Below are 72,089 nucleotides of genomic sequence, written 5' to 3' on the forward strand. Positions count from 1 at the left end.
ACAGGGTCTCATTTCTGTATGCTGGCGCTGAATATGGTTTCCAATTCTTTCTATTAAAAAATCAAAAGTTTGTGTGGACATGCGATAGTAATTAAAAATTTTTGCATCGTCTTCGCGTAATTTCTCATATAGTGTATAAAAAGCACCTTCTACATAACGCACAGTCAATAATGGATGAACCCAAAGCTTTCGCGATCTACATTTCCTGTTTCTACGTCGTAAGTACAACAAGGCAAGAAGATATCTCTTGTTGATAGCTGGACTCATCTTCTCTCTTTCACGTCCTGTCCAATACTAGTTTCAGCGCCGACATTATCGGCCACGTGTGCAAACTATCGCCGACACCGATATTGTCGGGGCTTCAACCGATATTGTCGGCGACGTGTGCAAAGTACGCCGACACCGACACCGATATTATCGGGGCTTCCACCGATATTATCGTTGCCGTGTGCAAACGCACTTACACTGAACAGTTTATAAAAGGTGTTTCCGAACTTCTAACGTTCGCATGGGGTTGAGAATATTTTGTACGTAAAACTTTTCTTCATACTGATATACAGTATACAGTTGCACAAAACTTACCAACCAACTTTAAAAATAGGTTTCTCTGGAATTAAGTTGTAGAATTTGACTAAAGTTAGCACATCACTAAATAAGCATAGTAGCCTACATCACTCAACAGTAGATATTTATCACTGGCAAGTATCTTGAGGCAGTTCGGAAAGAGTCGAAAGAGCCTACAGATACCTATAAACAGTTGGTTGGAAACAAGTTCATTTTATTTCTCACAGGCTTCCATACTTCAGGAATCACTGGCTACGTCTTTACACAAGATGAGGCTCGTCCCATCTCAAAATATTTTCAGCATTCTGAATAAGTATTTCATCAGAATTTTCGTGACAAGATAGGAGAGAGAGAGAGAGAGAGAGAGATACTACCTCTTCCAAAAGAACCTAACACACTTTAAATCGAGACATCACTTCTACGTCACGTTTTCGAGAAGAGAGAGCCTGAATTCTTGTCTCGCTGGCGACCCTAGCAATGGAATATCCAAAGTAGTATGGGATAGCCGTACACCACGTATGTCAAAAGTCCGGGTCCATAGGCTAACTCCATTATCAATAAAGATACGAAAAAAGCAGAAAAACTGAAAAGTTGTTGGAAGTGAGCAGTTTAATCTAAAATGGTGGAGTCCTTCCAAGCACATTAGCTATTTAGGCTCCACACTGGTAAGGTCCTTATGTTAAATAGAAAGCAACTTTACCAGTTCAGCAAGCCATTTCCTTGGGTCTTCACCGTAACAACTATACAGCATTGTAAGAAAAAGTATTCATAGTGTTCTAGGTTTCCTCACATAACAATGTGCACGTTTCCCGTGTAATTTTTGCGTACCTTTACGCTCCATTCGAACGGTTTGCTGAATAGGAAACGTTGCTTTTTCATTTAATATACGACGCCTTACGAGTGTGAAGCTTAAACGATTGCTGTGACCGGAAAGATTTACATTGAAAACCTATTTTCAGCAACTTTCCTCTAGTTCCATTTTTGTATCTTTACTCATAACACATTTGGCTTATGGCCACGTACTTTTGACACACCTATGTGACTTCTGTTTCAAATTTTTCCAGCGATGTCTCGTTAAAAAAAATCTTAATCCGTCTGAAATCACCGTTTCATTTCTCATTTCTAATTCGTGCATCATTATTTTGAAAGTTGTAAGAGCTCGTCCAGCTTATATTACAAATATTTAAAACTTCTTAAAACTAACAAATATCATATTGGCTACGTTAAACAAAACTTGCTAAATTATCTTCTCATCAATCAAACTTGACCTTTGCCATTGGTCTAGTGCAAGATTTCTCAATTTGGGGGTCGTGACTCCTAGGGGGCTCGCGAGAGGGTTTCATGGGGGTCGCAAAGATAAGCGGAAATCTAAATAAGAAATCGCGGATAAGCAGAATAAGATAAATATAATTAGTATCTAATACTGGAAAATACTTTTAAATATATTATTTTGAATTTTGTTCTGATAGGCATGTTTTTATACGTAGTTAAGAGCAAAAAAAAAAAAAAAATGACTATTAAATATTTCAACAGGTGCAGAGCTGTTTAAAAATCAAAGCAGAAATTATAAGGGGGTCGCTGACAAGAGGACGTGATAAAATGGGGGTCGTGATAGGAATTAGATTGAGAACCACTAGTCTAGTGGCTAGCACGTGCCTTTGGTACGTGTGGTTCGATTACCAGTGGGAGATCCTTGAAATTTCAATCCATTATGATAGTGGTTCGGATTCCACTTGAACTGTAAGTCCTCACCTCTTACGGCCTCGGTACTGAAAAAGGGATGCTAAAATCCCAATCAATCAATCAAACATATTTTTAAAGTTGTAATTTGTATGTTCTGTGTTCTTATGAAACACTCATGTTATGAAGAGTAGGACTACTGCAGTGGCGGATCTTGAGGAAAGTCATACAGGTAAAAAAAAAAAAAATTTTTGTTACAATCTAAGGGGAGACTACTTACCTTTATTATTATTATTATTATTATTATTATTATTATTATTATTCTGCCTTTCGGGACTTTTTTTTTTTAATTTTTGGTTTGGGTTGGAAATATGTCTTCCATACTTCTCGATCTTCAGCTTCCCCTCTTAATGCCCAATATTTTTTTCTACTTTTCAAATAATCGGTAAGTTGTGTTCTTCCTATTCCTCGCTTTTCTTCCACCTTTCCTTCTATGGCGGTATGAAGAAGAAAATTTCTTCGCAAGATGTCTCCAATCCAATTGGCCTTCCTAGAAATGTCCTCTTCCCTCCTATCCGTTTTAAAACATCTTCGTTTGTTGTTCTCTCTGTCCATTTTATCTTCTCCATTTTCCTCCAACACTATATTTCGAAACTACAACTTTCTGAAGCTGGATCAAATTTCCTTCCCTTAACTTGTAGCAATACAAGTTAGATTTTTATCGATGTGATTTCCCTCACGAGCAGTCACTACTCTTGACGGGTGCATAAACAATTCATTATGTAACATCAACCTACGAAAGTACAGATCATTCCCCTCCACACAACCTAAACCTCCAACAGAGATGGATTACAAGACCTCACATCACTATCCCTGGCTTGGAAAATTTTTGCTTCATTTAATCAAAACTTTTGAAACTTATTTTTTACTTGTATCTTTTGAGGCATTTCTCACTGTTGACAAATATATGCTTTATTTTATGTTGTTTTTGCCAATGAGGTAAGTGGTCATCTTTCAAAATGAAGTTATTTCGAAAGGTACAGTCAATGTCCATTATAATTAATGATACAGATGTCGCTGTGAGCACAGAAGACTAATGTCTTCCTGAGTAGCACTTTGTTTTCTACGTCACTGATCACACATTTTGGTCAGTCGCTGCAACAACATACAATGATTAATGTCCACTTTCACAAATTACCTTGTAGACACGAGTTTCTCCAAACTTTTTTTTTCTTTCATCAATATTCACTTCCATTGGAATATTGAACAAAATGAGTGTGCTTCTGTAGCCTAACCTTTCTGATTATAATCACAAAGTTTATACGAATACACGATGGTACAACAAAATAAGCTTTATTCAATCTTATCTAGCTCCCCCTCCTATGTTGTAAATTTCATTCTAGATGGGTGGCTATTTCGTTCAAATGTTCATTTAAAACACCAGAATTTGCTATTTAGAACGAGAATTAGGGGAACGTTTGTGGAACAACCATGTAAAGAGTTAAGAAAATGAAGTGGACATTCTTATAAAAGAGAGGGGACACGATGGCTTAGTGGTAAAGCGCTTACCTCTGGTATGGGGGTTTGATCCTGACCAAGTAAGTTTGTGGTTTACAACCTAGTGTACATCAGAGATGTTCACCCTCGCGAGGGTGGCCCTCTCGAGGGCATCCTCACCCTCAAGTTCCCTCGCCCACAGTGACGCGAGGGCGAGGACAAGTTTTGGCCGCGAGGGCGAGGGTGCGCGAGGGCGAGGACAAGCTTCGATGGCGAGGGTGAGGGTGCGTGAGGGCGAGGACAAGTTTTGGCCGCGAGGGCGAGGGTGCGCGAGGGCGAGGACAAGCTTCGATGGCGAGGGTGAGGGTGCGTGAGGGCGAGGACAAGTTTTGGCCGCGAGGGCGAGGGTGCGCGAGGGCGAGGGTGCGCGAGGGCGAGGACAAGCTTCAATGGCGAGGGTGAGGGTGCGCGAGGGCGAGGGCGAGGAAAAGCTTCGATGGCGAGGGTGAGAGTGCGCGAGGGCGAGGAAAAGCTTCCACGAAGAGGGCGAGGGTGCGCGAGGGCGAGGACAAGTTTCGGCAGCGAGGGTGAGGATGCGCGAGGGCGAGGACAAGCTTCGATGGCGGGGGTGAGGGTGCGGGCCAAGTGTTACTGCGGGAGCGAGGGACTCAGGATTTTCCCGTTTCCTCCCGTTTTCTCATTCCACCTATTCTTTCATCATCATTCACTTGCAATTCCATCAGTCTCCTTTAGCCATCGATTGCATAACCGTTGGATGTTAAACTAAAGATTTATTTTTTTTTAATTTAATTTAATTTATTTTTTTTAAGATTGGTATCTTTGAAAGCGTTTTTAATATAGTGTAAGAATATGCAGCGCACAGTCTTGAAAAGGGAGACTATTTTGGGCGTCCAGTAGGCTTCTTTCTGTGATCTGTTACCCTTCATTATTATCGACGTTTTTATTATTATTATTATTATTATTATTATTATTATTATTATTATTATTATTATATTATTATTTTTTGCTAAATAGGATATTAAAAGAGAATGATTTGGTTCTATATCGCAAGTTTTAAAGCTCCCTGAGAACTGATATTTAGTCAGCAAAGCATAGGAAAACTTAGAAATAAAGAAGCAAAACTACCTGAAGTATTCGGCTATGGTTCATCTAATCATGGGCGTCGTAACGATGGGCTTGGGTGATCGCGTTCCTCCCAGATTTTCGTCACACGTATATAAGCAAACTAAGAAAATAAAAGCATATATTCAGGGGTGTAGTCGAGAGTATACGAAGGTGTATTGCTCAATCTTAGTCATTTGCGCATACTTTCTGCTTCAAGGCGTGTAGTACTATATTCAAAACTAGCATATATAACCTGTGAAATTTTTAAGACTAGCGTATACTCTGTGAAAATTTTAAGACTATGGTGTACGCCGTGTGAAATTTTAGGACTTGAGCAGGAAGTTTTTGATAGTCTATTATTGCAACACAGCCCCTGCCCGCTACAGCCCCTAGTTATTTGCCTCTACTTTCTAAACATTTTCTATATATTTTACATCCCTGGAGTTGGTGGCCCCGCATCGTGGAGGTTGTGGGGACATTATCTAAGCCTTTGGTCAAGTGACCTTACATTTGGACCTGTCAAGTGACCTTACATTTACATAGATTACTATTGAGATAAGTGGGTAAAACTGCATTCAGGTTTACACCTATAATTTCATGATTCTTAGTGTTCATCCTCCCGAAGGGGAACTTTCGAAGATGTCCTCAATTCTAACTATAGAGAAACGTTCTCACACAACAGAATAAACATAATTTCAAACCGTTCATGATCTATATTTAGAAAAAAATACCACTCTACTAACGTAATTTGCTGTTTTGGATCTGTCTGTATTCTGACGTATTAGAGTTAATGTCCCTTTATAATTCATCACCGATGCCGATGCTAAATGGTACGTGAATCTATAGTTTATGGTAGGATCCGAACCACCATAATGCGTTCAAACTTCACTCAAGGGAATCGAACCTGAGACTTGCTGCAAAGCAGACATGCTTGCTAGACACTATACTAACTTCCTTTGTATATTTCAATATCATTAACTTTCAGTAATCACCGGTAATCGACCTATAACCAGAGTCGAAGTCTAAGAGGGAGTTATTGAAAATGTTTAATTATCCTAATTTTTATGTAAATATTTCACTTTAGAATATTAGCGTTTAAATACTCCTCTCCCCCATACAACCATTACACACGCTAATACTATGTAACAAGCAGGAACGACTACATATTATCAGGTGCAACATTTAATCAATCAACATATAAACATATAAAGCTTATAAAATTTTAATTAGTCAGCTGGATTACATCTTATGAAAAAAGTTGAATAATTTCCACCTTATATGTTAGTTGTTTGACGTAACGTAAGCATGAAGGTAAGCTTAGATCTTTGTTCGAAATTCACATTGAAATGATATTCGCAAAGAATCTTCAGTGGGCTGAATCTCTTTCGTTCCAGGTTGGCTACAAGACTGCGATAATCGTAGGACGTAAAAATGAAGATTTTTTTCCCCAGTCAGAATTTTTAAATATCCTATCTCTTCAAGTCAATAACTGTCTGTTTTGCATTATTACTTTTCAACCACTGAGCAAAATAATTCAGTCACTCTACTCCTGTTTTTATGATGTATTGCAGCGTGTAACAAATTGTTGCGAGGTCCTGGGAAGGAAAAGTTTGTGATCGACCTTTCAGTTTTTAATTGCTAATTATAATAAAATTTTTGGAAATCAATTAATCGACACATTTAATTATTTGTGCTAAAGAAAATAAAGGTTTGTTCTCTTACTTTCCCGTTCCACCATTTCTTTCATCATCATTCACTTGCAATTTCATCCATCTCCTTTAGCAGTTACATAACTGGGGCGCTAAACTAAAGATTTCATCTTTTCTTTCATTACTACAATCTTAAAGTTTGCACGACATTATTAATTGTTGAATTGGTGGATTTATAAAAGTCAGTGCCATTTAGGGAGGAACTGTGGCTCAGCGATAGAGAAATTACCTTTGTTCGAAGGGTCGCATGTTCGATTCCCGTCCAATTAAGTTCGTGGTGGAGGACATCGTGTTCGTGGGTTTTCTGGGGATTCTCCAGTTTCCTACCACATTCTCATTCAACTATTTCTTTCATCATTCACTTCTGTCTCCTTTAGCATTTAGCTTGCATAATCGTGGAATCTTAAACTAAAGATTTCATTTTTCATTTGCCTTTATGTATTTGTAGTGTAAGCAATCCTTGAGACAACGTTTGAAAGATATCATTTCATAATTGTGGGAATTACTGAAAATAAACTTTCCAACAATGATAGCTGCCAAAAATGAACCAAGACCAAAGTGATAAAGTGCACAAATTGGCCCCTAGGGTAGTTTCTTAAGACAAAGTTTCATATTTATGGCAATTATTGAAAAAAATTAAAAATTTTAACATTGTTAATGTAGGACAAATGTATCTCTATTAGTGGTGAATATTAACAATATTTGAGCATCGAAATTAACCTTACAAGCACATTGACACATTTCAGTTTATATTTTAAAATACCAATTAACTTAGATTCACATTCAAATCAATGAAGTCATTCATGTTATAGGTTAGAGCGGGTATATATTTCCGAGTGATAATTCAACAATAGTGTTTTGAAGTATTTTATTTGTTTGCTGACGGAGTTTCAAAATTAAGCTCTTTAGATCTTTCCCTTTGAATTTATTCAAATTCCTCAGTTACTCTACATACATCAGGGATGGCCAACGTGTTGACTGTCAAATTCTGACAGATAGTCCGCGGCAGTCACTCTACCGCCACTCATCAAACCTTGATTTCACCCTCACCCTCATGAGAGCCGCCCTTGTGTGGCTGAATACTTATGCTTGCATTGTAGTTCAAGGAACATTTTGAAGTAAAGGCATTGGATACTGTTGATAAATGATGTAATCGTCACTATCAACCGAGATCTCCATTGTAACAGTTGTTCCATTTTAGGTGTTCCACAGTAAGTTATAAGATGATATGTTTAGTTTCCTTTCTTTAGGACGTATGTTAAGCAAGGGCGGATCCAGGACGGACTTCTGGTGGGGGTGGTGGGTTGTAATACTGCTACTTAGAGCTACTTTTAAGAGCTCCAAACTCTGGGATGCGTTTTATTTGTATATATAAAATAAAGAAGTTTCCTCTTCTGGGGGGAGCGATCGCCCCGATCGCCCCCCACCCCTGGATACGCCACTGACGATAAGGAAATAATTCAACAAATAGGTTGAATAATTGATGCTCTGATCCTCACGAAGGAGACCCTCTCGAGGCCTCCTCACCCTCAATTACCCTCGCCCTCAATGATATGAGGGCGAGGGTGCGCGAGGGCGAGGAAAAGTTTTGAGCACGAAGGCGAGGGCGAGCGAGGATAATGGACAACTCCTATCGCGAGGGCGAGGGTGCGCGAGGGCGAGGACAAGTTTCGATGGCGAGGGTGAGGGTGCGCGAGGGCGAGGAGAAGCTTCGACGAAAAGGGCGAGGGTGTGCGAGGGCGAGGAGAAGCTTCGATGGCGAGGGTGAGGGTGCGCGAGGGCGAGGAGAAGCTTCGATGGCGAGGGTGAGGGTGCGCGAGGGCGAGGACAAGTTTTGTCCGCGAGGGCGAGGGTGCGCGAGGGCGAGGACAAGCTTCGACGGCGAGGGCGAGGGTGCGCGAGGGCGAGGACAAGTTTCGACAGCGAGGGTGAGGGCGCGCGAGGGCGATGGATAATTTCATTCGCGAGGGCGAGGGTGAACGAGGGCGAGGGCCAAATGTTACTGCGAGGGCGAGGGTGAGTGAGGTCGAAGTAAAATGAACATCTATGGTGTACATGGATTTTCTCGGACTACTACCGTTTCCTCCCAGTTTCTTATTCCACCAGTTATTTCATCATTATTCACTTGCATTAATCATCATCGTCTCCCTTAGCATAAAGAGTATAATCGTAGAATGTTAAAAACAAACATTTCATTTTATTTTTTCTTATAAAAAAGATTTACCGAAGTGAAAGATTATTTTAATCAATGCAATCGGGGAAACTGTCAACTAGTCTTCCCATAAACAAATTTCCATATTTATTAAAATTATACCGAAATAAATAATGATACCAATTCAGATCGTAATGTAAGGTTGTGTCTGAAGTCTTCATCCGATTTCAGAATTTTAACTTAAAAACGGTTAATCGTATTTGAAATGAAACGCCTACAGAGTTCGAAAGGAAGTGTGTTCAAATTTCGTTTGACTAGCATGCAACACTGACGAACACTACTGAGGTCTTCCAGCAATCACCAGTCAACTCGCGAACTCCTGTTAGTTTTCAGGGTATGGACTAGAATATATACAGATAGGAATCTTCCCCCATGTGCTGTTAAGATAAGTTTAGACCATCTACATGACGAAAGAACCAATCAATGTTCGATTTCGTCGCAAGAACTTGGCACTATCATCGGTTTTCGCGAGGCCTTCGAGAAATATTTCTCGAAAGCCTCGGGCTTTCGTAATGTCATGTAATGTAATGTAACGTAAGGCAGTGTCTGAAGTCCGAGTAGTTCAGTGCTCCTTGCTCCCTGGAGTTCAGTGTAGCGTCTTTCAGCACCGAGGTTACATGACACGAGGATCTACAAATTAACGTGGAATCCAAGTCATATGATGTCAAACCGGGAACTGTAATATACTTTTGTGCGTGTTACATGTTGCAATTGTTTTATATTAAACTGCACCAGCCTGCAATGAAAATTATTCTATGTGAAACAATGTCTGTTTTTTATATGTAAATTCTCAATATCATATATTCATTTTTTCCCCTAAGAATCTTTAAGATCTTCCTTTTCCTCTCTAAACAATCTGGTAACCCTGGTCGTAAGTAAGAGACGCTACTGTGCACTGATCACGTGAGATTTCAACTACCTTGTGGAGTTTGTTGTCTGCATGAATTCAACTATGATTTGATGTGTCCTGCGTGGTTGGAGAAGAACATATTAAACATTTGTGAACTGAAACTTCATGTGACTACAATAAATTTGCATTTTGATACAAATCTGTATTTTTTTCTGAAAGTCATAGTTTACATGTATGAGCTGAACACATACACACACACACACACACACACATATATATATATATATATATATATTAGGGATGGCCAAAATTTTCCGGAATCCGGATTCCGGAAATTTTGTTTTCCGGAATCGGAAAATTTACTTTCCGGAATTCGGAAAAATTCCGGATTTCGGAAAAATTCCGGAATTTGGAAAAATTCCGGAATTCAGAAAAATTCCGGATTTCGGAAAAAATTCGGAATTCAGAAAAATTCCGGATTTCGGAAAAAATTCGGAATTCAGAAAAATTCCGGATTTCGGAAAAAATTCGGAATTCGGAAAAATTCCGGATTTCGGAAAAATTCCGGATTTCGGAAAAATTCCGGAATCCAGAAAAATCCGGATTTCGGAAAAATTCCGGAATTCGGAAAAATTCCGGAATTCGGAAAAAATCCGGATTTCGGAAAAATTCCGGAATTCAGAAAAAATCCGGAATTCGGAAAAATTCCGGATTTCGGAAAAATTCCGACATTCGGAAAAAATCCGGAATTTAGAAAAAAATCGGAATTTTTCCGAAATCCGGAATTTTTCCGATTTTACTTTCCGGATTCCGGAAAGTAAAAATTCTGGAATTGGCCATCCCTAGCTAGTAGCTGTTAAAAGAGAAACACAATAATGAATATATATACTGTATTAGTTTCTTGTAGTTGGATATGTCTTTATCACTTACGTAGACAATTGCTACTGCAGTTATTTACTGTTTTATAAGGAAGGTCTTATTTTCACACACAAAAAAGTCGCCGGTGTGTCTCAAACATTATCGCGTTCCCACCTGCAGCTGCTCCAAAGCACTGCAAACTACTTTTTAACCAGGCGAAAGGCAGTGGAGGAAAAGAAATCTCAACAAATATTCTAATAACATTCGCTTATTGTCAACATACCTACAGTGAGCGCAGAAAGTGTTCGTACACCGTGCATACTTTATATTGAAAACAGCTAGCATGAGAACGGGAGGTGGAAAATATATATATAACCAGAATTAAGACTACACATTCATACATTTTATTTCTATATACAAGAGAAAGGCCAAACAAACACAATCACTGTTTTGTTCAGAAGAAAAGAGAGAATTCCTTTTTTGTAAACGCAAAATGTCACCGTACACTTATGCTTGAATTAATGCTTATAAAGTATATTACGTTATTTGATATTTTGTGGGATTACCCTGTGCGTTAATGATTGTCTGTAGTCTTCGTGGCATTGATTTCACCTGTAGTAGTTCGTAGTTCTGTAGCTTCGGGACTGATTATGTCCCATTCTTCTTGAATAGCTTTTCTTAGGCCTTCTTTAGTAGAGACAGGGCCGGCGCGAGAGAGGGTCGAGCCGTGCCACCGCCCAGAGCGGCAAGTCAAATGGGCGGCAAAATTTGAAAAAGAAAAGAATACTATCAAAATATAATACTTCGTAATAGGCTCACATGGAAAAATAAGATTGTGTTAACCTGAGAATGTAATTGAACTTACTTTACTCACATTCAAGAAAATACTCTCTCAGGAAATTCAGAGCATTCCTCCTCGTTTTCATTTATCAAACTACTAGCCACAGGTATCTCGTTCAATATTTCCCTTGCAGCAGCGTAGATAGGATTTTGAGCTAGAGTGCATAAGATTATCACGGTGTATTTTTATATTTTTTTCTATTCAATAATGTTCTAACGCTCCGCTCCAAGTATGCAAAAAGTACACTCCCACTTGAGACAGACCGTTCTAGCCTGTAGCATCCAGGGGCGGATCCAGGACGGACTTCTGGGGGGGCGGTGGGTTGTAATACTGCTACTTAGAGCTACTTTTAAGAGCGTCAAAAAATAACCTATATATTTTATTTATATATAAAATAAAAAAGTTTCGTCTTCTGGGGGGGCAATCGCCCGATCGCCCCCCTGGATCCGCCCCTGGTAGCATCTAGAGACATTTAGGTTCTAATAGCGAGTTTTTGACCAATTTACAAATTGTTCATTCCGAATATAGTAAATCGTACAGCGTATTATTTCTTGAGAAATGTCTCATTTTTTGTATAGCTAAAAAAAAGTTTGTGACTTTTTTTTCTGCGTCAGTTCAACGTTAGGCCATACTAAAGGAACATATTAGTAGTCTCACTTTAAAATCATAATCCACCACAAGGTGGGAGAGCCGAATTGATGCTCTGACTCAGTTATCAAATATAGGAAGTTTATGATGCCTTACTTCAAATAAGTAATGACAATAGAACCGATAGAATGGTCGTCCATGATGCTCTGTGTATAGCAAACCAGCTGAGTTACTTTTCTTCCCTTTACTCACTCGTTGTCTGATATGACTTTAAAGCATTGATTCTCATGTGTTGGATGCAGTAGGATTTCTTGAAAATATATCTGGGTACTTTGAGAGGAGCAGAAATTATGCAAAGTTTAAATCCTACTTAGTTGATACGATGGACTTGGCATCAGCATTAGATACGGGTGATCCACTGATACGTAATACAGTGCAAGCTCGAAGTCGAAAGAAGAGGCGGTTTCAGTACGAGGCAGAGAATGAAGCTACTGAAAACATCCACAAACAAGATACAAGATCGATTTTTATTACAAAGTTCTAGAAGTGATTGTGTTAGCTTTTAAGAGAAAGATTTGAGCAACTTAAACATCACAGCGAGTATTTCAATTTTCTTTGCGATATAAGTCATCGTAAAGATATAGCCTACCACCTGAACTTTTTGTCTGAAAAGTGTACTAAACTTACCATCATTTTAACACACGAAGAATTGAAAGATATTAACCCCAGTGATTTGAAAGACAAACTGAAAGTGTTATCCACTATAATTAAGCCTGTGAAAGTTCACAAATAATAATAATAATAATAATAATAATAATAATAATAATAATAATAATAATAATAATTTAGGAACATGACTTTGCTCTCAATGTTAGTATTGCATGTAGAATTTTGTTAATCTTGCCTGTAACAGTGGCAAGTGGAGAAAGAAGTTTTTGGAAACTTAAGTTTATTAGAAACTATCTACACTCTTCTATGTCTGAAACACGCTTGAGTGGTCTAGCGACGATATCAATAGAACACAAATTGGCTAAAACATTGGACTACGTGATGTGATAAAGGAATTTGCTCATATCAAAGCAAGAAAAGTTTCTTTCAATTAAGGTATGTTAAATTTATGTATGTCTATTGTGTTTTAGTACATTATAAGGCTTAAGCTAATCACTTACATTTACCATAATTATCTGATTTACTGTATTATCTTCTTGCTCCATACTCTGTTGAAAACGCCTTTTGATATAAAATAAGCCTAAAAATTAAAATTCTTAGTCATGATTAAAGTATATTTTTAAAGTTTTATTTTCTGTATGCGCTGCTCTATATTACAGATATACAGCGAAATCAAGCATACTGAATATTGTGTCAGTATAGAGTCGTTTAAATATTACGTGAACATTCCAGAAAGGTAGTTTTTTTTTTTTTTTTTTTTTTTTTTTTACTTTTCCATTTTATACATGTTTTTAAATGACACTTGAACGTTATCTGTCAAAATAAGGTTTGCGGATTAAAGGGGCGGCATGTGAAAGCACCGCCCAAGGCAGCAAAATTGCTAGCGCCGGCCCTGAGTAGAGAAGCTGTGCCTTCTGATTGTTGTCTCCAGAACAGACCATAGATGTTCTATGGGGTTCATATCTGGGGATTGGGGAGGTGTGCGAAGCTGTTTCAAGGTATTATAGAGTAGCCACAATCGAGTATTTTCCGCTGTATGTTTGGAGTCGTTGTCTTGCTGAACAATAAATTGTTTTCAAGAACCATCTTCTGCGCACTAGTATGGAGATTTTCCTTTAATATGTTAATATACACTTTGTGGATCATCACTCCATCGATAAGGTGGAGACGACCCACTCCTGAGGCACTCATACAACCCCAGACGAGCACGGACCCTCCTCCGTGTCTTACTTTAGGGACGAGATTTTGAGGATTCATCTCTGTATTCACCTTGCGCCATACAATACGCCTCCCATTGGACTCGATAAAGTTAAATTTACTTTCGTCCGAAAATATGACCCTATTCCAGAAAGAAGCCTGATCCCTTATCTTTATACTCTTTTTCAAACTTTAGTCTCTTTATACGATTTGTCTTGTTCACCCAGAACATTTTCCTGGCTATCCGACCATGATACCTTGCAAATATTCCGCACTGTACTGGCTGATACTTTAACACCGCGTGTTTCCAGATCCGTTGCCAATTGCACAGCACTACTTTTCGGAACCTTTTTTCTTTCCCTAATAATGTAACGTTTATCTTGTTCACTCAACACTCTTGGTCTTCCAGTTTTTTTTTTTTTTTTTTTTTTTTTCGCACAGTGATAGAAACATTATACATCGCAATTATTGTTTGTACTGTTGAACGAGGCCTGTCTGCAAGGTTTGCTATCCTTCTCAAAGACTTACCCTTCTTATGCAATTTAATAATTACTTTTCTTGTCTCCTCATTTGTTTCTGTTCGGTTGCTTCCCACTTTGACAGCCCACCGTGCAGTTTTTTCACTTCTATTCACAACTAAACTCATTCTGTTACTCGTCATGCTATACACAGGTGTATACCCAGGTGAATACTAGTGAACCCCAGTTGTGGTATCTTTGTTTCGTATTCGTACGTCAGGTGTACAGTCACATTTTGCGTCTACTCTATACACTTTCTACGGAATTTATTTACTTTCTGACCATTAAATTTGTCTTTGTGGTTCTTTATTGGTATATTCATAAAGCTTAGTTTTCATTATTCATATTGTGTGTGTTATTACACTTCTTAAATTTTCTGTTTCTTTTTCGCAGGCATTCTCGTTTCAATAGCATAGGTGTACGAACACTTTCTGCGCTCACTGTATGTACAGTAAATACAAATTTATAATTTTTGACTTTACGAAGTGTACAATGTAATTGTTCAATAATTAACATAAGCAGGCATTCATTCATTTATATTAATATAATAATTAATAAAACTAATAAGCGGGTGATTGATGACTCAGTGGTAGAGTTTTCATCTATGGTATTCTAACCCAGGACATGTGGGTTTTCGATGGCTAATTTTGTGTTCGAAAATTTTCCCGGTGGAAGGCCTACCTTTCTTATATTTGTTCCATCATCACTCATTAACGAATTTAGTTTATCAAAACTCTATAGCCATATATTCATTCTGTCCGTCACTGAAGCAAACAGTCTCAAGAACTATCTGATGGATTACCAATCAATTTTGGCCATGATGTACAGAGTCAATAGTTAAGAATCGAGTTCCCTGATAAATGTAATATTCAAACCGGAAGCGGTACAAATCAACCATTTCCGGTTTTAACGTTAATCATTATATAGTAAATATGGTAATAGATAGCGAGAAGCGGTTTCCAGTAATCGACATATATATAACATTCATGTAGATAGAATGTTACCCAATTTGTGCATCTGCTGAAAATAATGAGCTTAGGTATTTAGAGAGCATTTTCCGCTTTAGAAAATGTGTGCTTGGTAAAGAATGTAGAGAATTAGCTGAGTCAGGCATGTAGCTAGAATATGGTAATAGGAAGGGGGGGGGGGGTCTGTCACGAATTACTGTGGTTATTTACCAGGGGCTCAATCATTCTAAACTATTCTATTGGCAACATATATTGGTTCGTTTAGCCAAGATTTCTAATGGGGGGATGATATGAAATACTGTGGTTACACACCAGAGGCTCGATCAATCTAAATATTTTACTGACAACATACCCATATTGATTGGTTAGGACAATAAAATGAGGATATATTAGTAAGTATTTTAATAAGAAGCTATGAAGAAATCTCGAGTAAAAGAATATAAAAAAGTATTGAAAAAGATATAGTTTTCCGAGGTCATTCGAACGGTGTCGAGAATTTTGCGTCTGGGAAATTTGCGCCCTACCTCAAGAACAGGGAAAATTGCGCCTGCGATGTACCTCCACCGGGAAGTTGAGCCCTGCGAAATAAAAGAACCTATTGGAGCTTACGCATTTGCTCGGAGGGGCTGACATTACAGCATAAACAATCCTCCCCCCACAACCATGCCATTTGTGATTTATTTTCATTGTGGCTATATAAGGGGAGAATAAACTTCAATATAAGCCAAAAGAACACAACGGATCAACGCAATCACTGCTTCTTCCAGAGATGATTTTGGGGGAACACTGGCCTCCCCAGAGCTCTCAGAGTGCCCCCTCGGAGGAGACCAAAATAATACGTCTATAATATAATAATAAATAGAATAGTACCAGCAGTGACCCCCCTCCGGAATACTAAGTGTGCCCCCCGGAAAATTTTTTTCTGAAAGAACGACTGAACGCAATTGTGTGTTTGAATTCCAGCAAGTAAACACACTGTACATAGTTTTCTTGATAATATTACTGAACTGATTTTACATTCACTTTACATTTTCTTTTCTATATTTTGTCCTGAAAAGCCAAACAACTCGCAAGGATTGTGAACAGAGATATCTGGGTAGAGCCAAACAGCCTTTTGTAGATTAAATTATACTCTTTGATTATATTAATAATTATATATCAGTCATTTTTATTTTTTTGTAAATTTTGTAGTATAATGAAAAATTGTATTTGTATGGATTGCCCTTTAGTGAACTAAAATTGTATTTTTTTCATTTGTTCGGAATATTATAACGGATGGAGTAACTCACTGAGACGATGATAGGCAAGCCTAGTTCAAGTGTGAGTGGAAGTTACTTTACACAATACAAAAATAAGTTGAATTGTAGGGCGCTAACATCCCAGTGCAAATATATAGCCGGCGCATTTTCCCCTCTTTTTGGGGTAGGGCGCAAACATCCCAGTGCAAATATATTGCGAGCGCATTTTTTCCTATTTTTGTGGTAGGGCGCAAATTTCCTGGGCGCAAAATTCTCTCATTCAAGGAAAATATAATGTCCGTGAAGTTGACAAGCCACTTATGTCAGACTCCATTTCGACTTTAAACGTCGCTAGTGCTACGTTAGTGTTCGATAGTGACGCAAATCGTTAGTACTTCACAGATAACGTGTGCTTTTTAAATAATGGATATAGGTCTTCTAACTGCATGCCAACACGCCCACTTCTAAGAATCATCTCAAAAATGAGGTTAACCGTTAGAGCAAGTAAGTGCTCATTAGTGCTATTAACATTAATGCCTCCATCGTACGGCCCTTTGAGTAATGATAATAGCACGCTCTTTGCTAGTCTCAATGCGTCCCTATATTCTCGCGAACATTTTGACGTGCCCAAGTTAGTTACTTTCTTTTTTTTTGCAACTATTGTTTATCTGTTATTGTTTATTGCTAGTCTGCAGAGTAGTCCTTACATTAATATGCCATTGTCCTTGATAATCATTGCGTATTTACAAGCAGTTTGTTATTACTGTTAGAAGATATCAAAAAACAACAGATAAAATCTACTACTTAACGGTTCACATTTTTCTTTTACAGTACATAAACGATTAATAATAATAATAATAATAATAATAATAATAATAATAATAATAATAATAATAATACTATTCCAGCATAAAAGTTATCAATTGCATCCCACTGGCAACAAGCGACGCATATTTTAACTTCACAAAAATTAGTTTCTCACGATTTTCTGGAAAACTACGTATGATAACATCTTCATTATGTCAAGTTGTTTATCTCAGTGTGATATATGTCTTACCTCTGGACAATATCACAGTAAAACAAAAATTAAATATTAGAAGTACATCGTACTTTTGGACTACATCTCATTAACCATGGGAAGATTGAGTAGTGTATACTTTAAGATGTAAGTTTCAGCTTAACTTGCATCATACATTCTTAGGATTACAAAAAGGAAATTTGTTCGTTTGCGTTTGAACAAAATTCTTAGGATTACAAAAAGAAAAAATATTTTTTCCGAATTCCGGAATTTTTCCGAAATCCGGATTTTTTCCGAATTCCGGAATTTTTCCGAAATCCGGATTTTTTCCGAATTCCGGATTTTTTCTAAATTCCGGATTTTTTCTAAATTCCGGATTTTTTCCGAAATCCGGAATTTTTCCGAAATCCGGAATTTTTCTAAATTCCGGAATTTTTCCGAATTCCGGATTTTTCTAAATTCCGGATTTTTTCTAAATTCCGGATTTTTTCCGAAATCCGGAATTTTTCCGAAATCCGGAATTTTTCCGAAATCCGGAATTTTTCTAAATTCCGGAATTTTTCCGAATTCCGGATTATTTCCGAATTCCGGATTTTTTCCGAAATCCGGGATTTTTCCGAATTCCGGAATTTTCCGATTTTACTTTCCGGATTCCGGAAAGTAAAAATTCCGGAATTGGCCATCCCTAATATATATATATATATATATATATATATACAAATATGATGATCTATTTTGAAGTTATATCACTTCGAAATCGAAGTAATACTTTCGAAATGCCATGTGTATTGAAAATTTTCATTTTTAAATGTATTCTATCTGGTGCTAAATTATCCCCTCTGAGTGTTAGGTGTACAAGATAGAACTAGATTAGGGTGACCAAATCGTCAACTATAAAAAACGGGACACCTTTTATTTCTGGATAGGTTGCTTCCCTAAATATATTTTTTTAGCTTCTCTATTCTCTCTCTCTCTTTTTGAATCTCTCACAAAAAGAGCAAATTTACACTTTTCGTTTTAAAACCTATTAAAAAGGTTGTGGAATTAATTAGATAATAAGTAACTATCAGCAGCTAACAAAAAATGAAATATTTGAAAACATTACTAAAAATATATGAGCGCTCAAATCTATCCCCGACAGAATTTATAATTACTCTCTGCATTGGATTCCAATTCCTTTTATTTGCATTTTCTTACTTTAAAACATTATTTCATTTACAGCTAGTTTTTCTTTTCACTTTCACTTTTATAGTTCTATACTTCTGGACACCTTTCGTAAATGGAGGTATGTTACATCTTAGTCAAAATCCCGGAAACACTGTACTGTACTGATGACAGCTTCTCAATCTTCCACCGCCCGAGACAGAGAGTAAAAACAGGTTACATTTGTCCTCCATAACACTTTCAGCCCCTTGCACTGTCGTCGGCGGAGTGGGGAGGCCTAGGAGGGAAAACAGTGCAGCCACCACATCCAATATTGCAAACGTCGTAATGACGATGCTCAGTAATTAGACGTATTCCAATATAATGACAGCTTAGAAAAAAATAATATAAATTAGGAAATTTTAGCGATTCGGAAGGTTTTTTTGTACCCAGTGTACGTAAATACGGGACATTTTGATGTCCCGGGAGAAGTTTTCGGGACACCGGAAATGGTAGTGAAAAAACGGGACAATCCCGTTTTTACGGGACGGTTGGTCACCCTAGGCTAGATAGATTTGTTATGCAGATCTCATTACTCAACAAGTCTTATGTTCTACGCTCCAGAACAGCCTTTATTCAGTATACCTTCAGAAATTACTCAGTTACAAGGATAACATTTTATCAGAAAGTACATGTTCATTTTATTCTCATTTCGTTTCCCAGAAGACTGGTTAGTTTCTTTTCTTTTCATATTTAATAACACTTCCTACTAGATTGACTATGTACTGTGTATGTATACGGAAGTTCATTATTCATTTTCTTTCTTCTTGGCTCTTGGCAACACTGGAATGGCGATGAAGTTTGCACGACCGAAACACCTTACAGTGAAGTAACAGCGAGTCACGAATTATCTTTTTTTTTTCGTTTCTTTTTCCTTTTTCTTTCTTTTTTTTTCTGAAATACGTGCTGGGGCGGACTATGCCACTCCTCTCGGTCTCCTCCAAGCACTCCTCGCCTTCCAGCTACAGTATTACCAGATACTGTACTGCCCAAGTACAGCATAGCCATAACCCAAGCGCAGTGAATGATTGATTGCTGGTTCACTTAGGAACTATCGCTTAGCATAAAAGTAGCACAAAAATCTGTTAATCAAATGGAGAAGGTAAATTGAATGCATTTACTCTCGATGGACTATTGAAAATAGATATCAGTATGATGTTATGTCAGCTTAGTAATTCTGCATATTGAAGTTGATGGCTCAGGTGTTTGGGACAGGCTATATAATGGAAAATGAAATGAAATCTTTCAGTTTTACGTCCCACGGTTATGTAGGCCCTAACAGCACACGATGTGCTAGGCATGTGACATTTAGGTGTCCCAGCTACTTTTTAGGTACCCGACACTTGGCACATACGATATTTATGTGCTAAGTATGTACTTCAGCTACCTACAGTTTTAGGTAGGTACTTCTTACACCTAATTGATATTTGCAACTATGTACCGCAAATATAGCATTTATATACCTGGCTCAGTTTCGCACTAGCAGTTATTTGTTTTTATGTCGTCACTTGGGACATGTATCTCATGTTCTAGGCACGTCCTTTAGATACATACTGTTCCAGATATATTAACAGCACAAGATGTGCTCAGGCATTTGGTGTTCTAAATTCATCTCCCACATTTGATGCATTTGTTGCTTCTTTTCTAAGCGATTGTGTACTAGAAGCAACAAACGCATCAACTTTATTATATGGCAACTGTCGCCGATCATTTGAAAGTGAATATGAAAGAACCATGAAATAAAATAGACACTCGTCATTTTGTTATAAAATTACATGGCGAGCAGATTTTATCTGATCCCAAACAGTTATCGTCGAATAGCCCTATACGCGGTTAGCCAAATTCAAAAGACCTCAACAATTTCAATCTCTACAAGCGACGTTCTCTTCGTCGCCTCCGTGGCATAGGCGGAAGAGCACGCGGCTAGTAATCCAAAGGTTGGTGATTCGTGCCCACCCTGGGGCACATTTTTTTATTTGTTTAAAGTGTTTTTAGACACCTTAATGAAAACTGATTACGCATTTAGGCGATTTAACATATTTTGGGGGAGTAATTTTTGGTTCATTGACGCTTACAGCATGGGAAACATACCTGGAACATACTAGGTACGTTCCCCAGGTCATGTCAGACATGTGCCTAGGGGCGGACATAAACAGTGACAATCACTTGCCATCAGAGGTAGATAAGGCACATACTGGACACATTCCCATGTACTTGAGGGAACATGATAGGCATGTGCCTGCTATATAATTGTGCTGTTAGGGGGCTAGACTAAAGGAGACGATGATGAGAAATGAATGAAATGGTGGAATGAAGAAAGTGGGAGGAAAGGGAGAACCTCGAGAAAGCCCACAAATACGGTGTTTGTCCACCACAAAGTCCCCTTGGCGCGAGGTGGGATCGAACCAGCGACCCCACGCATCAGAGGTGAACGCTCTACCACCGAGCCACCGTGCCCCCAGGCGATATAATGGATAAATCAGGCACTCCACCCTATGGGCTAGTACTCTTCAGCATTTGGGGATAGTTCCTGAAATGAGCTACTGATGCCAAAATTTGTGGGCTAACTTCACGTGAGACCCGCATGTTCCCCAGGTGTCTGGGCCAGCCAAGATTCTGCTTGAACCAGGCACTGAGCTGAATAACTTAGTGCCTGGGCCAATACGACTGCCGCGATTCAGTTGCCGAAAGTCCGAGGTCTTATTTTGTGCGACCCCCTCCCCCTTAAATATTTGGGCCAGACAAAATTTTGGTTTCGCGAAGTACTACTCACATGAGCTGGGCGAGTAGCTACCGTCTGCGAAAAAATTCATCTGACTACTCCATTTACACTGATTCGGCTTCGGCGGCATTCCTGGTAATTACTACCACAAACAACTCTCAATTTCACTGTAGACTCAACGCAATAGAAATATCTACGTGGATGCGGTACCGTAAATGGAGCAGGATTGAAAAAAAATATATATTTGAATCTATTTTTGATTAACTCACTTGCAATTAATTAAACGGAATAAAATTTGAATGATGTTCAATTTTTTAATTGGTCAACTACAGCGGTTTCAGGTTTCTTTCCTAACTGATGTTAGAATTTAAACAAGAAATCAGGAGTTTAACGATATTTATGTTGTTTTCTGCAAGGTCTTCTTCACGTGACAGTTACTCAATAGCAATACAATACTGTTCACCGAATATGTAAGAGTGGGTGCGATCACCTTGATCTTGAATAAAATTCACAACAATTGGAAGAAAGAAAGATAGTGTACGGTAAACTTAATTTTACTTTTCAAGCATCTTAATCAGTAAACAACCAAAGTAAAATATGCAGTCCAGAAATATTATCATTTTGTAAACTGCAATATATATGTATTGCGTTACACAGCAAGTATATAGCGTTTTAAAAGTATTCTGTTTATATATTGAATACATTTTTAAAAAACGCTTTGCCATTATTATGAATATCAGTATCTTATGCCTTAAAACTGTAAAATTATTCGGGATAAACTTGCTTATCAGTATGAACTGTACATTAATATAAATACTTGATTTCAAGTTGCTGCACTTAGTATGACAAAAAGAATAGCAAAATATGAGAGATATTTTAGTAGTGAGATCTATCTAATAAAAAACTGCTTCTTTTTAAATATATTTTGTGTAAATTTGCATTATTAAAATTCTAACATCAGATAATATGGATGAAGGTGCTAGTTTCAGACTGACATTCAGTTAGTGTCCAAGAACGGTCAGATATACTGTATTTCCTTTCTTTTTTAAACAAAACTAGCTGAACCTGCGCTCTCTACACAGCGCATCATTCATATATGAGCATGAATCTCCTCGTTATTCCTCACAACATCTGCACATGTTCCTTTTCAGACACAAGTGAAACAGGTCCTGGAAAAAAAAAATCGGCAAGAGATATTAAAGGGGAGATATTTTTCGACTATTTTTTCAATATCTCGCACCGTTTGCAAGATTTGAGCCTACTTCTCGTGGGAGTTTCTAATTCATGTATGATTAGTGTTTTCTTTCTTCTTGCATGCAGTATGTAATAAGCAGATACATTACATACACAATTATAATGTCAGTGATTAATGGTGTTCATTGGGCAAAACACTCCGAACAATAAAGATTAATCTTAGACTAGAGAAATTATTATCCTTCGTTTTTCATTATAATTTGATCATGAAGCAAACGCATGAGAGATATACAACCCCATATACAAAAATGTGGTATTGGAATGTATAAACCGTAGGATACTGTGCCTTTTTTTAAAAAAATTCAACACTTCTAGTATACTCCTAAAAATGTAATAAAGAAAGAACGGCCATGTTTTAAAATGTTCAATTAAAACTGGACAATCTACACAAAATTTGGAATCGATCAGCGAAAACGGCACGTTTCTAGCACTTGTGGTTTTCGAGATCTCATTGTCAAAAGGATTGGAGACAAACTTTTCTTGACCACAAACATATAAAGCTAGCATTTTAATATATAGAAATATTTGATTTAAATCATTGAAGCATGAATTAAACCAATTAACCCTGAAATGGAGACAACTCGAACAGTCACGGACCCTGCCTTAATAGGTTATACTACAATTTTGTTTATCGAAGTTTAGCACCACTTTTCAGCACCAAAGCTAGATGAGACGTGGGTCTACAGCTTAAGTAGTATCCGAATTAACACGTTCAATGCTCTTCTTTCGGAATGGAACCCAGGACTGTATGAACTGGCAAACAGTAGCTAGGCACTAGACCAGCGGGAAAGACTTACATGCTAAAATATAAATGAGCCATTTTATTAAACTGTAATGTAAATTTATTAATCTGTTTCTCCTATATAAGGTTTATCAGCAGACAGAAACGCCCCCAGCAATTTTCAAAGGGTGCAAAAGACCGACATACAAGCGACGTCGCGAGTACACACACCTTGATATACAATCTTCTTTCTCTCTCTCTCATATATATATATATATATATATATATATATATATATATATATATATATATATATATATAGAAGTGGCTATGTTTGTGACTTAATACCTCTTGAACCACCCGACCGATCTCAATCAAATTTTCAACGTAGATAAGGTTTGGACTTGGGATGGCTTTTATCATTACACTTTGACGGTACAACGCAGGGGAGGGGGAGATATATAAAAATGATTGAAATCGACCGATATTAGTGTCTAATTCATAGTCCTCGGGATCGCTGAGATGAACAGTGACACTTCCGATGCCATTTAAATCTGAATTTAGCTCCTAAGGGAGGATGGCGACATGTAAGAACAATTTGAAAATGACCGATAGCTATTAGTGTCGAATTCACAGTTTATGGGGTCCCTTAGCTGATTCATGACTGCTTTGATGCCCTTTATGTCCAAAATGAAACGTATTTTCCCCGTGCGAAAAACAGAGCATTTTGCTAGTACTTCATATAAAGCAATTACTAAAGTACATGGGGTAACTTTATTCACTACAGCTTATATATTAAATACTAGTGCATGAGTAAGCAAATTTAATGTTGACATTTTTTTCGAAGAACCAAACCTCTTTTTAAAATAATTGCCCCTTTGTTCTCGCTGCAGATATAACACTGTGTATCAAAATGCATAAAATGGGAATATATGATCAACATGCTCCGCTACTGCAACTAATTTCGAAACTGCGCTCATGTTTGTTTGAAGAAACGTCATGTTAGTAAGTAAAGTGAAGGTAACGCAAATAAAGAATGGCAACAGAAGGAACTAATCTATAAACAGGTTTGTTTGATTTTCTACAAGGAACACTCACGCGCCGACGCCACTTTATTTGCTGTCTTCATTGCCTCACTGTCAGAGTCAAATATATTGTCATTCAACTGGTATACAGCATTGATATCTATAATTTTTGTATTCAGGATTCAGAACTGAAGTTTGTATACCGATGTCTTTTGTCTGGAAAGTGCATCTAGACTTCTGTATCAAGTAATAGAAAATAAACAAACAAATGGAAGGCTAATTGCTTTTAATATCTGTTGATGCATGAGTGAAAGAAGAAAGGATACCGACACAGTCAGAAGCTGTTGACAAAAGGAAATGGTCACAGAGTGAGTGTTGATAAGCGTAAGTTGTCTTCCGGATTCCTCCACCCTCATTGCGGCTTCCTGTAGATAACTTATCAGGGTAAGAAATCATCATACGTTTGTTATGAATATATATAAACAGGCGATAAAAAAAGACTAAAAACAAAGGAAACCGTATGAGTCAACAAGTTATGTGCTTCTTCCGTCGTACGATTTTCTTTTCTATGCAAATTAGAGATCGAAAAAAGCAAATTACAAGGTTCTCTAAAATTTTCCATTTATTTGACACGACGCATCAGTGGTGTTACCATCAAGTTGTTCTAGGAGCGGGGAACATTATTTTGTTAGGGGGACTGAGCATTTTACATACTAAAATCAAACCAAGAGTCTCCTTTCAGACGAACTTAGTTTGGAACCCGGACCCAACTTGTCCCCCGAAGCTACTTTCCACTTCTATCATAGAGTTTAGTTATACTGTAACCATCAGGGCTGCTCCATCGATTCGCGGGGCGCATGTAAGGTGCGTTCTCAATTAACGTTACGTAGTTAAGAATTACTACAGCATGAATAAATGATTTTGCACCAAGTTAGGGTTGCCAACTGGCCGGTTTCTTCACCGGCCTGGCCGGAAATAATATTTTGATTAAAGCCGGTGATCGGTACAAACTTCTTACCGATCAGGGGCGGATCCAGAGGGGGCGATCGGGGCAATCGCCCCTCCCAGAAGAGGAAACTTTATTTTATATATATAAATAAAACCCATCACAAAGTTTGGAGCCCTTAAAAGTAGCAGTATGGCAACCCACCTCCCCCCCCCAGAAGTCGGTCCTGGATCCGCCCCTGTTACAGATATGACCGATAGCCCCTTTATGACAGATTTTTTTTTTCAAATTTGTATCTAGTTCCAAGCAATTTCAACTAATTCGCAGTATAAATTTATAAAGTAACTTTCATTCTGTAAATCCAAAACTGTCACCTTTTACCATCTATCAACGATTAATAAATTTTGCTCAGATACTTTTAAAGAGATGATAGGGACTGTATCAGGGAAAATTTGAAATTTACTTGAAAGGAATTTTCAACATTTATCGAGAGTGAAAAAGATTCCTTAAAGCAATTTCCTGTAGTTAAAGTTTAAAGAATAAATGTCATTTTCAAAATCCAAAATTGTAAGGATTAATATACTTTTGTTCATCTGTTTCGATAATTTTAAAGAAGTGGCAGTTAACTTACTGGTAAAAAACCAATAAAATAATCAATACCGATTTCAGTTTCTCGTAGCACAATGTATCTATTAAGCTTATTAGTATATGTACTAAGAATATACAGAATACAGGTGCTAATGCACTCTTGTCCACGATACTACAATTCTTTGCCATGAATGGGTCCGAACAGAAATACTTTACACCTACATAAAAAAAAAAACAACTTAAATTTCTTTTTTATTTTTTATTTTGTAGAGTTGACAACCCTAGCACCAACATTGTTTTTTTAAGTTTTTCATACTAACTTACGCCTGAACTATTCGGTTTCTCACATAAAAGTTTTGCGCCAACTTCTAGTTTTCCATATCAATGACAATAATAATCCATTATGAGTGTACTTGGCGCCATTGATCGTAGTTAGCCATTAAAAGTGTCTTACAAAATGATGGCTTATCTATAAATGTATTTTTAATTCCAAGAATGAATTGGAAATACTAAACTTGTCACTTTTCCTGGAGGTTCTAACTTTTTCCTCCTATGGGAGACCCAGGTTCGATTTCCGGCGGAGCTCATGTTCCCACGTCTCATATAGGCTCGCTGCTTAACTGGAGGTTAAACTGACCTCAACTCAATTTTTCCTCCTATTGCGTGGGAGTTCTCTCCTGTACCGAAGGGTCTGGGGCAACCACCGCACTCTCATCACCTGTGGAACAGCGCTGAATAAGGCCATTAGTAAATCTGCAGATTTTTCTTTTTCGTTAGAGCTTTTTCGTGTCTCCTTTTAAAATTTCAATGACACATCTATTCTACAGAGTACAGAATAGTTTCACGTGCATGCTGTGGTGCCAAGTAATAATCTTAGTTTAGAGGCATCAATCCAAGTCTAGTGTTAGTAACAAAATAAGCACTATTGTTGCCTGATCGCCATGGTAATAAAACAATGCCCAGCATAAAATACTGCTACACCGTGTTGTCTCCTATAATGGTAAAGAACTATTCCGTATGCCTATTGTATTGTACGGCATCTTTTTTCTTTTTCGTATGTGTAACTTTTTTTTTTTTTTTCTTTCTTAAATCATATCCTGACACGATTGCGATGAAGACGTCGGTGAAAACACAATCACTATTGTCTTTGGAGTTTCATCGTTGCAGCATGCTCTCGGCCAATATTGTCATTCCAATGCGTTCCTCAGCAGAACGAGCGCTGCCAGCTTAACAATCTACTTCATATGTATTCTTTCCCTGACACATGAGATGTGATGCATGTGAATACCGTGTCATCAACGTTTTTCTGCTTGCATTCAACTGAGTTCTCTCCGGCCTCCTTCCTGGTAACAAAGTCTCGAACAATGCAGTGTAAAAAAATCCTCTGGAGAAAGAAAATTACATGTAGCTAGTGACAATACTATAGATTGCATGCATTTTTACAATACATAGAACTATATGTTATAACGGTTTCGAGTATGTAACTCATTGTTTTAAGGAATTCTTTTTCCGTATTCTGTGAAATTAATCGATATTTTAATTACTTGATTATACTAATTTCTCCAAGTGTAGCTAGATGTATGTTTTTCAAAAATAAATCCGGATCCTTATATATATATATATATATATATATATATATATATATATATATATATATATATATATATATATATATATATATATATAACGTAAAATGTCTCATTCTGTGAATAACGCTAAGGGTAGGAACATGCCGAAGATACATCGCGATCGAGGTCGAAGTTTCAGTCGCGGTCGCTACCTCGATGTGTAGGTTGCAATGGATGAAGGGCGCACATAGCGACGAGGTCGCACCCTCGCTGTTAAGTTCTCAGTTTAAGGAGAAACATTGCTGTGACCATATGAAATTATTCTGTCAGTGCATAAAAATCACTGCGAAACCACATTTTGTAATTGAAAGGAACAAACAGTTTATAAATGGGGATGGACGCAAGACGAGATATGAGAAATGCCAAAGTCTCGTCTCTTGTTTCGCAAAAATATTTGAAAAAATGAAATATTTAAGTTTTAGGTCCCACGCTTATACCGGTTAGGCTAAAGGAGACAGTGATGAGGAGTAATGAATGAGATGGTGGAATGAAGAAAGTGGGAGGAAACGGAAGAACCCCGAGAAAATCCACGAGCATGGTGTTTGTCCACCACAAAGTCCACGACGCGACCACGGCGCAAGCTGGGATCGAACCTGGGACCCAAAGCACCAGAGGTCAACGCTCTACTACCGAGCCACCATGCCTCATGCAAAAATATTTGAGTCTCCTCTCTTGTTCATCTCTATCAATATTCTTAATCAAAGATTTTTACCTTTTATTCAATTTTCTGTGAGGAAATGCCCTCTTTCAGCACTCAGGCGAGAAATCGTTTCCCAATAAAATTTAATAAATAAGTAAATCAGGTATATCTTTAGGTGTCGAGGTACAGGGGGTATTAACTGCAGCAAATAAAGTTTCGGCACTGAAATTCCATTATTCGACATTTCCTCCCTGTGGATACGTGCCAGCCTTTACAGGTATTTCTTTATCTTATATCAATAACGAATTTAGAAGAAACCCTTTTTATTAATCTCGGAATTGTGTGTGTGTGTGTGTAGTTTTTAAGCATAGATATGATTAACAGTAGCTTCTTTTTTTTTTCTTTAAAAATTCTACAATTTACGGACTTCAGCCCGAAAGCCCCCTCCCTGTGACCGCCACTGTCTTATATGATAATAAGCTACAGTATAATTCTCAAATAAATAACTTATCTGACATTCCCATTTCAGTTGCTATTTTCTCCCATTCTCTATTTAAAACAGGCCTATTATGATGTTGTTTGTCTTTCTTATTCCATATTGCTGAAACATTCCTCATTAGTTCTATGAATATGTCTTTCATAATCAAATATAATAGTGCAACAAAATGTCTCGAGCATAGACACACACAATCCTCTGCAGACGAAATTCTAAACAAATGAAGACTTTATTCCATGTAACGCTTTAGGGAGAGCCAATGAGAACACGAGCCACAGTAATGCTTCCGCTGAACATCGATGTAAAGACAAACTCAGTTGTTCATCATCGCGACCACTAATTCACTTTCGCGGTCGACCTATAGGTCGCGATGTAACGTGCATCTTCGGCATGCGCTTACTCATTTGAATCCATGGGTTTGTGCCAGTATTGAGGATGCGACCGCGACTTAAACCTCGATCTCAATCGCGAGGTATCTTCGGCATGTCCCTATTCTAAGTGATAATTACAGAAACAAGTATAATAGTACTAGTAATAGCAATAATATTATAATATATATATATATATATATATATATATATATATATATATATATATTCCTGACACCAAGATAAAGTATAGACCAACCTGGGTGCACAAATGCTTCCTTTCGGAGTTATAAGCTGCCGAAAACATAAAAAAAAAAAAAACTTTAAACATCCATATCTCCAAAACTAGGGGATCTATCGTAGTCGGGTCAAGACTTCACTTAGGAACCCCTATCCAAATATCCAAGTTTCAGAATCCTCTGCTACTTACGCAACAATTTTTTAGAGAGAGTGTTGGTGGGTACTTCAAATTATATGCCTGTTGTCCAACTACCTGTATAAAAATTGTTGCGTGAGTACCTTAGAATTTTGATACGTGTATTTTTGGATAGGAGACATATTAGTTCCTAAGTGAAGTCTTGACTGACTACGGTAGGTTTTGGAGCTATGGACCTTTAAACTATATTTTTTCATGTTTTCGGCAGCCTATAACTGCGAAAGGAAGCATTTGCACACCCAGGTTGTTCTATACTTCCGTTTTAATCCAAATTCCAACCTCATTAGTCCTAAATGGGGATGGTGACACGTAAAAATAATGAAAATGACAGATGTTAGTGTTGAATTCATAGTTTTTGGAGTCCGTAAGTTGAATGGCGACAGTTTTCGTGCCATTTATGTCAAAAATGAATCGTATTCTCCCCGTGCGAAAAATGGGCATTCTGCTAGTATATAATAAAGTTTAGTAATCTTCAGTTTCCAATTAGTTTTTGGCTTCATTGTAATCACCATTTTTACAAAATCCTTAGTAACACCACTCTCAAAGACAGCAACAATATTTCCATCCCTTCGTAAACGTAACTGCATTTAAAGAATGAATGCACGATTGTCATTTGCCACTTCTCAAATCGTTATTAATTTATTTTAGCCGAAATGACAGTTAGAAACCTCAGTGTCTTTATTTCATAATTATTTCATGCACATCTACTATTTATTTGCACATTCAAAAACTGAAAAAAAAGTGTGTTCTAAAATTATCATATATTCACCTACTATCGCAAGTACATTATATAGTATATCGCACTAAGGTTTAAATTATCGCATATCACGATAAATTATCATATGGTTACCAAGCTTGTCTGTCATCCTGATGGTGCTAGATGGCGCTATCGTACAGGAAAGTTGCAAATTTAAGACATTGCAGTTTCAGCTATTTCAAATTAGGACAAGGGCTGTAATGATATTTAGATTTGAGCACTAGAATGAAATTTGCGTACGTATGTGTGCAATAATATATACTGTGACGATTTAACTGCAGCTTAAAATGTATTTTTTAAATTTAATTATTTGAAAATTAGTAATAGTAAAATGAAATCTTTAACGTCCCAGGATTATGCCCTTTAGGCTGAGAGAGTCGGATAATTAACACAAGGGAATTGTAATGGAATAATTAGTGGAATGCGAATGTGGGAGTACTACCACGAGGAAACCCACGAACACGATGTCTACTACAAACTCATTTGACCAAGAATCGAACCATGTACCAAAGTTAGGCTCTCTATCACAACCATCGTGCCCCACTCCCTCTATTCAAACCGGAAGTGGTGCTAATCTACGACTTCCGTTTTCAACGTTGATCGCCATAGTGAAGATATAGTGGGTAGTGGTTTGTTGATATGAAATGTGTTCCAAAAGAAGAGGTTCCATCTTCGAGTATACTCCTATATTGAAACCATAAGTGATGGCAATCCACCATCACTTCCGGTTTTGAAACTTATTATACGGCGAAAATTTTAACAGGAAGCGACAATCTGTTTTTCGATATGAATTCAGAATACCAAGAATAGATTTCATCTCTACTTTTGTACTGAAAACGGAAATAGAAAAAGAAAAGTATACAATTTCCGGTTTCAATAATGCTTCTTATTAAATGTAATAATTGTAAGAAATTGCAACCAATTGATTTAGATATGGATTTAGCACTGGAAGATCATGTTATATCTTTGACCTTATCCTTCTGTTAAGAAATGAAGTGTTTTTTTTTTTTTTTTTTTCAGTTTAACATCCAACGATTACACACCCTTTAGGCTATGGAAGACTATGATTAAGGCAAGTGAATAATAATGGAAGAATTGCTGGTTTGAAAAGGTAAGAGGGAACAAGACTACCCCGAGAAAAACCAGAGACACAACGTTGCCCATCACAAACTTACTTCGCCGGGCATGGAGCCACGAACCCCATGCGCCCGAGTTAAGCGCTCTACCACTGAGCCACCGTGTCCCCATCCTATTAAAACCGGAAGTTAGAAATCTATTTCCGGTTTAGGTATTGAATTCTCACTGTTTGGAAGTTTATCGTAGTTTTACACTATGGAACGGAACACTTATTAAAATTTTATATGTAATTTACCTTCTTTCATTCAAAAGAAGGCACAAAACGCATCAACATTACAGACCTGAAAGAGGAAAAAAAAAAAAAAAAGTGGTTGAAGTACACAAAACAATCCATCTAGGTGAAGAAATTGTTTTAAGTGCTTGAGGAAAACTTCAATACAAACTCTCGTAAATAATAGAATCCTTTCTTTCTGTTATGGTTGTTTTTTGTACTTCATTTTTATTACTGTTTTAATAGTTTCTCATTTCGTTTCTATCTTCCATTTTTCTCCCAGTTTTTTTTTTGCACTCCCTTGCTTTTTCCTCTTCACAGAATAATGGCCTTGTGCTGAATGGTGAGTCACTCACTATCCCTTCGCAAAAAACGATGAAATATTATCTATAATAAAAGAAGACCAAAATAACAGAAAATGATGAGTTATATTGATTTATGGCCAACGTAGTTTTTTCTTTTTTTTTAATAAAAAAAAACCGAAGAAAGCCAAAGTCAAACCAAACACGTCTTCTGTGGTTTCATCCTGATTGCTCTTTCATGGTCTACCATCACCGTTAAATGTGTATCGGTTGTGAGATGGTGTTGGGTGTGCAGAAGCAGGCGAATACACATTATCTAGAAGTTTGAGGGAAGTTTTCCATAGCGGAGTGAAAGGATGTGGGTCGACAAGGACAATAAGATGACATATGATACAGTCAATTATACACAATATCGTTTTAGGAATACTCTTCGTATATTTTTAATAAATCCAGATTTATACAGTGCATTACAAAAACACGTCACAATATTTTGAGAACAGATTCCTCACATGAAAATAAGGAAAAAAAAGTTCATATCAACCTGTGCTGAAACGTGGATAATTTCGGAGTTACAGGATGTCGAAAACGTAAACTTCAATAAAAGTTCATACTAGTCCACTACTATGGGACCTATCTTAATCGGGTCAAGACATCAGTGAGGAACTTGTATGTGAACTATCCAAATATCCATGTTTAAGAATGCTCACTAATTTTTTACTGAGGTAGATGGAGAGTGATCAAGTACTCCCAAACAGCCTCTCTAAAAATGATTGTGGAAGTACCGGAGGTTCTGAAAGGTAAATATTTGGACAGTTCACATACTAAACATTATTCGGCGTAAGCTCTAAACTGCGATAAACAAAGCCACGTGAAACTAAATCTCGCTGATTTGCTGTTGTCCTACTGACGCTTGTACTCCTCCGCAAAATAGTTCATGTGATTGCATTATTACTTTTACTATGAAGCTTCATATAAAACTGCTATATTATTATAAATGACAAAAATATAATACGGATTATCTAATAATACTGCAATCGAGTGTGGCTAATGATACAATAGAAATAAACGAAGCATGCGCAGTAATTATGGCGCCAACTCAACTGTGGACGGGTGTTCTGCTTTTAAAGTCTGAAAGATGACTGGCATGAATCCCGGTTCCGCGAGTGTTGTGGTGAAACACCAACAAGGCAAACCTTTACTCACTAAGCAACAATTGTTTACGAGCGAAATTCAAATACTTTTTTTTAATCTTTCGAGTTTCTTTTCTTTCTTTTCTGCTGCTGCTGTAAGTATCTGGACAACACGAGACAGTATTGTCAAAATGCACGTGTATAATTTGCTCCCCCCCGTGGGGAGTGGGAGTGATACATCACTAGCCAATCGTATTTGTGACAAGCGGAAGGATACGAATATTTTGTTTATCGGAGTTTAGAGCTTACGCTGAATAATGTTTAGTTCCTCAGTGATGTCTTGAGCCGACTATGATCGGTCCTATGAATAGTAAATGGAACTTTGAACCTTTAAAGTTCATTTTTACAAGTTTTCAGCAGCCTATAAATATGAAACTATGTCCTTCCGATCACAGGTCCATATAAACTTTTTAATTTTGATGTGAGGAGCCTATTCTCAAAATATTGTGACAATTTTTTGTAAACACCCTGTATACTTTATGATTGAATAATAGAACATTTGTGTTAACAGTGCAAGTCAATTTGTTTATTGTCATTTTAAGCTTTGTGTTCCAGTAATTTACATCAGAAACTATATTTTCGAATATTTCCTCTGTTTCCCGCTGATTGCACGGTGAAATCACGTTATAGCAGAAATGAAACTAACTTACCTAGACCAGTAGAAAACAAAGAAATTCAAACAAACACACACAATGATTTGTTTGAAAAAAAAAAAAAGAAAGAAAAACAGTAGAAGACAAATTCTAACTTTTCTACTGGTTACTTGTGACCAGTAGTTGTAACTCTCACCTAAAACTAACTTTTAGATAAGAGTTAGTTGCATTTCTGTATAGCAGATGGCAGCAGTAGTAAGTGCTGCATCGTAATTTCACCGTACAACATACAAAAAAGGCGATCTCACGTCATAACTACAGGGACACAAAAGAAATGATAGAGATTATTCCTCCAATATTCTCATTCCACCAATTCTAAGTATTATCTTAATTAGATACACACAAAAACATCTTCGTTCAGAATAATATTTTTATGTATGATCCTCAAAGAGTTGAATGCTGCTTTTGATACATGTGCCCCCTTGCTTTACTCTCAAAAAATATTTAGCCATCAGCCTTCTATATTGACACTAATTTATCATACGTATTGCACTAAGTGCGGTTTATTTTTTAAATATACATACACATCTTTGCAAAAATCTACGCAGAAATCTTATATTTACCCACATTTGAATCTACGATAATTTTTTTTTTTTCCTTTACAAAAGACTATTCTTTACCTCCTCAAAAACACAATTTAGTATTATTATTTCCTTAGAAATAGGAATTGTATTACTTACAGATAACTAATCCCGGGCCTTCTACGTTTCGAAATCTTACTTCAGTTGAAAGCTTTGTCATCCAGATGCTGGATAACATCAAGTCAAGGATAGAGCTGCTTCGAAATGGTTTGTTGATTATTTTTTGGAGCTTACCGTTCCTTTCAGCACTAAGATTATTTGAAACGTGAACTTGCAGCTTAACATGGAATTTCAACCACAAAAGCTCCCACCGGGAATCGAATTCCAACGCATGAGTTCAACAAAGAAGTTCCGTTGTTTTCTGCAGGGTTATATATATATATATATATATATATATATATATATATATATATATATATATATATATATATATATATAAAAAAATGGAGAACTGAGATTAAATTATCTGTTTCGAATTTGTTCAGGTCTATGTTGGACATTCTTGCATTAAAATTGAAAAACAAATTACTTTTTTTTTTATTTTAATAGAAGACAGTCTTGCTATTTCTTGTACTATGGTCCAAAGTAACACCAAATAAATGTATTTAATTTGTATTATTTATAAAACCAATCCACTTGGCGTAACATCTCATTTGAGGGACTAAGCCGCTCCAACGCCATCTATCAGCGATCGGCTGAACTACGTCCCGCCTAGCGACGAGTACGTGGTTAGTAGCGGCAAAGTTCCGGTTCGGGCGGAACCGGTTCTCGGAGATCCGGTTTTCAGAACCGGTTCCGGGCCTGAATCTGAAAACCCGGTTCCAGAACCGGATCTTAGGAACCGGTTCCAGACATGGATCCGAAAACCCGGTTCCGGAACCGGATCTTCTAGAACCGGATCCCTTTAGACCCGAAAACCGGTTCCACCAGGAACCAGTTCTGGCCATCCCTAGTGGTTAGCGCGCTACATCGCGTCGCCTTTTCACTAACCGGTGTATCGGGAGCTTTCTAGACCGTCACGTCTTTCATTCATGTGACTCCCCAGTTTGTCTCGTGGACGCAGAAAATTTAGAAGCACCGGCCGGAAATCGAACACGGGACCACGTGGGCCTCAGTCCAACGCTCTAACCACACTCTAACCTTTGTATTATTTATAATCCTATGCTTATTTATTTATTGAACAAATTCCCAGATACAGCATAATTGTGCCATTTTACACAGAGAAATGTCAACAAGCGGGAAAAGAAAGAAAAACAGAAAAATAATAAAAAAATAAACAATAACAGTAACATCAATAGTATTAACAAAGAGTGCACAAGTAATATTATTTGGCCAGCACGCGTTTTATTGCTCTCTCAAACACCGGGTAGCTCGAAAAAAAAAAAAAAAAAAAAAAAAAAAGTCCACCTCACAAGTTAGATTATTATAATAGGCCGGTACTCGGTGAAAAAGAGACCTCTGTATAATTGTCAACCTAGGACGTGCAATATGGAATAGGTGGGTATTCCGGGTTTTGCGGGAAGGGACATGTAAGGATAGTTGTTGAATTAGGGTTTCTGATCTTAGGTTCCCATTAACAATCTTATAAAGAAACTTCAAATCAGAGTTATTTCTGCGTACTTCCGGCGTCTGGATATTAAGATATCGCAAAATTTCCTCCTTAGGTAATATTCGAAATGCGGGAACACGAAAACGTACTACTGCAATGAAGAAATTGAGAACAGACTCAAGTCTAGAGAGATGTGTAGGTGCAGCCATGGCCCATATGGGAGACAGGGAGAGCAATATTCGATCTTGGGTGCTATTAGAGTTTTATAGAATGTTATATCTTATTATTATTTATAATCCATCACATAATATGTTTCAATAAATCATATTTATTGTCACAGATATAAACCTTGATGATTTAAACTCTGGACCACCCTTTAGAAAAATATGTGCTTGCTTCATCAACCATGAGAAGCGAGTAACTTCAAACTACGATTCCATGAAAATTATATTTATATGTTTCTACACGATACTCGTATCTAACTGATGTTACTTAACAGGAAAAAGATTGTACGAGACATGAAACAAGTAAAAGCAGATGCATAAAAGAAAATCGCTTTATTTCGCTCTTTATTTGACCCTGCAATTACCCATAAAACAACCAAAATAAAATTAAGTTGTATGTATCTGACAGTGAGTATGGCCAATCAATAGTGAATTACGAGAGTGGATCATACATTAAAATTACAAATTTTCTCCCGAAACGTTACAACTGAAGAAATAAAAGAAAAAATATGTGTACTGTAAAATGCTTTTTCCTTGTATTGGCCTTTTGATTGATTTGATGCAGCTTTTCTGGTTTTTTTTTTTTTTTTTTTTTTTTTTTTTTTTTGTTTTTGTTTCCCTGTACAGCCATTCTTCATTTCATTGGAGCTTTTCTACCCTACAGTGTAAGTTGCATTACTCGGTCCGTGCATTTCAATCGTGGCTTCCTCCTGAGCAGGCGTGGCGATTAGGGGGCAGATGCCCCCTATATTTCTGAAGTGACTCATTAATTTATATAGTTTCATTTGGAAATGTAAAGTTTTTGTATGTATTACTGGTTCATAGAAAGAAATGGTGCCATATACGTATAACATTTGCCATTGCGTGAGTACGTATTAGTTATTTTACTTCTCATGGAGTTAAGAAAGCTACAGGAATTGCATTTGAAATGCAATTCAAAGCAATTAATATTGTAATCACGTATTTCTTTTCTTGTAGTATTTACTGTCTTTCATTTTCTCAGAGTAGTAACATATATTTAATAGCATGTGTGGAATTAAAGTTATTCATTAATCCCCACTTTCAATATAACTTCTACAAAACAAGCCTCATTATTCATTACTATGATTAATATTATCCTTTCTATTTGTTTTACAAATTTATTAATTAATCTGATCTCACAATTTTCTGGACAGAATTTTAAGATGTTCATAAACAAGAAATCAAATCTCTTCTTACAACTTCGTTGTTTAAGAGTTCAAAGGCCACTTGCGTTGCTCTTGTCAATTTACTTAATAAAATATGAAGTAAATACTGTTAAAGTACCGATATACGGTATTTTAACTGAAAAAGATAGTATCCTATCAGTTATACAACCTTTCGTCAAACAAAGTGTTAGAAACAACCAGGAAAAGTAACATTGATATACAAATATTCAGATCACGTCTTGCTTCCCCACTTTTAGCGTTCAATCGCCGCCACTGCTCCTGGGTATTTATACTTCTGCCAACAGGAATCGAACCTGGGATCTCGTACACCTGATACACATACTCTATCCACTAGACCAGGGATGATGGCTCTGATGAGGTATTATTTTGACCGAATTTTACGAGTACCAGTACCACTGTAGCAAAACCAAGGATGAAGGACAGAGTTACGAGGGAAAATTAAGTGACGTAGGGTCCTCAGTGACTTATGGGACAACAAAATGATGGCTTTTCCTTCTTTGTGTTCTTCTCTCCACGAATGAGTAATATTATACCTTCAAGAGTGGTTCTTTCCCCATTGTTTTCTCGTTGCTGTTAGTGGGTATCATTCATTTAATTGCCACGGACTCTACGGGGAAGAATGAAATATATCTGTGGAACTAAGGGTATAGCGATTATTACGGTAGAAACAATTACTGTGGCTCCTGTATAATACGGAAAAGAAGAACAAGGGACTCTCGACCAATTTTCACGCAATTAAAGACTGTAACTGTGCAGTCAGAAAAGCCAGCTGGACCTGGAAACGAGGTTCATTTAGTCCATAATTCTTGTGATTTTGACAAATAACTAATATATACTGACTGAGATCTGTTGTCCAACTGTTGTGTGGCTAGTGTTCCGAATTGCAAATTGGGTGTTAAATCAAGAGGTCTTCTTTCTCTCTCTCTCTCTCAAGACCAAATTACAAACTATCGCTATTAAGGCCATATTTCCTGTTGGATTAGGTTTCCTTTAACTTTCCGTATTGTATGATCATAAATATTAATCATATCAATTTACTCGACATGTAATATTACTCGCTTATTTCGGTGTCCTGTTTGTTGTTTCATTTTCACACAGAAGAACGCAAGTTTAAACGCAATTCTCTTCTACACATTAGTAGGAAAAATGAGTAAAGTCTCCACTGAATTTTGGTGTTATTCGTTGGAAATGCTCCTTCACAAAGTAAATATGACCACATATTATAATTACAAACCTCTATAATATTATTAGAAATGAAAAAAATGTTAGTTTTACGTCTCATGGTTATAACGGCTACGCTAAAGGAGACTGTGATGATGTGAAATGAAGAATGTGAGAGGAAACGGGAGAACCCCGAGGAAACCCACGCACACCGTGTTTGTTCATCACAAAGTTCACTTGGCGGGAGCAGGGTTTGAACCCAAGACCCCATACACCAGAGGTGAACGCTCTACCACTGAGCCACCGCGGGTGCTTCGACAGTTATCACGAACAGTAGAAGAAACAAGAAGAATAATGGGTTAAAATGAAAGTATTTATATTATTGTTTTTTCTAGCATTTATATTACTATGTTAAATAATACTATTCTTTTGGCTTAGTAGATAGCATGAATTTCACTTCGTAACATCCATAATTTAGTATCGAAAATAAAAATGCTTATGAATAATGCCAAGCTTATATGGACAAACAGAATAACCTCATATTCACATGTACTAATTTATTTGTAAATTTAAATTATTTTATGCAGCTAGTGCCGAGCGGGTCGTTAACGACCCATGCGATTTCGCGCCTGTCAAATTTCGAAAATCGGAAAAATAATAAATTTCGTGTTTATTAGTGTTAAATGAAAAGATTTATGACAGTTTTTTAAAAAATTCGTAACAAGAAAAGTTCTGAGCATAAGTGGGTTAAGGGAGCCACCACACGAATATCACAGCACACACGTTTGATGATGATTGACATATTTTATATTTTGGTTTATTGTCACACAACTTACAAATTAAAGGTGATTCCCTTCAACATATTCCCTACCGTCTCTTTACACGTTTGCACACGAAGTTTCCTTTGTTTGAAGCGGTTGTGGAAATCTTCAGGTGTCAGTCTTTAGTACCGCTGCCGTTTTCTACTTCACCTCTTTCACAGTCTAAAAATTAGTTCCTTTGAGGCTGGATTTCATCTCGGAAAAGGAAAAAATCCCACGGTACCAAGCCTGGTGAATGAGGTGGGTGTTCCAATGTTGGAGTCTTCTTAGCTGCCAGAAACTTCTTCACAGTCAAAGCAGAATGCGAATGAGCATTGTGATGCACAATCCATTTATTGTTCTTTCACAAAAGGCGCCTTTTTTCTCTCTCACGCGTTCTTGCAGCTTCACCAAAACCTGCTGATAACACTGCTTATTCATTGTCTGATCTGATAGTAACAATTTAATCAGAGTCAGGCCATTGATATCAAAGAACATAATGAGCATGATCTTCACTTTCGGTTTGCTCTTGCGTGATGAGCGAGTTTTCCAGTGTATGAATTACTTTTTCGTTTCAGGATCATGCTGAAAGATTCACATCTCGTCACCAATGTGACGATTTTCGTTAACAAGTCCGGTTCTGCTTCCAATGTTCCATTTTGTCACTGTACACGTGCTTCTGGAGTCCTACTCCTGCCTGAGATTTTTTGGCACCATTTTAACGCAAACCTTGCGCATGTTCGAGTGGTTGTGTAGACTTGCGCGAAAAACTCTTCATCGATGCTCATTTTTGCCACATTTTCCTTTGTTGTTGCTGTAACAGGACGACCCGGTCTTTCATCATAAACATTTTCGCGTCCCTCGATGAAGTGTTTGTGGAATTCAAACACTCGCGTATGTGACATAGTATTATCGTCATACACAACCTGCAATAGTTTCACACACACACACACACACACACTCACTTGGCGATTTCTTTAATTTCATAAGTAATTTAAAGTTAATGCACTGCTCAATTATCACACTTGCCATTCTTCTGGCAACAGAATTGGACATCTCTCTCTTACAGATTAAATCCGACTGAGAGCGGCAACTTATGTCTCCTATTTTCTTCTCAAAGATTCAAGGTTACTCTGCATGCATGAGCTCCCCACTGCTCCACGTATACTACTGACAGGGTTGCCAGTCTATTATTTTTAGCGAAGCCTCGTAAATAGACGTAGCACGTAGCCAGTGATGATTTCAGAAGAGTTTTCCCAGAGGAACTTTCAATACATAAAGGGAATGGAAGTAATACTGCGAAAATACCGTTAACTCTGTTGAACGCAATTGAATATATTCTTCGGCGAAATCCCCCTCCCCCAGTCACTTCCTGAAACAATCATTGCGTTCAACTATATTTTCTTGCCGTCCTAGTTCTCCGTAAGGGTAAAAAGTTGTCTGCCCGGCAGGTTTAAAAATCCTCGCGTTCTGTACCTAGAAGTATGCGAAGTAAACGCAACAACGTAGGCATGTGTAGGGGACAAATATACAAACATTCTACTTTATAAGATAGGGCCCATTTTTTTTTCTGTTCCCCACTACTCTCATCCTAACTTAAGTTACAAACTAGGAAAAAATGTGCTCTATAAATTGAACTCAAAAATAACTACGAAGTAGATAATGAACAAACTCCATGGCTCTGGATAAGTAGAGTAACAAATAAAACACAGTTCTGACCAGAGCAGAATGAAATATATTAAAAACTATACTTACAATGAGTTACAGTTTCAAGGACCTAACGTCCTCTTCATCAGACACAAACACTCAGTCTGATGTGTGTCTGGAGTGTTTGTGTCTGATGAAGAGGACGTTAGGTCCTTGAAACTGTAACTCATTGTAAGTATAGTTTTTAATATATTTCATTCTGCTCTGGTCAGAAGTAGATAAATCCAGATTTCTGAAAAACTATGTAAGAAAAAGACCATGATTCTGACGTAAATGGAAGTTACCAGAATCGTTTTGTCATGTTATTTCAGTATTAAGTTTTTTCCCCCCCTTCTTTTCTACACACTTTCTCTCTTTCTCTTGTATATAGTGTTTATGAGCTATTGGCAGTTTTAAGGACGATCCGTGGTCTTCCTTTCCTTGCGCTGGTAGCCTGGTGACTGCTGATAATGCACACTGCAGCTGAATCAAGTGATTTAGCGAGGGAAATTTTCTCGCCAATTTGGTCGTTTAGTGGACCGTAACAGTTTTTTCCCTACTTTTCTTACGTACCCTGGGTACCCCTGATAGGAGAAATACTCTCATATTGGTGTTACTTTTTCATTTTTCTTTATATATATATTCATTCTTCCAGCACATTTGAAGACGGGCAGAAAGAAGGAAGTTTTTGCACTTTTGGAGACAACCAAAACAGTTTATGAATTAGTCGTAAACCAGGTATTTAGAAACATATGTATCTTGGCACACCTAATACAGGGTGTCCAATATACAATGCAACCCAGAGTCTGGGATAGTAGAATTTTTCAACCGGAAGCTGTACACAAATAATGGTTATACAAAAATGAAGCCTTGTTCATGCATATATTTTTACACTAGGAAGCAACGATTAAAGTACACTAGGAACCACACAGTGTTGCCAGATGTAACCGAAGGTGTAAATTTATTTATTTATTTATTTATTTATTTATTTTTTACAAGTCACGTAAATTGACTCATAACTCATACGTATAGATGATGTTCTGTCGTTTATTTTCAGTTTGTATAGTTCGAGTAGCTTGAAAACTATGGAATGGAAAAAAAGAATTTTTCATTTCCACCGATAACTAATCGGATAAGTCCTCTGTAAGGGGTTACTAGGGAAAACATGATTTTCATAAATTAACATTCTGAACTGGCAACAGTGCTTATGTTTCAGTGCATCAAAAGGTGTGTTAAGGATCTGTCTACATTATGCAATTCCTGAAAACAACGAAAAAGAAACTTTGAAATTGTCATGATAAAACTTTTAGTTACATGCACCCGGCAACATTACCATGATAATTTCAAAGTTTGTTTTTCATTATTTTGAGGAATTGTATAATGTAGACAGATCCTTAACACACTTTTTGATGCACTGAAACATCAGCAAAGTTGGCGATTCAGAGTGTTAATTTATGAAAACTAGCACTCCCCCTAGTTTCCCCTTACAGAGGCCTCATGAGATTAGCTATCGATGGAAATGGAAAATTCTTTTTTCTGCTCCATAGTTTCCAAGCTACTTCAACTATACAAACTGTAAATTAACGACAGAACATCTATACGTATGAGTTGTGAGTCAATTTACGTGACTTGTAACCGAAGGTGTAAATCAATTTTTTTTTTACATCTGGCAACACTGTGTGGTTCCTCTCAATCGTTGCTCCCTAGTTTAAAAATATATGCATGTACAAGGCTTCGTTTTGGTATAACTATTATTTGTGTAATGCTTTCGGTTCAAAAGTTCTACTATCCCAAACTTCGGGTTGCATTGTATATTGGACACCCTGTATAATATGCAATAGTAATTCATACGGGTGATATATATATATATATATATATATATACACGAGGGTAGTCCGAAAATAAAGGTCTCCTAATTTTTTCTTTTTATTAATTCCATCCTCACGTGAAACATGTTACTCTTAAGGTAAGTGTAAAGCAGGGCGTAATCTGGGAATGAAGTAGGCATTCTTTTTAATAAATCACTACTCTCTCCCTATTTAGAGTATACATAATTAATAATATTAGAATACTAATTAAAAAACAACCTAAAACTCTTTTACGTTGGTGGACTATCTTTATTCCCTGAGAAAACCTAAAATGACGCCACTGATGTAAAGAATCAAATATCACGAACAGATCTCAGTTCCCGTACTCTTCAAATGTACGAGGGTCGTCCAGAAAATACAGAACGTTTTGGCATGGTTAAATAAAAACTAAAAAAAATATCAGCACAAAACTCTATTTACAAAGCCAAAGAACCTTGTTTTTTTTTTTTTTTTTTTTTTTTGCGAGATTTTCGATTGGCGCCATTATGAATCGCTACAAAAACAAGTAGCGTGACCACACAATGTTAAGACTCGGCTCACACTGAGGTGAAGGAAGGAGCTAACTGCCACGCACGCGATCGCAGTGGTGGGAGGTTGGCGTCGCGCGCGATGCGCAATTGTTCTTTACTTTTTGGATGGTCTTCGTATTTTATAGGGGCCGGAAATATTCAGAAAAACTGAATCAACTTCAAGAGATGAATAATCAAACTTCGTTCTAAGAAAGTTGAATCAATTAGACAATAATCCATGGACTTTGACTATTTTGTTTTATTCGTTGTATACAACAGTTGAATTTTACATTTCCGAAGCGTGTTTCCAACAAAACTATTTTAACAATGAAAGAAACAAAATATCGGTAAAGTGCACAGCCTAGTCTTTAATTATTGATTCAATTTGTCTTTGGACAGTATGAATATTTAATCTCTTGAAGTTGATTCAGTTTTTGTGAATAGTGTGGCTACTTAAAAAATACATTGGAACAATAGAGGATATGTGATGCCACCTATTGGTGATAGTGCTCCTTCAAACACACCTTAAACCACAGGACGAGATTAGCTGTCAGCTCTTATACTCCGTTTGACCTGCTTTATTCAGGCAATAAACTAAAGAAGCAGAACTGGAGCCTCAAGCGCGACATGTTACGGAAGCAGCATTTCACAGTGTGTGGGAGAGAAAGACAGCAATTCTTTTGATTGCTATAGATGGGAAGTTTAAGCTTTCGCGAATTTTCTTGTCACCTTAGAGAAGCTCTGTTGCTAGGAAGATACTTCCAGTTGATCGATCAACGTATCGCCTCCAGATTAAGGACCAACCAGCGGTAATCAGGCTTCTCATGAGAGAAGTTCACTGAACAGTTTCACATCAGATTAGAACTTTAGAAGTTGTTCCACACACTCTGAACGTCTTCATATAACTTCTCTTATCGCTAGAAAACTTCACTTACGGACCGAAAATAAAAGTATTAAATACAAACATTAGTTTTCAAAGCGCTATGCTTAGATATGTGACTAAGTTACAGTGAAGTGTGAATTGCAGAGACTTCAGACAGATCGTTAGGATTTAACGATAGTAAAATTTTCAGTCATTAAGGTTTATTTAACCCCTTTTAATGAAGACCTCGTTTTCAACAGTTTCTCCCCAGGCTTTATCTTTTTGGAGTACGGCAGAACCATGTCGAACATAAATCCAACAGATAGTCTCTAGACGCACTTGTAAACGCTCTTCCTTATTTAGCATCATCATCCGAGCCAAGACGCACTCCCCATTAAAAGGTTTAATAAAGACATTTATAAAAGCACGTAAAGGACGTTGAACTATGTAATTGGACAATAATCCAATTCAATAACTGGTAAGGTATTTTCGCAGTACGCAGTTTTTCGAAGTAAGGCTCTTTTAAGAGAGTCAAATTTTCAATCCCTTGTCACTTTCTTCCTTTACTCGAAACTTGTATCAAATATTATATATTAAAATATTTTGGAAATACATTGCCCTGTTTGTCTCACTTATGTTCTTACTGCTATAGAGGCCACCAAAATTTGGATGTTTCTGATACTGTATTGTCCTTAGCTTGCAACATTCAATAATAAATGTAACAATAAGTTTTCCTTTCATATGTAGATTTGAAATATGTAATCACCTGACGTAATGCCATTTGAAAAAAAAAATATACAATTAATGGCAGCACTTTTAATCTTGTAATATCGCTTGCATGTCGAACAACTTATCTCTGTCGATATTTGCATGCTGCAAAATTTCAGTATTTTCTGTCAATTAGCTTAGAACATAAAAAGTGTATCAATATAAATGGTCCGCCCTGTATGTTAAAAATATTATATAATATCACATCAAGGAGACCAGATTTTTTTTTAAATGAAGTTAATATTTTACAAAGGTTGCCACAAAATAAATAACGTGGATCATGAAATATTTGCAGTATATTTGGACACGAACATTTCTGTAAATTGTTCTTATTTATTGTGATACGTTTCTCTCCACATTTCATTCTACGCCCCACTGACTACACGATCCTTGAAGAAAATTCTGATCATCTTGTGTTTTAATTTTATTAGCTACTAGAGTTGCCTACGAAATATGAGCTTTGAGGCTCTCTTATCTATTCTCTTTCCGTGACTCGTCTCGGAAACTTTTTATTGAAAGCGCTTAGTCTTGTCTCGTACGTAGTCAGAAAAATTGTTTCGTCTCATCTTGTGGTTAAATCCAGGGTAAGAAATTCTGGGGAGGGATTCAGGCACACAATTTGTTTTAAAACAAATTCTCCACTAATAGCTTACTGCGGATGCTGGATAAAGTGACATTGTTACGAATATACCTACGTGCGATTACACAAATATACCCCTCAACATCATAAACCAAACAATATTAAATAGTTATTAAATTAATGTTTAGCATAAAATGAAATTAAAGAAAGAACAGACACTTAACACACACACACACACACACACACACACACACACACTGTGATGTAAAAGTACAGAGGAAATACGAACGGGATGTACGAGGATATATCTAAAAAAGTTTAGCGCCTGAAACTGAAATATCGCGCTATTGGTAAACTGTCCATGACATATAATGCCATTTATGAAAGAAATAATATATCAGTTTCAAGTTTCTAGCTGCTTCAATTCGTTGGAGGGACTCATTTCAATTAGTCACTGTGTGTTGAGTTAGTCTACTGCATGATAATGCTCTACCTCACACGGCTGTAGAATGGTTGCTGAATCGGCTTAAACCCACAGTCTCTTATTGCAACCCTTAGCAACAACAGCTGTGTGGGTTGGAGCATTGCCATGAAGTATGCGTGCTCAACTCTCAAAGACTGATTCAAATGACTGCCTCCAACGAACTGAAGCAGCTACACAACTGAAACTGATACATTATTTCTTCCATAGATGGCACTATATACCACGAATGGCTTAATGCCAGCGGAGCGATATTCAAGTGTCAGGCGGGGGACTTTCGGAAATACGCTCGTATATGTAAGTGCCCATCTACTTACCTTATTACATGCAGACATATATTTGTATATTTATTTTCTTAACCGCATTTATCCAAGAGATGAACTGACCTGAAATAAGAGAAAAATATGTTAATTAATTACAACATATGTTAGAAAAATAGAAACAGTGAAAACAGAAACACATGACATTGCATACAAGCGTTAAAAATAATTAAATGTTAAAAATATTGCAAGTTCACGGAATGGTATGAGAACCAATGAGAAAAAGTTGGCAAAATATAGAACAACAAGAACAAAATTTAGGAGAAAGAACCGACATGAGAAGAAATTGTATTTTGAGCAACATGATAGACTCGGACGAAATTACATAGGGGATGAAGGATATAGAAAAAAATGAAACAACTTTAAAAAGCATACTAAAGAGCAGAACATATTTTTATACTATTATAATATTTGTTACGCTTTGCCACGCTGAACAAATTAAATGTCTAATATAAAATTGTTTCGATGCTGATTCTATGAGGCATGTTTGGCTTGGCACGATTTAAAAAAAATAAATTTTCTTCTCTTAAGCGATTTATTACTTCTCTGCTTCTTGATATTTTTTATTAAGTGGGTTTAATACTTTTTTAAAAGTATTTTTTGCTTTTTAGTGCGTTTTCGAAATATGTTATTTTTAAGTTTAATTTTATTACATTTCTGAAGCCCAAGGTGCTTCTCGTAGTGGTCAACCAATCCCAGTAAAAGTGGATGATATTCTGGGAAAAGTCGATTCAAATCGCCATGTAGCACTAATAACATCACTGATGACCTAAACATTCATAACCAAACAGTAAGTGTTAAAGTCAGTCTAAAGCTATGAAATGCCGTCGTCAGAAAGAAGTACAATTTTTCACTTGCAGGGGGAATTTGGAGAAACCGGGCTATAAAGATGTTCTTAACACCTTCAACATATGCAACCCACTTTACTATGCTGATTAACTGGTTGTCGCGTATTATAGGATTTTTTAAACCAAGCATTATAAGAATTATTTTCAATTATTAATATTATTTTTTCAAATATTTTATACATAAGAATCTTACTTGCGAATAGCTCATTTTATTAGTGAAAACCGCACCTCACTGTTATCTAAGGTTCTCCATAAAATCGCTAACGTAAATACATATATACATACATACAAGCCAAACTGAGAACCTTGACTTATTTTTGTTTTGAAATCTGTTAAAAAATTGTGGAAATTCATTTCACATTTCATAAGTGGTATTCATTTTAACTGGATTTTAGTGACGGCTAATTTCTAATGTGTGAGGTTTCTTTGTTTCCTTCTATAATCTTAATCTTAATTGGTGGAGTACCCTATATTCATCCACTTTCTTTAATTGTCCATATTCTTCAGCTTAAAAAGGGCATATAACCGTACGATCTTAAACTAGATAATATGTTTCATATGTTTCTACCGCACCCTATATTATCCGTGCTACGAATCACATTAATTTAGCGGCAGTATGTTTTCCTAGTGTTTTTTAGCTTTATTTTTTTAACAGTCTTTTGAGTTTATCGCATGTGAATAGACTTCTCATTCTAAGAACACTTCATGACTGGTGTTTTTTTTTTTTCTTTTCCTAATTGGACATCCCACCTGCTAAGTTAATAAACAAACTGGTGCCCTCTGGCTAATTAGTTCTGGTTATATTCATATTATCATGACAAGTCGTTTTGGTTCTTATCGGTACATTGTATTATTTCTGGTGGCAATACCAATTACCAATAAACAACCCTTATAGAGACAGAAGATCCCATTAGGCCTACAGTTTTTTTTAAAAAATATTTTTAAAAAGATAAACATTTTTGTTGTTTCCTGCATGTGCCATCATCATGCATTTTTTTTTTTTTTTTTTTTGCTTCCTTTGATGCAAGGTGAGGTGAGGTACACATCTGTACCAGGAAGCTTAAAATATCGCATACACCTTTTTTCCTGTGCAGCAGTAAGTAAGTAGTATTACTGTCACGTGTGCGGAAGTATATAGCAATAAGACATTTGGTTATTGTTGCAGGATGTATATACAACATACGTATATACATGTCTTTGTTTATACATGAAGATAGCGTGCACGAAAGTTTCTGCTGTGCAAACTTTTTACAGAAAAAAAATATATATTTGCTAATTTGCAATTAGGTCAAAGTATTTAAATATAGTACCTATCACCTGTTGTACCCGCACTCATATTTAATATGTTCCAATATTACGCAGTTATCTTCAAATTTTCGACATTGTTCGAAACATGCAATTCAATACTTCCAAATCTGAGAATTGGTATTAAAAATAATATTGAAGTTTTTGATAGCTATGGATGGGTCACCACATCAGTAACATCTCTAAAGTGCACTTTCTACTCTAATGAAGCTCTCTTATATGTTTACCTTACCACATTGTACGAGTTCTTGATGCAACAGATGTAATTAGTTGATTATGTTCGGAGTTTAACTTTTAAACCAATGCAGTTACAAACCTACAGCTTAACATTGGATCAGAATTACATTTATTTTGCCTTGGATCGAACTCAAGTCCACTACATCAAAGTTAAGAAAAGTATTTGTTTCTCATACGTAAATTATACGTATGGGAAAGTATTTGTTTCCCCATACGTAGCATTTACGCATGTTGTACTTCATTTTATCTTTATTTGTGTCACCAATGAAGACGCCAGCTTTAGTTTCTTATGGGTGGGAGGGCCGGATAAATTTTGGGAAACAGCTATTTTTTTTTTTTTTTTTTTTTGGCATACCAAAAAAGATATGGATTGTAATGAAGGTCAGGCAGTACAAGACTATCTGGCGAGAGCAGTTAGGGCAGGGGCGTACTTTGGGACTTTAGGGGAAGACAATTAATTGCTCTCCTGACTTTTTATATTATACACATTTTAATCAAAATATTATACAAACGTGGAATTCTATTTGTATCTGAGTGTCTTGATCCCCACCCAAAGCAAAAACTGAAACCATACTGCTGAGTCAGAGGGACAGAATAATCCACCGAGGGACACTCAACCGTTTGCTTCACTCCCTCAGGCGTCATGACTGTGTCACTAGCACGTCAAAACTAAAATGTATAAAATTATACAATATTAAAGTTTAACAGAGGAAAATGACAAAAGACGTATTTTTTTTTAAATATTTCCTCTTAAAAAAAAAGACTGTGCAGATTGCAACTGTTAAAATAAGGCCATATCTCGAAATCCCATAAGGTTAGAGACGCGAAATTTGATAGATTTTATATTTCAAATAATTTAAGATGCGATTAAGTGTCTTTTATGTTTCTCACAGGAGGGAAGAAAGAGGATGGGACCTGGCATTGTTACAATAAGATGGCCATCTAGAAATTCCTTAAGACCAGAGATATATATGAAACTTGATATATAAACACCTTATTCAAAACAAGTGGACATGCCACAGCGTTTAGTGAAATTTTGCTTATAACGAGAGAAGAGGAGCATTTTTGTCAATATATAAAAATGACTTCAAGGTTGTCTGTCTCATCATCAGGAGTAAGGAGGGGTGAACCATTCGAAATGAATTTTTCAACACGGTTACCACTTGGGCTGATATGAGTTCTTATCACTTCACTTTGAAATTTTTCGCGAAGAATAATGCATAAAAGTATTCTTGCGTGTGAAGAACAGAAATAAAGGCTGAAGGCCGAGCAAGTTTGGGGGTCTGGGGGTGAAGTCCTTTAGCTAGCTTAAGAAAAGTACCATTATAAAACTAAAGAAGTTTTGATTAATCAACATTAAGAAATATAAATTAAGTACGCCTATACTAGTATTAATATATGCTCAAAACAAATGGGCAAAACATGATAAATTTGCTTTCGAAGGGAACAAGAATAGAGCGATTCCTAGAACGTTTTCTTGGGTAAACGCGATTGTCCTGAACGCCCATTCATCTTAACCTAACCCACCCACGCACAAGGCTGAACGTGAAACTTGGACGAAGAGCTAGAAAAAGGTTTCAATTTTTAGAATCAGCCTTGAAGACTCTATGTTATTATTTATAAGTAATTTGTAAAATACATAATGGATTTCGTCCAATAATAAGAAAACAGGTCATGAAATCTCAAATGGTTTATATCCCATCTTCGTTCCAATGTTCCTTTGAGAACGAGGAAGCGTCTGGGGGCATTAACGTCCACGTTGAGAAATCTTAGGAAAGTAGAATGCACCAATTTCGACTGGATTGTTTGGTAAAAAGTACAGTCTAAGAACATTCATATCTGCGGAGATGAACCGTGGTTCCATTAAGTCATGCAGTTTGTTTTAGCATTGAATGATAGAACCACCAAAAAAACATGTACTTCTATGAAATGCTTTACAGTATTACTTTTCTTCCTTGATTGATACAATGTAAGTAAATCTTATTTACTTTCAAAACATCTTGCCTATATATTTTTTCCCTTTTATAAGAGGTAAATAAAGCGAAAATAGTGCTCTGATCATTATTTTTCAAGGCCTTCGACTTTCGATCAATGCTGACCTAACGACAGAAAAACGTCTGCAATCATAACCACGTTCTTTTACTACAAAAACAATCGATAATTATCTCCTACAATAAATTGCGGAAGTATAATGATATACCACGTTTCGTCGATATACAATAGAAAGTACCTGCAACGACATTCAGCCTTTAAAGATTTTCTTAGACAAAAGACGTCTTTTCTGCCTAATTATACACTCGAAGGTAGGGTTCAGTTAACGAAAAATGCTCTAACGGTATTTGGGTTAAGCATCTATAGATCAGACCACAATATCAATGATCGATACTTGATAAAATTACGTCTCTGTTCGGCGTAAATATTTTTGTCTCGCTTGCAGTTATTGTCAATTCCCTGAAGTTAAAATCTATTCAGGGGTATCTATGGCTTTTAGTTGGGTGATATGTGTTTGGCAGTTAGCACAACAGCTTCCATCGCAATAGCACAGAGCGCGCACCAATTAATATTACAGTCAAACCTCTACTAACGGACACCTCTATAAAGCGGATACCTCCCATAACGGACATATTTTGTAATCCCCAAACACCGTAATAGGAAAAAACATATTGGCAAACCTTTCTTGTCTTTTATAGGTATTATTTACCTCCTATTACGGATACTTTCTCTAAAAACAAGTTGAAAAGTACAGTAAAAATATACTTTTAGTAATTCATACTATGTCACGAAGGAAGAACATGAGGATGTGACATTTTGCCTCCTAAACTGTCAGCCCAGCAGCTCTGAAGAAGGGTCTTTGTTTCGCAACACCCTTATATCCTTTGCTTGCATTCCACTCCCACCCAACCTGTTTCAGAAACAAAAGTGATTGACAGTTGCCCACTGTTTGGGATGACACATCATTCTACTGTCCCTCTTGAATCTCTAACCAAGCAGAAGACAAGTTGGTATTTTTGACCACAGGTACGCATATTGTCTTTTTTTTTTTAAAAAAAAAAGTCATTACTGGACTTCAATTACCGTAAATACGCGCACAATTTTCGCCCTCGCATAATTTTCGCATCCCAATTTTGAAGGGCATTTTCTGTATATTTTATTTTCCTCGCGTAATTTGCGCACCCGGAAACTTTTTGTGAAACAGCATTTTTCCAGGAATCAATTACGGTAGCTAATGAACAATTGGCAACGCAGCAAAGCCATTGTTGTAAGAAGGTAAGAAACCACACGACTTCTTAATCAATTTTTTAATGTTATTTTTCTACAAATTTAGAATTAGTTGTTTGTTGTCAATTCTTGCTACAAAGAAAAAGTGTACCGGTATTTTCGTGTTATTTTGACTGGGGACAAAAATTAGATGATGATCACTGATGTGGCTATTTTTTTCCCCGCATAATTTACGCACCCTTGTTTCACAACAACTTTTTTCGTCTAAAAAAGTGCGAAAATTACGCGAGTAAATACGGTAACTCACAAATTAAAGCAACATACCGAAAACGTAATAAGTAGCGATAAATGTAAAGTGCAGAGAACTATAACATCTTATTCCCATGTTGTGCCTCGAACATAGGGAACTGGATGACGCAAGATAATGCAGATACAGTAACATTTTGGTAATATTCATAAATACGTGATTCATGCAAAAATATTTTTTCTAATTGCATATTACCTTGTTTATTAATTTACTTAAGAAAATATTTGAAACCTCTGTAAGGTGGACACCTCTCTATAGCGGACAATTTTTGATTCCCCACGGCTGTCCGCTTTAGAGAGGTTTCACTGTAGTAGATTTTGTATATAGTTTTATGCTCATCAATGGCACACCTGTGATATGTAAGGGCCTAGAGCACTTATCACCAAACCGTCGATCGCGAGCTACTAGAAGCTCGCGGGGACATTTTCGGTAGATTGTGTTATTTGATCAGTGTTGCCAATTTGGGGTGACAGTCGTGAAATTTAGGGGATTCATTTGCTAGCAGCATTTAAAGGGAACTTGGAGCGCCGCCTTCAAACGCCAAGATGTTTGTCACGCCGTTTAGTAGGTTGTATGTTCAATGTAGGGCTGGTTTTCTTGATTGATTAACAACACCCATAAAATCACGCTTACATCTCTTTCTCTATTCAGAAAACACTATCCTATGTTTCAGACATTCTGTTAGAACATAAGGGAGTTCAGTTTACAAAATTAAAACCACAAATGGTTACTATTTTGTATGTTGTTAGTTTAACACAGCAAACACGATAAAACTACATTATTCACATAATTGCTTCGCATACAGTACAGAAGTTTCTGGTTGCTAGGTTAAGAAGGTTGGAGAAGGTTTCCTTTAAACGAAAGAGGATCAATTAATAACGTCGTTCCCTTCCAGATGTCAGAATACTTCTTAAAGGTGTTGGAGAGAGAGAGAGAGAGAGCAACATTTTTTTTTAAAAGTCTATATTTGTCACAGATCTCTTGATTATAATCACCGTTGCTTTCATCTGTATAATCACTTCACGCTCTTCAAAAGTTGTTAAATATTTCACGAACATTATGATTTTGCTATAAAAGAACCTCCAAGCAAGTGCATTCAGCTCTTGTTCGTCATTCTTATCGTCGCTTTCTCGATCATATTCAGAACTTAATATTACTAACGCATGGCAAGATAACCCCCCCCCACACACACACACACACACACTCTAGAAAATTGAAACAATGACTAGGTCATTCGTTTGTACTACGTTTGTACCGAAAATATTTTCGTTTGTACCATTTTCCTTATAGGGTTACTTGAGAGGTCAACTGGGGGAGCTATATTGGCGCCAAGATAGCCTCCCCGTATCACAGCACAAAAAATTGAAATACACCATTCGAAAGCACATCGTTCGTACCGTTTGTACCGAAAAAAGTTTCGTTTGTACCCTTATAGTTTTCGAGGAAGAGGGGATGACATTTGGCGGGGCTATCAGGATACAAACAAAACTTTTTTCGGTACAAACGGTACAAATGATTTGCTTTCGAATGGTGTATTTCAATTTTTTGTGCTGTGATATGGGGGGGCTATCTTGGCGCCAAGATAACCCCCCCAATTGACTTCTCAAGTAACCATATAAGGAAAATGGTACAAACGAAAATATTTTCGGTACAAACGAATGACCTAGTCATTGTTTCAATTTTCTAAAGTGGGGGGGGGGGCTATCTTGCCATACGTTAGTACTACCTGCTCTGGGACCGTAAATTAAGTCACTTATTTTATTTTATTTATTGTTATTTATTTATTTATTGATTTATTTTTACCTTCTGACCTGTTTAGTTGCTATATCTAACTTCTGATGTTCTAATTCCTTTCCTCGAACTTTTAGAGTTGTCACAGCTCTCTGCATTACAGTCATTACTGATTTCGTGTGTATCCTTACCCCACGTTTTGCAAAGATTTTTCAAGTGATCTTTATTTTCGTTTCAGACTCTAGTACCAGAGCCATGCTATAGCATCTGCAAAGCAAGTGCACGAAAGTCTTGTACCAAAACAAAAGAAAACAATTTTAGCCCAAGAATATTTCTGTGTAACTAAAATGTACACGGAAACAAAGAAACAATTTTAACTGACATTGCAAAAATAAATAAATAAATAAATGTGTGTTTCAATATACTTTGGACACTTTTTTTTTCAACTACATTTGGTAATTGTTTAGCATGCCCAAAAGTGTCATGAAGTGTGTTAAAATCTGTTTCAAATGAGTATACGGCCCGAAAATGAGGTGAAAAGTACCATAACTGTGTTTAAACATTACAGACACTCTTTGCACCTCAGATAACACTTAATAGATACTTTTAAATACTTTTTTGGGACTTGGCCAGGCATTTTTTGTGGTGGGGGTAGGGTGGAGTGGAGGACCAATTCTTTCAAAAATTAAATGTTGACGTTATGCAATTACACATGGTAGAAAAAGAAATCTACGAGAGCTGAGATGGAACCACGCTCAGTAGTTGCGCACACTAATCTTGAGCTACCGCAGCTAGCAAAAAACAAGCGTCACAGCTGAACACACAATACCTAGGCACATTCTTTGCAGCACTTCATTCTGAACAGCAAGATATAAAAGATATCTACAGTATATTCAATGTAACCATATTTTGCCGTTTTATGCAATGTAAAGCAGAATTGAAGCCCATTTTATCCAGTGTACACCTGAGCGTCAAGGGGGAACTATAGCCCCCCTTTGAATCCGCCACTTTATATTATGACATCTTTGTCTCCTATACGAATTAAACGTTACTGATTAAAGGGGTAGGGACAGAGCAAAATAATTTATAAGCGTTATTCAAATGAAGAGATTCAAACTTTCCATAAAGCACTCGCCTATGCAAGAAGCACAGATCAGTATAGGCCTATACGATCTCATACTGTAAATGTTAATCATGTGTGTTTATCAGCATTGTTCAGTGTGTGTTGGTAAAAATGTAACTTAGTGTTTTCAAAGTGTTTTAACAATGCTCGATGTAAGGCAGTGCCTTAGTTATGTTCTGCAAGGACATATTTTGAAGGTAACGCATGTCTGGGTGGACACAGACAATAGAATCAGAATCCGATATACACGTTAGAATGAGTTTTACCAATTTTCTCTTTGAAAACAGTCTTAAGAATGTTGAACCAGGTCGTTATTTATATTATTAATATTAAAATTTGCAGTGAAAGAGTACTTATTTCTGTGTAACTGAAATTTACACAGAAACAAAAATCAGTGGCTCCTAGGCCGGAGGCCTAGACCCTCCAGTGTCCGTGACAAAAATAATTTAAGCTATTATTTATATATATTTTTAAAGTTTATCGTAAACTCATGATATACTTATCATAGACTGGGTTTTGGCTGCTTCCTCCCCCCGCTTTTACCTTCTAGATCCGCCACTGACAAAAACACGAGACTGCTTCTGTATAACCAAAATTTTACTATTTGTTTACGGCCAGTACATTTTTCCTAGCTACTGTGCACAATCTATAGATATACCAAGTCACGGTACACCTTTGTCCTTCGAATGAATTGTTATTTACTATATTTTCACTTACACACTGGCGTTTAAATGCAGTAATGAATGATGTATTGATTACGAAGCAAACACAAACGTTGGTATTTTGCATGTACAGCACGTGAGGAGGTCAACAAGGAATTCTATTAACAAAACCAAAATGGAAAAAGAAAGAAAGAATATAAAAGAAATAATAAGACATAAATACATTATGCTGTAATAATGTATGTTGACAGCAAACACTGAGTACAGTGAAAATCACGTTCACTCACAGCGGGAATTGCTTTTGACCTGAAAGCTATTGAGGTTTGGTGGGTGCGTGCGTAACCAAACTCTTCTAGGACAATGCAGCGTGCAGGGAACAGTTTATTAAACTTCAGTGAGAGAGGAGAGAGAGAGAGACAGAGAGAGAGAGAGAGAAGTTTTGTATGTAATATGAGCCTTTAACTCAAGGTTATGAGAAGGGTTAAAAAAAAAAATGAAAGCTCACTTTGGAAGCTTTTTCCCCTCCTCCATTATTAGTTCACCGCCCACGACATCCGACACTAGTAAAGGATATAAACAAACATGTAGTAGTAATATCATGGACTGTTAATTACTTTTTTCTACTTTGGGGGCTTGTTACGATAGAATACATGAACACATGTCAATAGCAGGAGATGTGTTCGCTACTGAAATAGGGAACAGCCACAAAAGCAACTGAAAAAACTAGTTATATATATTCGACATGTAACTACCAGCTGCATTAAGTTAAAACAGTTAACAAGGGTGGAGCTACAGGAGACACTTGGGGATATGTCTGTTCCAAGTTAACTCTGGGCTAGCGTTAGCAAACAGGTGACGAAAATCATGGCTCGAAAGCCACTGGAATCCATGAGATCAAATCTAAAGAAGATCCTACAATCATGCTAAGGAAAACATTTTATTTCCTACTAGCGTGAATTACCCGCGTCGCTGGATTAAAATAAGAAAAATTAGTAACATCTCAGTCACTTTTTACTATTCTCGCGTAAAAAAAGTTACACTAGATAGTCATGACAAACAGCATTACTCTTGATACCCTCATTAAACTGTAATCCCATACCCCATACATGTAAGTTTCGCGTGATTCTCTTTAATATCTTCAGCAAAGTTTATTCTTAAGCGTTAACTTCCGTGACAGAGTCAAATAGCATTAGTTTAATGGGAGCGTCAGCAGCAATCATTAATTCCTTAAGCTTTTACTTCAATTCAAAAGATATGTTAAAAGGAATTTGGATGCCAATGTTTTACAAACATGACAGTACATTAAATGGCCATGACCGATTCAGTCATTCTTCCTTATTTACGCCAACAGGTCTCTCTCTCTTATAAGACGACGAAAAAAAACACGAATTAAAAAAAATGAAAAAGAAAATGGCTTGTCATTCCTACAGGTCGACCAAGACTCGAGCCGCACCTTTCGCCCATTGTCATTTGTATTCTCTGAAAGGCTTCACGTCAATCGGCTGAAGTCAAGTCACACCTCAAAATCATGAAAGCCATGTGTTAGTTAGGTCTGCTCCACCAGACGTTCAAAAGCTTTCACGAAACGAGGACGTGCAAGTCTTTAAAAAATATATAAAATGTTAGACATCTGTAATAAGCATCAAGTAATGGCCATTAAAGGGAGATCTTAAGAATTTAAGTAACGCAACTTCTCAAAAACAAATTAAGAATTGATGATTTTTAGAGCTTTTATATGTTATCTTAATGATAGATCATTGTCATATGAACAAAATGCTTTCTAGCTCGACAAATAGCTATTTTGTACGATGTCTCCGGTAAAATGAACAACACACAAGCCTATTGAATTTATATTATACACATTAATGTCAAAGAGCTGTGAGAAGTGATGGTGGTGTTCTAACAGCACGACTTTCGAGTGTGGTGAGAATGTTTGTGTGGAAACAAAACGGCTTAAAAAACAACTACAGACGTGGACAAATCAATTCTTCAGGAGATTATAATGTTAATATTGGAAGGTATTTTTAGGAAATGAGGATGTACACGATGGTGGGAAACTTTTATAGTACTGTCGTATAATAAAATATATCTACGAGCTGATTCACTCATCGATACTATAGGGATGGCCTTTTCCGAAAATTTATTTTTCGATTTTCGGAAATTTCATTTTTCGATTTTTCGAAAAAAAAATGCGGTTTTCGAAAAGGGTATATCCAATGACTCCCTATTTTCTCTTTACCAATGAGTACCAGGGTTGACATGAGTATATAGAGAACCTGTAGGCTCTGTCACGAACACGTTGATCTGGATGTCGCAGAGTGAGATGTGTTCAAAGAAACAAGAATCGAAAAACCGATCAACGGTCCCGACAATGTTCTCGGGTCACCGTGCGCCACCAAAGAGACTTCCTGTAGTAAAGATCTTTGGGTCTGTCCTCATCTCCTGTCTGTTGCGTAATTCTATGTCACACACTACTCATGAAATCACTGAGATCCAGCAGTATGCTCACAAGAGGTGACAGAACCGGCCCAAAAAGCACACGGATTGTTTAATCGCGGGGACGCGTATATTCGGTGACCGATGGGCTCCTGGGTATGGGGGCAACGGGAAGACACAGTTTCCGAATATGCAAACCTCAATGTCGCATTTTTAGTTGCTCTAGTTCCAGGGCTCGGTACAGTCAGACACTGCTGATCGCTCTCGGCTATTTCGATTCGACCTGTGCGTCAGCTGAGCTTGATTTGTGTGTGTGTGTGTGTGTGTGTGTGAGAGAGAGAGAGAGAGAGAGAGAGAGAGAGAGAGAGAGAGAGAGAGAGAGGGAGGGGAGGGGGGAAGAAAGTGAACTATGCCTCCCCCATAACATAATCCTAGCTATGGGCCTGCTGGATATCGCAACTAAGCCCAAGAATGGATTCCAACTGGAATCAAACAAAGTTCATCATGGGTCGAAATAGCCGAGAGCGATCAGCAGTTTTGAGCTCTGGCACTGGAACAACTTTAAATGTCTCAGTGGGATTTGCATACTCGGAAACTAGCGTGTCTTCTCGTTGTCCCAATATCCACAATGCCCGAAGTGCATGTCGGTCAATGGAGATATGCACCCTCACAAGTAAACAATCGGTGCTTCTTGGCCAGTTCTCGTCACTTCTTGTGAGGATTCTGCTGGATATCTGTGGTGTTATGGGCAGTGTGCGGTCATAGTATGACACAACGGAAATAGGAAATGAGGATAGACTCAAAGATCTCCATCGAAAGCCTCTCTCGTGGCGCACGATGACCCGAGAAGTGACTACAACCCTCGGGACGTCGATCGATTTTTCGACTCCTGTTCGAGTACACCTCACTTCGCGACATCGAAACAAATATATTCGTAACCTACGGAGCCTACTGGTTCTCTACATACCCATATCGACTCTAGTACTTACCGGTCATGGAAGTAGGGAATCAACAATGCAAATGGGTAGAGATGCCCTTTTTCGTTTCCGAGAAATCTCGCCCTCTTTGCTGGTGTCATGACTAGTGTGTGCGCTCTTGGCATACAGGGTTTCGGGTTCGATTGCCAGTGAGAAAACATTTGTGTGTGTGTGTGTGTGTGTACGTATACTTACGACTGTGCTTGTGTATCAATCTTCCTCCCCCCTTGGAAAATATCCTGCAGGTGTCCCTGAGATTGGCAGGCGAGATACCACTGAATGCCCAGCACGTTCCCTTGGCTCTGGACCAAATGGACTTTCCTGTCTGGAGAATAATGAACGATGAAATGAAATGAAATCTTTAAGTTCAACGCCTGTCAGGTTAAGGGAGACTATGATTAATGCAAGTAAATGATAGAAGAATTGGTGGGATCAGAAAGTGGGAGGAAACAGGAGTATTTCGAAAAAAAAAACTCACGAGCACGATGTTGTCAACTATAAACTTATCTGACCGGGGATCGAACCAGGGGCCCCACATACAGAGGTAAGCGCTCTACCACTGAGCCACCCTTCTCCCCTTTGAACGGCAGCATGAAAAAAAAAGAGGTATTCCAATTTAATTTGATAAATTGTCATCCAACGTATTTACTGATGCAATATATTCTTTTGTGCCTAAAAGATGTAATTCGTGCATTGAAAACGATGGAGTACTTACTTGATTTAAATAATCCAATTTAATGTTGTGATAAACTTGGAATATAATTTCAAATCATAATTTCGTGGCTGATAAATAATTTCAAAGGCATTCTTGTAAAGTGACTTATGGCTTACCCTATATTTCAATTTCTAGAACAGTTTGACAGTGGTTAAGTAGATGAGAAAGTAGCAGGTGGAGTTCTTTCTTTTAATACGCCTGAATCACCACCATCAAACACAAACTTTAGTCGTGAATAAGCTTTAAAAAGCACGTACAAGATGACAATATGTACTATATCTACGAAAACAAAACAAAGTTAAGTTGTTACGTACACAAGCGACGGTGTTCTCTTGAAAGATGTATCGCAATCATCTGCTATCCAAACACGCGTTATCACCTGCGGTCAGCTGTAGAGTTAGCACACTTCCTGTCTTTGTACGACCAAAACAATTGTTCTTACCGCCCCAGGATGTCTAACGATGTAGTATGCAAAGTCTGAATACATACATAATCAGTGGCCGCAAAAGGAGGAAGAGAAGAATACAGACAGAATAATTATTAGCTTTCCTAATTTCTGTTTAACGTTAAGACGGCGTTGCAATTCCTCAGTTTCTGGTTTAGTTCTATTCAGAAAAAAAAAAAAAAGTCAGAATGACAGCTATCACCCGGGTATCACTGGTGATTATTCTCTCTATACGAAACCAATAACAAGAAGAATAAGCCAAGGGTCGGGTTAGGCAAGATAATTTTAGTGGGGGCAAGATAATTTTGAGGTAAAGTTACATTTATGGTTTATAACGCAAGTGCATCTTACTCTTCTTGAGGTGACCAACCCGCTGATCACGGTGAACTGGTTCACTGCCAAGTCGTGAGAGGTAGTCCGCGGTTGTTTATTTCAATAATTCTTATTGCTTATGTTTCCCTCTTGCTGGACACCGTAGACAAAGTATTCGAAAACAATCCTGAAACGAATATGAACCCAAGAGGAACAAAAATGGGGAATGGCAGAATCTTCTTAACGACGAACTGCATAACTTACACCGTTCACCAAACATTGTTAGGGTCATCAAGTCTGGCAGGCTAAGGTGGGCAGGTCATGTAGCTAGAATGGAAGAAAGAAACGCTTTCAAAGTTTTAACTGGAAATGCAATCGGAAAACGAGCATTAGGAAGACCTAGGCGCAGATGCGAGGACAATATAAGGTGGCCCTTGCAGAAATAGGAATACAAAGTACAGTAGAAACTGAATCTAGTTGGCTGAGGACAAAATTCAATGGCGAGCTTTTGTGAACGTGGCATTGATCATCCAGGTTCCATAGGCCATAGAGTTAGCTGTTGGTTCTAGATGGACATCCCTGTTTAAAATATGATTTTCTTTGATACGCTACGTAGATACAAAAGTATTTCTTTTTTCTGTTTTGACGTTCTATGATTGTGCTACGAGACCAATGGATTTGATTTGAGTTTAGCATCCTTTTTAGCAGTGACCCTATACGAGACGAGAAGCTACAACTTAAGGTGAGATCCGAGCTACATGAGCTCCCGCCGGAAATCGAACCCGGGTATCCCACATCAAGGGCATGCACGCTACTCGCTTGGCCACGACGAGCTCCTTCGTGGCTAAGCGGTTAGCGAACGTGCTTTTGGCGTGGGAGCTCATGTGGTTCGGATTCCACGTTAATCAGTAGGTCCACGTCTCATATAGCCTCGCTGCTGAAAGGGACGCTAAACTAAAATCCACTCCACTCGCTTGGCCACGAGAGTTCACGAGGCTAATGATGATGATGATGATGACAATGAATGAAATGGTGGAACGCAGAAAATGGGAGTACTTCGAAAGCTGTATTCGTTCACTACGAAGTCCACTTCGTGAGAGCTGGGATCGAACCAAAAACTCCCACTACCAGAAGTGAACACTGTATCATAGAATCACAGAACCTCTAGGAACACAAGCACTTAAAATGTATATTGAACAATTAGCACAGTTTAATTTAATTTCAAGAGCTTTCGAACAATTCTTTCGACAACACACTTGGAATTTCTGAAAATAAGTGACTAAATCATTCTCTTTCTTACAATGCAAGGAATCATTGGTTAAGTCAACAAGAACAGAAACATCCTTAGCAACACGGCAGTCTACTTTTCATTTTTAATAACGAACTGCTAAAAAAAGTAGAAAGATCATGCTAAACTTACACTTACGAATGAATAGGCTTATGCTTATAATAACGATTAAGAACATCTAGATATTTTTGCCTAGACGTTTATGCAATCCGCAACTATTAAACGTTTCGAGCGTTGCGTATTAACGTTAAGCAAAACTTACATTTACGAATAAAATAGAATATGGATAACCATTGTTACCAATGAAGATGTTCACGAATTGGCTCCATTAAGGAACTCGGCCAAAATAAACTAGACATTTACTGCAAGACACACGATTCAAAAATTCGCTCTCTTTCAAGAGTTATCATGTGGAGTAACGGACGTAATGCTAATATTAGAATTTTAAAGAGTCTACTAATGCGATCCTAATAAAACAAATCTTTAATAAAATTGAAACTGACTATATTTGTGACTTAACTCTTGAACCACCCGACCGATCTCGATCAAATTTTTAACATAGATGAGGTTCGGACCTGGGATGGTTTTTATCATATCACTCTGACAGTGCAACTTAGGGACGAGGGCGAGATATTTAAAAATAATCGAAAATGACCGATATTAGTGTCGAATCCGTAGTTTTCGGGGTCGCTGAGATGAATAATGACTTTCCGATCCCATTTAAATCCAAAATCAGCCCCGCAACCTGGGGGAGGGGGAGATATATAAAATGATCGATATCAGGGAGTATTTCAGTAAATAGTAAAAAATGACTGAGTTATGGAACATATAACTATTTTTTTTTGATTTTAACCCAGCGTAATGTGTGATTGACGCTAGTTAATATAAAAAATTGCCTTCTTTCGAGGAGACACTGGGTCGGAAATATTGATCTTATAACTTGTTTTCTTTTTAATTTTATTTTGCCTAGGGTTGCCCGCAGGACGAAACCAAATAGAAGTTTCGTGATTAGATACGAGACAAAACAGGACTCTCCCAATACAAACAGATCTAGTTTTCGAGACGAAACATGAATTTCACACACACACACACACACACACACAAAACTTATCCGAGACGAGACAACCTAAACTTCTGTCTCGTGATTAACCGTAATTTTTACCTCACGCTTTGATACCATCCATATAATAAAGTAATAACAAATAAAATAATCTTAATCCTTGTAGCTTAAAGAGGGAGCTCAAGTGGAAACAGCTAGTGCAAATTAAGAGCTTCGATTTACGTAACATGAGGCATAAACATGTTTCATTATACGTATATGTTGGATCTTGTGATGTTTTGTGGAAAGGGTGGCACAATATTTCAATGTAATAAATAAATAAACATACATACATACATACATATTATATATATATATATATATATATATATATATATATATATATATATATATATATATATATATATATATATCGAGGGAACTTTATGCACATATTCCAGCACACCTGGCTTATCAGCCCATTTTGAGGACCAGAGCAGCTCTAACGACATCTATCAGCGACTGGCTGAACTATGTCCAACCTACCGACGAATACGTGATCAATGCGTGACCTAGTGGCCGTCACGTTTTTCATTCACGTGACTCCCCAGTTTGCCTCACGACGCTGGATGAACGCCGAAAATTGGAAATAATCTGCCGGGAATCGAACCTGGGACCACGTGAGTCCAACGCTCTAACCACGACTACAGTGCCCCTCTATGGACATATTCAAGTTACTGTTTATTATATTAATAGCAGATTTGCTTATGAAATTTTCTATTATTTTTTTTTTCGAGTTTAACGTAACACAATTATCCAGAAAGCGATTGTGAAATATTGGTGGAGTGACATTTTTTTTTTTGTTTATTTGTTGTAAAATATACAGCTTATCTACAAACTGAAAATTTTAGTGGGGGTTCAGCCCCCCCTCGCCACCCATTCGCTACGGGTATGCTTCGAACAAATGTTAAACTAGTCCAATATTACTTCCCTCTAGGAAGAAAATAAGGTAGTTTCAGAAGGTATCAGCTTAATTTAGTTGGAAGAAAGTATATATATATATATACAGTGGCGTATTTAGGGGGGTGGCTTCCGGCTTAAGCCCCCCCCGAAATCTTGCTTAGTATAGTAAAGTAAATGAAATATCTTGCAGAATTTTCACATTTCCAGGCAAAGCCCCCCCCGAAAGTTAGCAAAGCCCCTCCCGAAACAAAATCGTAAATACGCCACTGTATATATATATGAAAAACCACACACTTCATTCTGCTATACTACATGAATTCAATCTTGCCTGGTAACCCCACTCCCCTTTTCTTCACCCTATTAACCATCGTCAGCAAAAACTGATGGACGTTTACCAGAAAGACTTTACTTACCAAAACTTGCTTTGAACATTTAGTCAATAGACCTAACAAAAATAAACAATAAATGATTAACATACGACAAAACTAAAATTTTAGATCGTTTTAGACCTTTGCTCCAATACATAACTAATCTAGTAGAGAGCCATCATAAAAGGAGTACACGTTTACGTGTTGTAATGGGCGTGACAAAGCGTAATCACCCGAAACCATTCACGTAATTAGTCGAAACATCAAGATGAAGTCAAGATAGAAGACACAGAACTTAAAAAAAAAAGAAAGAAAAGAAAAGAAAAGAAAAAAGAGAGAGAATGGGGTTAATATTCAGTTGTACGAGTTGTTACGAACTTAAACGCTAAGCCTTGTCATGATTGGAAAATAAAAGATTGTAGGCTGAAAGGGAGACTTAGAGGCTCGAACACCATTATCAACTTATTATTCATCATCGTTTATAACCTACGGTTCTGATGGGAAGATTGAAGAAAGAAACGTATCTTTAGTCCAACAGGAATCACGACGCCTAAAATCATAAGAATTAATGTATTATATCTCAGTTTCGGGTGAAGGAAGTTTATATTTTGTATGTAATAGTATTTAGAGTTCTGTTGGTTGAAGTTCATCGTCTCTTTTTAGTAGAAATATGATGGTTAGATGAGATGTGGATCTAAAGCTTACTGTGGAATCTGAACTAGGCGATCTCCCACCGGGATGTGAATAAGGGTGTTTCGCGCCGTTGGCACGTACAGTAACTATATAACCAGGGAGAAATCTTACACTAGTATTTGTAAATTATTGCGAATTTAGAAACTTACTCTGCAATTACGTGTGCGCACATCCTTGACTAGTACTGAGTTGTGTGTTTCACATTCTTTAAGTAATAATTGATATATACTAGAAACATTTCAACATTTACTACCGCCACAATAACAGTGCCACACACCCTAATGCATCCCCCGAATGAAAGGACCCCTATAAATATTGAAATGGCATAACCGTTGGCACGGTGGCTCAGGGGCAGAGCGCTTACTTCTGGTGCGTGGGATACCTGGTTCGATCCCCGGTTAAGTAAGCCTGTGGTAGACAACATCCGAGTCCGTGGGTTTTTCGGAGTTCTGCCGTTTCCTCCTACGTTCTCATTCCACCAATTCTCCCATCATCACTCATTCTTAATAATACCTTAATTATTGTCTCCTTTAGCCTAACAGACATGATTGTGGGACGTTAAACTGAAAGATTTCATTTCATTTTGGAATGGCATAACATTCACATAGATACCAATTAAAAACTTCAAGATTCATGGTCATAATTACATTCAGTCATGATTACTCGTTTAAAAGAAAATCATGTCAGCAGTGCAACAAGGCGCAGAAGTATTAATGGAAGGGAAGTATTGATGACATTAAAAATTTCCAAAAAATATAGTGTTAATAGTATTTTTGAACTATATTTCACTAACCATAATGTGTACTGTTTTCTTGCTGATGTCATAATGAAAAGCTTAATAATTGTGTACAGAAGATCAATTCATCTAAGGTTTACAAGTAACTAACTTATCTCGATTTTTGTCGAAACCCACGTAGGATTTACACTCATCCACATAATTTTGTTCAGCTCAATCAAATAAATTGGTCGCTATACGTCTCAGCATTGGACTTTTTTTTTTAATCGTTAGGGACTCTGCACACACACACACACACACACACACCAAGAAAACTATAGGTTGGGAAATATCAAATTTCACTAGACTTCTATAAACTAAGACGGGATTCTCATAAGTCACATCAGGGTTGCCAGGGAATCCTGTCTTCAATTCTCGCAGGTGTTTTCTCTCTGAGTGAGCGACCAGCGAAATAAACGTTATTTGAAGCAGGAGCGTCATATGGTAAGAGCACGGAGCAATTTCCCCTGATTTTGAAAATGCATGCTTTTTAAAAAAAATGTATATTAAAATACTAATAAAGCGTGAAACACTTGTGTCGGTGGGCAATCCTTACCCCCCCCCCTCCTCTGCCAAAATCTGAAATGACGCTACTACTTGCAATACAGCATAACAATTGGAAATAAATAAAAAAGCACTACAAACACGGTGACATGATTAAAATTTAGATAAGCTCAAATGATTATTAGATAAAAATAATAATTTTCAAATATTAAGATGTACACGATAACCACACAGAAGTTACCTTTTGGGCAGGGAACAGTTTTAGAAATATACGTAATTATCTGAAATAATATTATTAAGTATCCAAAAATTGTAGTCCGAAGTAGGGAACCTGTAATTTTAATACCGTGACAAACTTGAACCGCTTGATATAAAAGCACGAAATTTCACGTATCAAATTCTATTTAGTAGTACTCATAGTACCATTATGTTCTTGATTTATGCAAATTTAATATGGATAACACAGAGAGAGGAGACAGACTCTGATTTGTTGGCATAGATTAAGGAACTTAGTTGGATGGATAATTCCTTAATCTACGTTATTGGTTTATAATGTCCCTTTCGAGCACAAGTCACATTACAGTGGCGTAGTTAGGCTAATAATGCCATGTCGAAGAAGTGCGTGGACGAATGCACCCGCATATTATGTCTAATAATTCTGGCGCCAAGTGATCATAACAACCAGTGGCGTAGCACACTTTTCCTCCCCCTCCCCCCTGCAAAGTATAGAGAAGGGGCCCTAGTTGTAAAGCCGATAGAAGTACGATTGAAGTTCTAACTAACTAACTAACTCTATGGCCTATGGAACCCGGAGGTTCAATGCCGCGTTCACAAAAGCTCTCCACTGACTTCTATCCTTAGCTAACTGCATCCAGTTTCTACTCTGTATTCCAATCTCTGCGAGATCCATCTTAATATTGTCCTGCCATCTGCGCCTAGGTCTTCCTAATGGTCGTTTTCCGATTGGCCTTCCAGTCAAGACTTTGAAAGTGTCTCTACTTTCTTCCATTCTAGCTACATGACCCGCCCATCTAAGCCTCCTAGACTTGACGACCCTAACAATGTTGGGTAAACCATATAAATTATGTAGTTCCTCGTTATGAAGTTTCCGCCATTCCCCATTGCCGTTCCTCTTGGGTCCGAATATTTGTCTCAGGATCTTGTTCTCAAATACTTTCAGTCTATGTTCTCTCAGAGTAAGTGACCATGTTTCGCAGCCATACAGAACTACAGGCATGATTATCGTTTTGTATATTTTAAGTTTCAAATTCCTCGACAGAATTCGCGACAACAAGAGATTTTGAACCGAATAGTAACACGAATTCCCTGCTTTTAGTCGATATTTAATTTCTCCGTGAATATGATTTTCCTCTGTTAATATTGATCCTAGATATTTGAAAGTATCCACTTTATCAAAAGTATTATTTAGTATTTTAACGCATCCATAATTTGCTGTATTCCGGTCCCGACGCACTTCCATGTATTTACTTTTCTCTGCATTTACTTCTAAACCCATGTCCCTGCAAGCGTTTAATAAGATCTCTGCATTTCTTTCTATTGTTGCTCTATCATCTATTAAATTTACATCATCAGCATATGCCATAACCTGGTGAATACCGTTCAACTGTAAGCCCTGGTTGCTATCTTTGATTTTCCTTATAGCATATTCCAAAACGAAGTTAAATAATAATGGCGACAACGCATCTCCTTGTTTCAGGCCATTTTCGACGTGAAAGCTCGTGGATAAAATTTTCCTACCCGGACTTTACTTTGGGATTCATTTAAACATATCTTGATTAATCTAATTAGCTTTCTCGGTATTCCAAGCTCTGTAAGAACGTTGTATAATGTTTCTCTCCTAACCGAGTCGTACGCCTTTCTAAAATCAATAAATAGTTGATGTACCGGGGTATTGTATTCCCACTTTTTTTCGAGTATTTGCTGAATGGTAAATATTTGGTCGATAGTTGATCGATTCAGACTAAATCCGCACTGATAATCTCCAATAATTTCATCTGTGTATGGGGTCAGTCTTGCTAACAGAATATTTGAAAGGATTTTATAGGATGTTGACAGAAGAGAAATGCCTCGATAATTATTACAGTCAGTTTTGTCGCCTTTCTTGTGGATTGGAACAATGATTGATTCTTTCCACTCTTGTGGCAATTCTTCCTTGTTCCAGATAAGGAGAATGAGTTTGTGTATCTTGTTCCACAATTTTTCGCCTCCAGCTAAAATTAACTCAGCCGGAATTTCATCTACACCCGGAGATTTGTGTTTCTTTAATTTCTTTATAGCGGTTTCTACTTCTATTCGGTTGGGTTCTGGGATATACGGTTCTGCGGTGTGTATCTCCTTTTCTCCACGAACACTAGTAGATTGAAGTTCTACTTCTTTAAATCTTTATTCATCGCAAGACTTCGGGGCCCCCTATACGTCGGGACCCCCCGCACTGCAGGGGTTGCGGGGGCAGCTGCTACGCCACTGATAACTGAAAATACGAGTCTAGCGCCTAATATTTTTAACGTTAGTATTTCTAATTTTTACCTGCCAAACCAAGAATAAGATGAAAGCGAAAATAATAATATAAAATTTAACAAATTGGAGTTGACGAAGGAGCATTGCCTCCAAGAAGGAAATTTCAACATAAAGCCAGAGGCGTCATTTAGAGGGGCATGGAGGGGCAATTGTCCCCCCATAAATTGAGATTTATGTAGATTTTATCAATAAAACAGTAGTAAATCAGCGATACCAAAATTTTACTGATATCAAGGGGAGGTCTTGCCACCCCCCCAAGCAAAATCTGAAATGACGCTCCTGCATAGAGCATAGGTCCCCAACATTATTTCTGTCATTCTGTATCAGATATTGCTTTCTTTTAATTCAAATTACTAATAATTATTGCGACTACTTTAAAAGCACATGATTACGAGAAACAATACGGAGATAACCACAACAAAAATATGGTTATACAAAGGAAACCATATGATATGTTTGTAAAACAACTTCCTATTTACTGGTTGTTTTTCTTTCTTTCTTTAATGCACGATAAGCATATGGTCCGCACAGGAGAAAATGCAGGAAACAAATGGCTGTCATCTCTATCTCATGAACACATTGGCGAAATGACCTTGATGCTTGTTGTACAAAATAATAATATAAATACGGGCGAATCCTTCCGCTTTTCTAGGTTGACCTTGGTTAAGTGCTCTTCTTTGTTTTAACAATTTTGTTACACTTCATACACACAAAAAAGTACAAGCTCTTCCGTTTGCAAGTGTCAAAGGTAGAATACATTTAGCAAATATACTAACTATATACTGAAAGATTTATTACTGTCACAAATTTATTTTTGACGGCATTCTTTGTACGCATTTTGAAAACAAACACGATTTTCGAATACGACCTTGAGGCTCACGTCGTCGCCGCCAGAGTTTATACTCATCTCCTGTTGGTAAGATATCTACGCCTCCTTTGGGAACAATTGTTACGCATTAAAAAAAAGTTACGTAACTCGTGTTTGGAAAATGTAATGATTTTAGCTTATGTCATTAGCAGGTTCTACGCGTTTATAAAATGATTGATATTGCCTTTAAAAAAATATATATATATAGTTACAAGAGACCTGTCGCTTTAAGCAAAGTTCAAAGAAAGTACAACTTACTAATGGATAGAACATCGGCTGATTGACGTAATTAGTTACCCAACGATTTTCCCACATTACCTCACAAAATGTCAATAATTACAAATACAGGGTGGCTCGAAAGTAGGTTTACACCCCTGCATTGATGACGTATAACACTCTACCTTATAGATTTATTTGCTTCGGCTGTTCCGAGCTTAAGATATAACTAAAAGTATATTAAGAACAAATAATAAAGAAACTAAGTCTACCTGATGGATAACAATAAGAAATTATATAAAAAGCAATGAGTTGATCAGTACGGGACTGTGTACCTACTTTTGGGCCACCTGTATAAGGTTTTCATTTCAACTTGTTTTTGATCATTTAAATGTATCTAGAAAATCATTTTCCTGTATGAAAACAAAGTGTTAGTAGTTTTGCATATCTTCTTAACCAAGGCTATATGGACATCTAAACTTACAATAATACATGGATAACCACCGGGAATCGAACTTTAGTCTTTTGCTCAAAAGACAAGGATATTAATTCAGCCACAAGAAGCTTAGAAATATTACCATTGCAGTCCATGCGCTCTTAATCCATCTTTCAAGTAAACAACGACATCTGAACTGAAATTCTGGTTAGTTTTTGAAAGTGTAGTTTCTACAAACAAATACAGATCTATAGAACGAGCTATCTATATGTATCTTTCCACCGAGTGGAAAGAATCAATCATTGTTCCAATTCACAAGAAAGGTAGCAAGTAGTATAGATTTAGTGAGGTATCCATGAAAGAGATGCCGCGCCTTGATAAGAGATAGCACATATCTACTGTTTAACTATGGATAAGGGGGACTATCGAAGGAGGTGATGAAATAGGGTCAGTTTTTTTTTCCTGGAGATAGATGACGAAAGGAAAGGTTGAATGACCACTACGAAGGTCACATTGGATGGTCCCTGTGCAGGACCACAATGGATGACCCTGGAAATGGCCCCCAGGACCCATAGCCCCTATGCAGGACCCATAGCCCCTATGCATGACCCATGGCCCCTACGCTTCAATAGAAGCTACCTATTAAAAAGCAAATAAAAGGAAATGGTTTCCTTCCCTGCTTGCAGCTTATGTAATGGTTCGTAATATGTAAAATATTACTCATTGGTAAAAATATGGCCCCTGGAAATGACCCCAACCCATGTTCCCTGAAGATTGCCCCCTGTGCAGGAACCATGGCCCCTATGCAGCACCCATACGAACAGAATGTGAGAACATTACAAGCTACATGTTAAAAAGGTGGGAGCAGATAAAAGGAAATGGTTCCCTTCCCTGCCTTGCAGGGCCCCTGGAAATGAGCCCAGGACCCATTGCCCCTATGCAGGAACCACATTATGTATTCCTACGCTTCATTAGAAGCTACCTATTAAAAAGATGTGAGCATATATAATTGATTAGAAGCTACCTGTTAAAAAGATGTGAGCATCCCTCGATTTGAACAACGTGAAAAGTTAAAAATAAGCCCCCCCCCTCCTACAAGTATACTATGAAAAGGGTAATATTTATTAAAAATTATTTTTTTCTTACTTATGAGCTGAAGACTAAGTGGCACAGACGTCCTTCCTTGAGAGCCGTTGAAATTGAAATGAAGGAGCGAGAAGGCGTTTGGCGTGGCTTTAGTGACGTCAAGATTAACTTTGTACCGTATCAGAATGATAAAAGTGATTATAGACTTTAATTATTTACACGAATCACAGATTACTTGCAATCATCTACAAACATTTGTATGATTTGAACTTAATGAGAACTCTGAATAACAATCACGTGCAAGGTTAAAAACCTTTATTATTGACAACCATGAGTGATATCTAACAGAGTTAATCACAGATGGATCACGAGTTTATGTGTTTAAGTTTAAATGATATTGATGATAGAGAAAAAATAAACCGATAATCACGAGAACTGATGGGTTATTGAACGCTTGCCCTATTACAAACTGAACTTGTATTTGTAAATATATATAAACAATTTGGAAACGTTATTACTTAGAGATAACCAGAGAACGTCGAAAACATTTATTTTGTTATTAGAATCTAATACGAGAAAATAAACTGCAACT

Source organism: Thermobia domestica, chromosome 1 (assembly GCF_964235325.1).
Source record: "Thermobia domestica chromosome 1, izTheDome1.hap1.1, whole genome shotgun sequence".
NCBI classification, from domain to species: domain Eukaryota; kingdom Metazoa; phylum Arthropoda; class Insecta; order Zygentoma; family Lepismatidae; genus Thermobia; species Thermobia domestica.